At 52.4% G+C, this 62,527-nt stretch overlaps 4 protein-coding genes and 1 pseudogene across 4 annotated transcripts; 2 read left to right on the top strand and 3 right to left on the bottom strand.

Annotated features, from left to right (window-relative positions):
- Positions 1–7,401: 7,401 nt before the first annotated feature.
- Positions 7,402–8,176, top strand: LOC142076428 (olfactory receptor 14J1-like; annotated as a pseudogene).
- Positions 8,177–13,022: 4,846 nt separating this feature from the next.
- Positions 13,023–19,734, top strand: LOC142076415 (olfactory receptor 14C36-like). The gene is made up of 4 exons (XM_075138715.1): positions 13,023–13,168; positions 13,397–13,561; positions 18,018–18,064; positions 18,776–19,734. Exons 1-4 carry the CDS (start codon positions 13,023–13,025, stop codon positions 19,732–19,734), a joined length of 1,317 nt encoding a protein of 438 aa, XP_074994816.1.
- A 7,128-nt stretch (positions 19,735–26,862) lies between these two features.
- On the bottom strand, positions 26,863–32,991 carry LOC142076416 (olfactory receptor 14J1-like). The gene is made up of 3 exons (XM_075138716.1): positions 32,865–32,991; positions 32,415–32,603; positions 26,863–27,479 (listed from the first exon to the last, which is right to left on the bottom strand). Exons 1-3 carry the CDS (start codon positions 32,989–32,991, stop codon positions 26,863–26,865), a joined length of 933 nt encoding a protein of 310 aa, XP_074994817.1.
- A 4,698-nt stretch (positions 32,992–37,689) lies between these two features.
- Positions 37,690–38,625, bottom strand: LOC142076435 (olfactory receptor 14C36-like). Its single transcript, XM_075138737.1, has one exon. It carries the CDS (start codon positions 38,623–38,625, stop codon positions 37,690–37,692), a length of 936 nt encoding a protein of 311 aa, XP_074994838.1.
- A 12,213-nt stretch (positions 38,626–50,838) lies between these two features.
- On the bottom strand, positions 50,839–51,774 carry LOC142076434 (olfactory receptor 14J1-like). The gene has a single exon (XM_075138736.1). It carries the CDS (start codon positions 51,772–51,774, stop codon positions 50,839–50,841), a length of 936 nt encoding a protein of 311 aa, XP_074994837.1.
- Positions 51,775–62,527: the final 10,753 nt, after the last annotated feature.

A 62,527-nucleotide genomic window follows, 5' to 3' on the forward strand; every position in this document is an offset into this window, starting at 1 on the left:
GTTTGGAAGGGACCTTTAAAGGTCGACTAGTCCAACCCGCCTGCCATGGACAGGGACACGTAGGGACATCTTCAGCTAGATCAGGTTGCTCAGAGCCCTGTCCAACCTGACCTTGAATGTTCCCAGGGATGGGACATCTACCACCCCTCTGGGCAACCTGTGCCAGTGTTTCACCACCCTCATCGTAAAAAACTTCTCCCTTCTATCTAATCTGAATCTGCCCTCTTTTACTTTAAAACGATTCCCCCTTGTCCTGTCGCAACAGGCCCTGCTAAAAAGTCTCTCCCCATCATTCTTACAAGTCCCCTTCAAGTACTGAAAGGCTGCAATCAGGGCTCCCCAAAGCCGCCTCTTCTCCAGGCTGAACAACCCCAACTCTCTCAGCCTTTCTTCACAGCAGAAGCATTCCATCCCCCTGACCATTTTTGTGGCCCTCCTCCGGACCCGCTCCAACAGCTCCATGTCTTTCCTGTGCTGAGGGCTCCAGAGCTGGACACAGTGCTCCAGGTGGGGTCTCACCAGAGCAGAATGGAGGGGCAGAATCCCCTCCCTTGACCTGCTGGCCACGCTGCTTTTGATGCAGCCCAGGATACGGTTGGCCTTCTGGGCTGCTAGTGCACATTGCTGTCTCATGTCCAGCTTTTTGTCCACCAGGACCCCCAAGTCCTTCTCAGCAGGGCTGCTCTCAATCCCTTCATCCCCCAGCCTGTATTGAGACCGGGGGTTGACCCATCCCAGGTGCAGGACCTTGCACTTGGCCTTGTTGAACCTCATGAGGTTCACACAGGCCCACTTCTCCAGCTTGTCCAGGTCCCTCTGGATGGCATCCCATCCCTCAGGTGTGTCAACCGTACCACTCGCTTTGGTGTCATCTGCAAACTTGCTGATGGTGCACTCGATCCCACTGTCTGTGTCATTGATGAAGATATTAAACAGTAACGGTCCCAATATAGACCCCTGTGGGACACCACTGGTCACCGATCTCCATCTGGACATTGAGCCATTGGCCACTACCCTCTGGATGCAAACATCCAACCAATTCCTCACCCACTGGACTGTCTACCCATCGAAGCCATACCTCTCCAAATTAGAGAGAACGGTGTTGTGGGGGACCGTGTCAAAGGCCTTACAGAGGTCCAGATAGACGACAGCTGTAGCCCTTTCCATGTCCGCTGATGTAGTCACTCCATCATAGAAGGCCACTAGGTTGGTGAGGAAGGACTCGCCCTGGGTGAAGCCATGCTGGCTGTCTCGACTCACCTCCCTGTCTTCCATGTGCTTTAGCATAGCTTCCAGGAGGATCTGTTCCATGATCTTCCCAGGCACAGAGGTGAGACTGACTGGCCTGTAGTCCCCCGGGTCTTCCTTTTTTCCCATTTCAAAAATTGGGGTTATGTTTCCCCTTTTCCAGTCAGCGGGAACTTCACCGGACTGCCACGGCTTCTCAACTGTCATGGATCGTGGCTTAGCAATGTCATCTGCCAGTTCCTTCAGGACCTGTGGATGGATCTCATCAGGTCCCATGGACTTGTGCACCTTCAAGTTCCTTAGACGGTCTCAAACCTGATCTTCTCCTACAGTGGGCGGCTCTTCATTCTCCCAGTCCCTGCCTTTGCCTTCTGCGGCTTGGGCGGTGAGGCTTGAGCACTTGCTGGTGAAGGCTGAGGCAAAAAAGTCATTGAGTACCTCAGCCTTCTCCGTATCTCGGGTAACCAGGTCTCCCGTTTCATTCCAGAGAGGGCTCACATTTTCCCTGCTCTTCCTTTTATCTCCGACGTACCTACAGAAGCTTTTCTTGTTGCCCTTGATGTCCCTGGCCAGATTTAATTCTCTCAGGGCTTTAGCTTTGCTAACCTGATCCCTGGCCTCTCAGACAATTTCTCTGTATTCCTCCCAGGCTACCTGTCCTTGCTCCCACCCTCTGTAGGCTTCCTTTTTGTGTTTGAGTTTGTCCAGGAGCTCCTTGTTCATCCATGCAGGCCTCCTGGTGGTTTTGCCTGACTTCCTCCTTGTTTAGATGCATCGCTCCTGATCTTGGAGGCGGTGATCCTTGAGTTTTAACCATCTTTCCTGGGCCCCTCTTCCCTCCAGGGCTTTATCCCATGGCACTCTACCAAGCAGATCCCTCAAGAGGCCAGTGTCTGCTCTCCTCAAGTCCAGGGTACTGAGCTTGCTGTACGGCCCCCTCGGTGCCCTAAGGATCTTGAACTCCACCATTTCATGGTCACTGCAGCCAAGGCTGCCCTTGAGCATTCCCCACCACCCCTCCTTGTTGGTGAGAACAACATAGCACCTCTCCTCGTTGGCTCCTCTATCACTTGGAGAAGGAAGTTATCATCGACGCATTCCAGGAACATCCCGGATTGCTTATGCCCTGCCATGTTGTCCCTCCAACAGATATCGAGGTGGTTGAAGTCCCCCATGAGGACCAGGGCTTGTGAACGTGAGGCTGCTTCTATCTGTCTGTAGAGGGCCTCATCTGCTCGGTCTTCCTGGTCAGGTGACCTGTAGCAGACCCCCACCATAATGTCACCTGTCCCTGACCTCCCTTTAATCCTGACCCATAAGCTCTCAGTCGGCTCCTCATCCATCGCCAGGCGCAGCTCCATGCTGGTCATTGACATAGAGGGCAACACCCCCTCCTCGGCTCCCCTGCCTGTCCTTCCTAAAGAGCCTGTATCCCTCCATCCCAACACTCCAATCACAGGAGCCATCCCACCACGTCTCCCTGATGCCAATAAGATCGTAGCCCTGCAGGCATGTGCACGTCTCTAACTCCTCTTGTTTATTCCCCATGCTACGTGCGTTTGCATAGAGGCATTTAAGTTGGGCCCCGACGAAGCTGTCTTACTGGCTGGAGTTCCTCTGTGCTGCTCTTCAGGTGCAGAGTCCCTTCCCATCGCTCCCTGGGCTCTGTAACCCTTCTTGATAGCCCTCAGACTGCTCCTGGCTGAGGCACTGGTGCCCACGTGAAACAACAGCAGTGGATAATAGTGGATTGTAGGAGGCTTGGAAGCCTCTTGGTGACATCCCTTATATGAGTCCCTGGTAAGCAGCAAACCTCTCTAGAGGTGGGGAATCATCAACTGCGGATCAGGTCGGCTGTGACTTTGTAGAGCTGAAACCTGAAAACCTCCAAACATGGAGAGCACAGAGAGTCTCTGGGTGTCCTGCTGCACTGCAGCATCACCCTCCTAGCCAGTTTTTCCTGAGGCCCAGTCTGAAGCCCCAAGGAAGAAGCTTGTGGCTGTTGTCTCTGCCATACCATCTGCCATTGCAGAAGAGCTTGGCTCCACCACCTCTCCAGGCAGGTGTCACCTGCTTTTAGACTGCCCTGTGCCTCCCCTTCAGCAGACTAAAGAGGCCCAGTTGCCTCAGCCTCTCCACACACCTCATGTGCTTTAGGCTCCTAAGCCCATGGTAACAGACTTCCTCTGGACCTTCTCCAGTTTCTCCATCCTCCTTTCCAAATGGGAAACCCATGGGCTCCTAGGGCATCCACCAGAACTCCCATGCTCTTCTCCTCAGAACAATCCTCAGCCAGTCAGGTCCAGATGGTCCAGATGCACGAGGTTCTTCTGACCAGGTGCAGACCTTGCCCCCTTCACCTTTAAAACTTCAGGAGGTTTCTGTTGGCCAAGTCCCCATGTGTGTCGAGGTCCCTCTCGACTGAAACTCCAAAACGTCAGCAGTTAAGGTTTGTGGGCCAGTGTCTCAAACAAGATAACAATATGGGGAATTGCAGGACACTCCAAGGACTGAAAGAAAATGATGTGCTTAATGGAGATGCTACCCAAGGTTGAAAACTTCCACAGCAACCATCTCAGAAATACCAAAAGAGGGAACGAAACAAGAAATGCACAGCCAGTGAGGAAAGTTTTAAAAGGTTAGGAACACGATCTGGGGCACAGCCTTCCGCTCCTCTGCACATCCTTGGGGCAGTTTTGAAAGGTGCGTGCAAGGTTTGGGTGCTGCGAGTCATCAGGGAATCCCCACAGACACCACCACCTTTGAAAGATGCTGGAGAGTGGCTTCACTGTGACCTTGGGCTGCTCTCTCAGCTCCCTGGGATGCCGCCCCTCATGTCCCCTTGACTGGTAAGGATTGCGTTGGCTCAAGTGATCCCTGACTTGATCCCCATGCACCGCTGCTTGATCTCCTCCAGAGTCTTGCCCTGAGTCCCAGAGGCCTGGCAGACCTTGCTGGGGAAGACTGAGGCAAAGAGGACACAGAGGATCTCAGATCTATCTGCTCCTGCTCTCACCACATTCAGCAGTGGCCACACAGCATCTTTGTTTCTTCTTTAACTGTTCCTGAAGCAGTGACCACTCCTTCTGGTGCCCTGCAATGGCCTTTCAAGTTCAGAGGGAGTTTCAATCTAGAGCCTTGCTGAGCTTGGAGGATGCTGTCCTTGAAGAGCAGCTGTCCTGAGCTCTGCAACCATGTCACAGCTCTGTCTCCTCAGGAGCAGCTCCAGCTCTTCCTGCCTGTGGCCCTGGCTGAGGCCATTGCTGCACGTTTGGGCTGAAGCCCTGCAGCTGTGGAAGCAGGCAAGCTCGTCCCTGCCCTAAGGAAACCTGGTCCCAAGCGCCCAAGACCCCCTGTGTGCAAAGGCTTTGCTTCAGAGCAGAGACGTGGCGTGGACAACAGAGAGCTGAATGTCTTTCGAGCCCTAGGACTACAAAGCCACACTGAAATGCCTATTTCATTCACGTGAGGATATCCCCCAGCTTGGAGAAATTAGGTCTTTGCTTGTCACCTTCCTGGGAGTCCTGTCTAATGCTGGGACAAAGAAAGGGGATTCTCATGGCCAAGTCTTTTCCTGAGAGGAGAAGTAAGTGTCTCTGTGCAGCTGAGGGAGGGAAGATCAGGGATGACTTCAGGCTGTTTCCCAGCAGGTTCCCCTGGAGCCCCAGGGACCCCTCAAGGGAGCCCCGAGGGGCAGAGCAAGTGCTGCCTTGGGCTGGTCCTCTGCTGCTGAGCTGGGCTGGGCTCCTGGAAGGAGGGAGCTCCTGGCAAGTGGGCAGTGCTGCAGAGAGACAGCTCTGCCCAGGAGCAGCTCCTCTGCAAAGCGCAGCAGGGCTGAGGGCACTGCCTGCAGGAAGCGAGGGGAGGGAGCGAGGCAGAGAGAGCGTAAAGGCAGTCTGGAGTGGGAGGATGCTGAGAGCTCACTGCGCGGAGAGATCTTCACAGCCCTCTACATGGTAAGTGCCTGGGTGCAGGACAATGTAGCTGCTGTTCCTGGAGGGATATCCAAAAGCTGGTACATCCCACAGCAACTATGATCTTTCAGGAGGACTCTCACAGCTTCCCTGCTGTAGAGGAGGAGGAGATGCTGCAGAGCAGGCCTTCCCTGCTGCACCGTCAGAAGGAGAGGGCATGACGGCTGCCTTCTCCCAGGCACTGCTCCAGGGTGTGAAGGCGTGTGTGCAGGCAGGGGTGGCCAGGGCTGTCCTTCCGAGCAGGGTCCCTGTGCTGCAGGGGGCTGTGCACCAGGGCAGGGACTCTGCCGCCTGCCAGGGTCAGCGCTCAGCCTGCCCGGGGAGCTCCCCACGACGCTGTGGGGAGAAGCTGTGGGTGGAAGGAGTGAGCCCCGGCAGGGCAGGGTCCTTCTGCTGTCCAGAGGATGCAGCGTGGGTCAGGGCTGCTCAGGCTTCTCCATCACCCAGAGGACATTTGCAGAGGGTCATGTTAAAGATGGGTGTCGAGGTAGGGGATTACCTGAAAGGGAAGAAGTGTGTGCTTTGAGTTTTCTCCCCTGGGTTGTCTGGGTGGGCAGTGGGAGATGGGAATTGATTGCTCTGCTCTGGAGTAGGCAATGAGACCCCAGTTCTCGTTAGGACTTGCCTGAGCTGCTCCTTAGACCCTGCACACACAGAGATGTCCCTGGGCAGTGCCCTGCTGCCAGGAGGTGTCTGCAGGGCAGAGCTGAGCACGCAGCAGGGCGGATGGGCTCTGTGAGCATGAAGAGGGAGAGGTGAGGGCAGAGAAACAGGTCCTGGCCCAGAAGAGCTCCAGGCAGCAGAGCCATGGGCAGCGAGGAAGAGAGAACTGCTCCCAGAAAGGCCATGGCAGGAGGGGTTCAGGCACCTCCCTGCCATCCTCTGCAGTGCAGATGCTTTCCCTGGAGCAACCCCCTGCTCTCCTCATTCACACAGCAGAGCCTCTGCCCTTCATGTCATGGACACTTGGCCATGAGCTGCCTTCCCAGCAGCCTGACCACCAAAGAGGAGAAAATCTCAAGCCTCTGACTGTGTCTCCCTCCCCTGCCTCCCTTGGCAGGGGAACTTTGGCACGTTCTCCTCTTCTCCCTGACGCCCTTGTTCTTACTGTGACACTCACTGCTGTGGGGGGGTGAGGATTCAAGTGCAGCTCAGACACCAACGCTGTGTCTACTGTCATGCCCGTCTGTCCGTGGAGGAAAAGCATCCAACTCGCACCCTGTTAACCTTTGGGGCTCTGGGTACTGCAGGGTGTGCGGCTGGCACACATCTCAGCCTCCTTCCAGGACACAGGAAATTTAGGAGAGTTGAGTCTTTCCTTGGGAGGCCCTGCTGGGCTGCAGGCTCCCCTCCCATAGGGCAAAGCTCTCCCGGGGCATCTCTATGTCATGCAGGAGCCCCATGGAGAAGACTCCTCGGTGCTAAGGCCATTGAAATGCTGCTGGGTGGCTGTATGTGGGCAGCTGTGAGGAACTCTCTGTGTCCATGGTTGGGAGGGGAGAGCTGAGATCCTCTTCAGGTACGATGGGGTGAGGGCTTTGGAGATGTGCACTCAGAACGTGGATTCCTCTGCTCCCAGCACTGTCCCGTTTCTTTTGGGGGGAACACGCGAGTGCCATAGTCCTCCAGCTGAAGGAGCTGCCAGCACAGGGCAGCTGAGCTCAGGGCTGATGCACAGAGCGGCTTTCCTCACTCTGCACTGAGGGACAGTCCCTTTGCCTCTCAGGACCCACACAATTTCACTTGCAGTGCAGCAGAAATGCCCAGGATTTCTGCATTAGAAACACTGCTCAGCTATGGTGGGGCAACCAGACCAGAAGGCACAAACCAAAACCCCACAGCTCTGCTCTGCAGGCAGGTGAATTGGCAGCGACAATGCTGAGAAGCTCTTTGATATCACGAGTGGATTTAATCTGAGATCATGTTCCTGTTTCCCTATTGCTGTGGGGCAGGACTGACTCCTCCAGAGCCCAGAGCAGAGCCTGCGGCTCCCTGGGGCACCCTCAGCCAGCACCAACCAGAGCTCGTGCAAGGGACCTGCCAAAGGTCTTCCTGAATGGAGAGAGACACTTTTGGGGGGTTCCTATGAGAAATGGCTTTGATTTTGCTCAGAGAAGTCTCTCCTAACTTGTCACTGTCTTTTCCCTCTTGGACAGTCCCCCATGCCCAGAGGCAGCAGATGTCCAACACCAGCTCCATCACCCACTTCCTCCTCCTGGCCTTCGCAGACACGCGGGAGCTGCAGCTCTTGCACTTCTGGCTCTTCCTGGGCATCCACCTGGCTGCCCTGCTGGGCAACAGCCTCAACATCACCGCCATAGCCTGCGACCACCGCCTCCACACCCCCATGTACTTCTTCCTCCTCAACCTCTCTGTCCTTGACCTGGGCTGCATCTCCACCACTGTTCCCAAATCCATGGCCAATTCCCTCTGGGGCACCAGGGCCATCTCCTACGCAGGATGTGCTGCACAGGTCTTTCTCTTTGCCTTCTTGTTAGTGGCAGAGTATTATCTTCTCACCATCATGGCCTATGACCGCTATGTTGCCATCTGCCAACCCCTGCACTACGGGACCCTCCTGGGCAGCAGAGCTTGTGTCCACATGGCAGCAGCTGCCTGGGGCAATGGGTTTCTCACTGCTCTGCTACACACTGCCAATACATTTTCACTGCCACTCTGCAAGGGCAATGCTGTGGACCAGTTCTTCTGTGAAATCCCCCCACTCCTCAAGCTCTCCTGCTCACACGCCTACCTCAGTGAAATTGGGCTTCTAGTGGTTACCCTTTCATTAGGATTTGGGTTTTTTATTTTCATTGTGGTGTCCTACGTGCAGATCTTCAGGGCCGTTCTGAGGATCCCCTCAGAACAAGGGCGGCACAAAGCCTTTTCCACATGCATCCCTCACCTGGCCGTGGTGTCCCTGTTTGTCAGCACTATCATTTTTTCCTATCTGAAGCCCCCCTCCATCCTCTCCCCATCCTTGGATCTGGTCGTGACAGTTCTGTACTCGTTGGTACCTCCAGCAGTGAACCCCCTCATCTACAGCATGAGGAACAAGGAACTCAAGAATGCCCTGAAGAAGCTGATTCGAGAAGTAGTATTTCAGCAGCATTAAGCTGCCCATCTCTCTTCACAAGGTTTCTCCAAGTGATCTCAAGCAACTTGTGTCATTTGGTCATTGTACTGGTTATAATCGTGTTTACTCAGAAACCTTTACTCAGCTCCTGAGGGGTCTGGTCTCCTGCAGGAGACCTCCTGTCCTGTGTGACAGTGGCCAGTCGCAGGGAAACACCTCAGCTACAGCGGGGCCTCTACAAGCGACCCTCGACGCCCATGGCCAGACAGCTGAGCTCTGCCTGGAAAGGGAAGGAACTGCTTGACACTTTTAAAAAACACATGAGCACCTTTTCATCAGCTGAGATGACGGAAAACTTGTAATAAAATGACAACGTTTAAAATGACCAGGACAAAATGGGAATTTCCAGGAGGCGTTTCAGCTGCAGGAGGTGAAGGATGTACCTTCCTCTGTGCTATCATTGCCAAGACTCTGTTCGTGATACTGTGTCTTTAACCTCCCTCACCTTTGCAGATGCAGTAGATGATGACTGTAGGTCCTTTCCAGCTGAACTAGTCTGGTCTCATCTAGTCTAGAGTATTCTGCCTGCCCAAGCCTAAAGGCACCTTCCCAGCAGCCTGTCTGTGCCTGTACCCTGTCCTCCGCTCTCCAGTTTTCCCCTCCCCTTACTCCTTGTTCACTCAGATCCCTCTCAACTCCCCAGGTGCTGCTTTGAGCTTCAGGGAGTTAGAGGCCTGCCCTTGTCTTTCTGCAGTCTAATTACCTCTTCAGCCAACCCCTGCCTTGTGCTTACAGCTATTCTTTCCGACCTCTCTCTCTCAGACCTTTCTAGTGAGGCCATCCCCTGAGGATGGTGAACCTCACTGGAGGCAGCTTGGACTCAGCAGACAGTTGAGGAGGGTGAGGATTATTGTTTGCTCAACTTTGCTAGGTTTTCCTTCTGTTGCTTTGAAACAAAGAGAAAGGCAGCTGTGCCTGTGCGCAACCAGGTCTCTAAGGAAAGCAGGTGGGAGTTGGTGCAAAGGAGCTGTAACCTCCAGCTGCAGACTTCACTGGAGAAGTCTGATGGAAGGAGAAGTAATGCAAGTCCCAGGTGGCCCATGAGAGAAAGGGCAGGGGTGGGGAGGTGAGCAGGGAGGTTGTCCATGCCTGACCTCAAGGAGGAGCTCTTCCTACCCATCTTGACTTTATTTGGAGACACACACACACAACCCCGCATCAATATTGATTGGAGAATGCTGCTATCACTTCTGCTGTGAATTTTTAAAAAGCCCCAAACTCTTAAAAATCAAAAATCCTCCTTTATTAAGTGCTCATTGAAAGCTTGGAAATCTTCCCCTTCACATACTCTCTGGACACCTCTCCAATTAGCTGTGTAAGTCTTGAAGACTTGCAAAAAATAATGGGAAGAGGCATGTCTTTTTCCATTTTAACGAGTCCCATGGTGTATTCGATGCTGAGACCATGAACTAAGACACTGAGCGGAGCCTGAAGAAACCACTGAAGAAGTCAGTGCCAGAAGCAAGCCCTACAGTTTCAGGGAGTGTTAATGGGTCCCACTGGGGGCCGTTACTAACAAAGCCTCCCGAGGGGCTCGTTAGAGCAGAAAACTAGAGGCGGTGACGACAGGTAGGCAAAGGCAATCATAGAATCATAGAATGATAGAATCATTTAGGTTGGAAAAGCCCTTTAAGATCATTGAATCCAACCGCAATGTAAAGGTGGCTCTGATGCTGAGTAACCCGTGGTATGTCACATCTACTGCGCTTTGCAGAGGAGCTGCTCCTGGGCAGAGCTGTCTCTCTGCAGCGCTGCCCGCTCGCCACGAGCTCCCTCCGTCCCAGGAGCCCGGCCCAGCTCAGCAGCAGAGGCCCAGCCCAAGGCATTTTAATGACCCCTCTGGTGGGTTTGGAGTTGAGTCCATGAAACTCAGGCACTGAGAGGAGGCTGACAAAACCTCTCAAGAAGTCAAAGTCAGATGCAAACTCCAAAGTTGCTTGGAGCCTTGATGGGTCCCACTGAGAGACATTACTGACAAAGCAACCCTGGGCACTGGTTCGTGCAGAAAACTGCTCAGTAAACCTGGATGCGTTACATTAAGCCAGAGGGCCAAGCCCTGTCCGCCATTCCTTGGGAAGGGAGATGATGTCCCTCACACCTTGCTCACGGCTCTTCCGAGGGCCAGCGTGTTGTGGGGATGTGCGATGCCAAGTGCAGGACAGCTGCCAGGGCTCCTGGGTGGGGATGAGGAGGCCATGAGGCTCTTGTGCTCTAAGGAGAAGGTGTCTCCTTAGAGTCCTCAGGTGCAGAGAGAACAGCCATAGCCCAGGAGACAAAGACCTCGGCTATGGTGGGGGCTTTCAGCCTTGCCAGAGCCCTCAGCTCTCTCCACTTGGGAGCTTGAAAAGGAGATCCTTCAACGTCAAGGCTCTCTGCCTTGTTCCCTTCTCTCAGGATCCTAAACTCTACCTTCTCACTCCTGCCTTTTACATCCCTGACTAGTTCTTCCATTTTGAAAGTATGAAGTCCCGCAGGGCACCTCACCTCATTGCCTCCTCTGTCACCCTAGTCAGGAAGATGGTGTCAATGAGCTCCAAAACCCTCCTGGATGGCTCGCACCTCACTATGTTGTCTCTTCAGCAGAGGCGGTTGGGATAGTTCAAGTCCCCCATGTGGACCAGGGCCTGCAAACATGAGGCTTCTTCCAGTTGTTTGAAGAAAACCTCATTTACTTCCTCTTCCATAGCAGGTGGTCCATAGCAGACATCCACCCACCACAGCATTGCCCATCTTCTTCTGCCCTCTCATGCTGACCCTTCAGCTCTCAGCTGACTCATTGTTTGTCCCCAGGAAGAGCTCCACGCATTCCTGCTGCTCTCACATAAAGGACAACTTCCCCTCCAAGTCCAGACGTATGGCTGAGACCAGACCCCCAAGACCCCACCGTTTCCCCGGGAGGTGGTTTGGGCCACCTTCTCACTCCAGTAGCCAACTTGCAGATCCTCTGGGCTCTCCAGTGTCCAGCCCAGACTTAGGGTCTCTAAATACGGGGCTCCCAGGCTGCTGCTTCCACTCACTGACTGCTCCGTTTTGATGTTCGCTAGTGGTTACACCCAATGACATACACACCAACATTATATGCACGCTCTCCAATCTCTCCAGTTTCTGGGGCCCTGAAGAACATGAACTTGTATGACTTGTGGTTGCCGCTCCGATGGCTGGCAATTGGGCCTCCATCCGTACACAAAACCAGAGATTCTCCTCAGCCCAGAAAGCTGTGGGAAATTGGAGTTTAATAAGAAGACGCAACAGTCTGGGGCAATCAGTTGCTGGGCATGGCCAGACAAGTGTACTGACCAATCACCTGTTTACACATGATCAGCCTCTCTTATCCCTTTTCCCTCCGTTCTCTCATGCTTGTTCCTCCCCAAATCACCATGAGCCCTTCCTCTTGTTGCCTTTGGTTCTTTCCTAGACGTTCCACAGGAAGTCTTGCACAATCCCCAAATGCTCTTTCTTGCATCCCATCAGGAGTCTCAGACACCCAGAGGCAGAAACCCCCATCCTCAGTAGGCAAGGTCATCCTGCGAGGCTCCCCCTTGAACCCACACCCACATATCTTGGACCTGTCTGGGAAAGAAAGGGTTTTCCATTAGGGTGTTTAATTGTTTCTCTGAGAACAGGCTGATTCATGTTGTAGAAATGGCAATTCTTTATGTTCATGGAAGTGTGGGGGACTTGGTCAGATCCAAATGCCTACATCGGGCATGTGTGAAACAGAGCAGACTGTTTGCCTCCCCCCGATCGTGACCAAGTCCTGAGGATATTGACTCTAGGAGGCATTTACTAGCACTGACCACAGACGATAAGGACCATAACAGCCACCTATCTGGATGGCCCAAGAAGTCCTCTTCATTCCTCTCTGCCCATGTTTATGTGTTTTCCCCTTCAAAGGCTGTGTCATACACACAAGCTCCAAGACTTAAAAGAAATTCAAGGGACAGAAATGCAAGCCAGGCCAACAATAACTCTCTATCAAAGCTTAAGCCACAAAGAACAAGCAGCAGTCGATTAAAGACGTCCTAGAGCATTTGAGTGTACATCATCTTTAGCACGCCTAGGGAATTTTTTGAGGCACCCAGTCATTTGGAGGTTGTTTCCGATCCTCTCCAGTGTGTCCAGTCAACCCTAGGTATATATAAAGAGGGCTTATGAGAAAGACGGAGAGAGACTTTTGACCACGGTCTGTAGTGACAGGACAAGGGGTAATGGTTTTAAACTGAAAGAGGGTAGGTTTTGATCCGACATATGGAAGAAATGCTGTACGGTGAGGCTGGCGAGACACTGGAACAGGTTGCCCAGAGAAGTTGTAGATGGAAGCGTTCAAAGTCAGGCTGGATGGGGTGGTGAGCAACCTGATCTAGTGAAAGCTGTCCCTGCCCGTGTCAGGGAGGGCGTTGGACTAGATGACCTTTAAAGGTCCCTTCCAACCCAAACCATTCTATGATTCTATGATTTCTCAGTGTCTGCAGAGTCCCTTGACTGGAGTTTAAGGTAGGCAACAGTGACCAGGCCAAAGAAGAGAGTCACCACCCCAAGGTGTTAGGAGCAAGTTGGAAAAGGCTTTGTGCCTGCTCCAAACTGAAGGCATTTTCAGAATTGCCCTGATAATTGTAGTGTAAGAAATAGCGATAAAGGAAAAGGGAAGGACTGCGAATACCAGGATGATGGTGTGCAGCGTCACTTGGTTCCAGGATGTGTCTGCAGAGACCAGTTCCAACAGAGGGGGTGTCACAGAAGACGTGATGAAGGTCATGGAATGCTTAGAAGGGCAAAGTGAATACCTGATAGGTCTGCCCTACTTAGACCGGTATGACAGCCACCTGTGACTCCACTACCATGTGACGCAGAACCCCCCTTTCATGATGAGGCTATAGTGCAGGAGGTCACAGACGGCTACATAATGGTCGTAGGCCAGGGAAGCCAGGAGAAGGCTTTTGGTGCCTCCCAGCAAAACCAGGAAATACAGCTGGGCAGCACATCCATGGAAGCAGATCCAGCTGGATTCCTTCAGGAAGCCCACCAGCGTTTTTGGCAGTGTGATTAATGTAGAGCAGATCTTTGGGAAGGAGAAAGTCCTCAGGAAGAAGTACACGGTGCTGTGGAGGGTTGACTCCACCACAGTGGTAAGCACGATGAAGCCATTCCCTATGAGGACCATGCAGCAGATGATCAGGAAGCCTGTGAAGCGCAAGCTCTGCAGGTCAGTGTGGACAGAAAATCCCAGAAGAAGAAATCCAGGTGCAGCAGTGTGATTCTCCAAGCCACTGCTTTCGGGCATTTTCTCTACATAAAGTCATCCACACAACAGCTGGTAGAGGTCACTGATGGCCCATCCATCACCGCATAGCCCTCAAACATAGGGAAAGACTACAAACATCAGCATACACTATTGCAGCATCAGGAAAGCTAGCCCAAGATCTACGTGTATGTACGGAAGTCTAAGGTGGAGTGATGGGTAGACCTGCATGCAGCTAAACCTCCAAGCAGTCGCTCTCTCCCTCCCTCTCCTCAGCAAGATGGGGGAGAAAATAAGATGGACAAGCTTGTGGCTTGAGGCAGAGGCAGTTGAATGAGAAAAGCAAAGGTCACCCACGGAAGCAAAGGAAGAAGAGATTTATTCCCTCCTTCCCATTGTCAGGCAGATGTCCAGCCAATTGCTGGGAAGCATGGTCTCAGTGTGCCTAGCGGTTGCTTCGGAAGAAAAATGTCATTATTAAGAATGCCCCTCACCCCGCCCTTTCTCTCGTCTGTTATTGCTGATCCTGACGTCATATGGTATGGAATATCCTTTTGATCAGTTTGGGTCAGCTCTCTTGGCTATGTCCCCTCCCGACCTCTTGCCTACCCCCAGCCTCCTGGCCTTTGCGGGTGGTGGGGTTGGAGAGACAGCCTTCGTGCTGTGCGAGTACTGCTCAGTAACAGCCAAAACAGGGGTGCGTTGTCAACACCCTTCGAGCAACCACTGCAGAGCACGGCACCCGATGGGCTGCTAGGAGGAAAGTTAACTCCTCCCCAGCCAGACCCAGGACAATCTCTACCTCGTATTCCACACCACCTGTGTCATGCTCAGGTCCCACATAATTTGATACGTTTACATATCTTCCGAAAATCCTTTGTTATGTATTTCTCTTTCCTGACATCCCCTCTTACCAACACTTAAAACTTATGCCACATGCATAAACCATCTTTACATCCAACGTACAGATTTATGCATCCTCATTAACCACTAACATTGGGGTTGAGAGCAGACTTGCAACAGGAAAACCTGCTACCAAGCACCCAAGACCTTGTGTGTGCAAAGGCTTTGCCTCAGAGCACAGCCATGCTGCAGTGGATGGCAGGTGGCAATGTGAAGAAGAGGTGAGGTGCCCACAAGGAAGACAAACCCTGCTGTCCCCAAGGCCAGAGAGAAACAGAGCTGGGCTGTGCAGTCCAAGCAGGAGAGGGCTTTGCTCTCTGTGGTGTCTCTGCAGCCCTGAGCGCCTGCGGTGGAGGTGAAGCTGATCTCAGGAAGGAAGAGGTGATATTGAGAGTGTCCTTGGGAGTGGACATCCTGTGGTACTGGCACAGTGAAAATCATTGGCCTGACCCGTGACTGTGACATCGAGGGGTGGTTAAACGATGGGGGAGAGAAGAACCAGCAGAGTTTGAGAGGGAATGCCCATGAGTGGAGACCCTAGTGTGATGTGCTTCGTATTCATGCGCTGCCCTGCATCTACTGGAAAGAGAAGGGCACAGCCTTAGGTCAGCGCAGTGGTGCGGTTCAGTCATTGGCCCAACGGCACCGAATCTGTCTGAGATGCCGTGCGTGATGCCTGTCACACAGCTGGTTTGAATGGGGACAGGGGTCCTGTACAGGACCTGTGCTGTCCACGTCAGCTGCAGAGCCCTGGCATCTCACGTAGCACTGCAGGCCTGTAGGTGGATATTAAATGAAGATTCAGCTGCCCTGAAGTAGCTTAGACAATTGGAGCGCAGGGGATGCACTCGACAAAACTGCCATGATACTCGCAGGACGTGTAGGAAATGCAGTTGATGGTGAAGAGAAAGAGAGCTCTCCCTGTGCTGCATGACTCCATTTGGCCAGCTGAATACCTCTATAGGCTGCCCCGTACATGGGAATAGCTACAGGTTCAGTTGTCCTACATATGGGCATCCGCCGTCATTCCACCTGGCCAATTTAACTTCCCATCAGCCTCCAAGAAGATGCCCCCAGATGCTGCCCTGTCTCTAGGAACTGCTCCCTTAGAGCTTGCAGTCACCTCACATAGCTTGGACCCCCTCCTGAACCCCAAAGGTCACCAGGTGATGGTGGCTGAGTAGCTCACTCCTGGTGGCCACCCCCATTATTGCCATGGCAGTTGAGAGAAGGAGCTCCCATGCAGGTGCCCATTTTGTGCCCACCTGAACTGAGGCAAGAGGAACCCCACCTCCTGTGGCTTTGTGGTCTGCAGGGGAGTGAGCTGAGACCCCTTCCAGCCCCGGGACTGCATACCCAGGATGAGATGCCTCGATTGACTCTGCTGGATCATTCCCTCAGCAGGGGTTAAGGAAATGCCTCCCTGTCACTGTCTGGGTGTCCTCTCTAATGCTGAGACAAGGAGAAGTGATTAGAGGACCTACATGTGACTCGGGGAAGAGAAATGACCTTGGTGGAAAGAAGTGTCTCTGCGCAGCTGAGGGAGGGAAGATCAGGGATGACTTCAGGCTGTTTCCCAGCAGGTTCCCCTGGAGCCCCAGGGACCCCTCGAGGGAGCCGCGAGGGGCAGAGCAAGTGCTGCCTTGGGCTGGTCCTCTGCTGCTGAGCTGGGCCGGGCTCCTGGAAGGAGGGAGCTCCTGGCAAGTGGGCAGTGCTGCAGAGAGACAGCTCTGCCCAGGAGCAGCTCCTCTGCAAAGCGCAGCAGGGCTGAGGGCACTGCCTGCAGGCAGCGAGGGGAGGGAGCGAGGCAGAGAGAGCGTAAAGGCAGTCTGGAGTGGGAGGATGCTGAGAGCTCACTGGGGGAGAATTCTTCGCAGCCCTTGACACAGTAAGTCTCTGGCTGCAGGTCAATGCAGCTGCGGTTCCTTGAGGGGTCTCCTCAAGCTGGCAATCCCACAGATGACAGGATCTGTAAGTACAACTCTCACAGTTTCCCTAGTGTAGAGGGGGAGGACGAGCTGCAGAGCAGGGACTCCCTGCTGCACCATCAGAGGGACAGGGCATGATCCTGCCTTCTCCAAGGGATGACTGCAGGGCTGTGAAGGTGGGTGTGCAGCCCAGGGCTGTCCTTCCGAGCAGGGTCCCTGCGCCCCAGGGGGCTGGGGGCTGGGCAGGGACTCTGCCGCCTGCCAGGGTCAGCACCCAGCCTGCCCAGGGAGCTCCCCACGGTTCTGCAGGGAGAAGCTGTGGGTGGAAGGAGCCACCCCCAGCCAGGCAGGGTCCTTCTGCTGTTGAGAGGGTGATGTGTGGGTCAGGGCTGCTCAGAGCTTCAGCTCACTCCCAGAATATTTCCAAGAGGAGGTTTCAAGGAGAAGGTCAACACAAGGATTTCTCTAAAGATAAGGAACTTCCCTGAGTCTGTCTTTTCAATTTCCTGCCCTTGGGGGATGGGAGGGGATGAATGACGAAGGAGTTCTTGATTTTGACAAGTCACTGACACTCCTGAACGGTAACTGTGAGTGATCAGTAGGTCTTCCAGGAGCCTCCTAATGAGTTTTCAGCCTCTCCTCTGCCTACGCACAGCACCAGCATTACCTCTGCTGGACCCATCAGGCTTAGTCTGACCTGTCCTTTTTTCTGCCTGCGAACAGGAACATGCGCCCAGCCAGTGCCCTGCAAACAGGCAGGTTTCTGTAGGGCTAAGGGGAGTGCACAGAGGTTGGGATGGGCTCTGTGAGCGCTGACAGGGAAAGACCTGGCACAGGGAAACAGCCACCAGGAGGAAAATCTCCAGGCAGCAAGGATATGATCAGGGAATGAGAGGAAACGAAAACCAGAAATGTGTGGGAGGGAGAATTCAGAAAACTCTGTTTCACCCCTCCAACCAGACCCCTTCCTCTGAGCAAGCCCCCGTGCCTCCTCTCCCACCCAGCCAAGCCTCTGCCCTCAGGGCTGTGGGGTCCAAGGCGTGAACCACCTCCTCTGCAGGCAGAGCTCCAGCAGAGCCGTGGGGCAGCTCTCCAGCCACGTGTCCATTTTCCTCTGCAGAGCACAGGGGCTGAGAGCAGCTGCCCGGCAATGGTGGTGCCTGGGAGGTGGCTGCAGAGCTGGCTCAGGGGAACGCTGTCCTGAGCGCCCGGCTGCCTCTGCCCTGGCCCCTCTCAGCCAGACCCTCGCTGGGCATTTGCTTCTTTCTCCACTTGTCTCTGTTCCTGTTGTTGTTGTTTCCTTCTGGCTGCCAGGCTCTCTGGGGAGGTGGAGTTTCAGCTGCAGAGTCACAGGCTGATCTTGGGGGTCCTTCCGTGCAGGTGTGCCCATGGGAACAAGGGTCCCAGCTTTCCTCTCACCTGTGGGGCTGTGGGCAATGCAGTCTGTGGGGCTGGAGAATAAGCTGGGTTTCCCTTAATCAGATGCTCTCATTAGGACACTTGGCTGCCTCCTTGAGGTTTCCTTCCCAGCTGTGAGTTGCCCTCCAGAATGCGAGCCTGTCCCCTAGCACTCTTTTGTTATCTGAAAGCCCCATGGAGAAGCGCAGAGGTGCTACAATGGAGGAAATGCTGTTGGGTTGGTGCAATGAGGCGTGAGTGTCCTGGGCTAGGGGTGGGGTGCTGAGACCTTGAGAAAGGGTGAGACGTTTAGCGGTCTGCACTGGATCCCTCTGGGCTCAGTAGTGCCTGCTTGTTTTTCAGGGTAACACAAGAGGGTGATCACCCTCCATCTCATGAAGAACAAGTCCACAGCAGCCCGGAACAAGTCGGAGGGACAGACCAGCTGCCCTCCCTCTGCACTAAGCCACAGGCAATCCTCTTGCCTGGCAGGACTCGTTCTCCCTGAGGGCAGCAGAAATGCTGAGGGTTTCTGACATCCAAGAAAACTCCCCAGGTGAGATGGGGGAGCTTTAAAACCCCACACCTCTCAAACTGCCTTCTGCTGTCCCCGTTTCTCAGCACTGGGGGTGCAGAGGCTGAGAAGCCCTTCTGCCTTAGGAGCGGTTTCATCTGACCAAGTCGAACACCAGGACTGACCCTGCCCCCACCGTTCCCATGAACCCACTGCTGCAGAGCAGGGCTGACTCCTCAGCAGCCAGCGGGCAGAGGCCCTGCTCCTCACGGCACGCTCGGCCAGCACAGAGCTGCAGCCATGGAGCTGAAGGAAGGTCTCCTGGAAATGAATGGGGGTTGAGGGGAGTGTAGCAGGGTGAAATTCTAGGGGAAAGGCTTTGATTTTGCTCAGAGAAATCTCCCCTAACTCCATCGACTCTTCCTTTAAAAATAGGACCCGATGCCCAGAGGCAGCAACCGTCCAACACCAGTTCCATCACCCAGTTCCTCCTCCTGGCCTTCGCAGACACGCGGGAGCTGCAGCTCTTGCACTTCTGGCTCTTCCTGGGCATCTACCTGGCTGCCCTGCTGGGCAACGGCCTCATCATCACCGCCATAGTCTGCGACCACCGCCTCCACACCCCCATGTACTTCTTCCTCCTCAACCTCTCTGTCCTTGATCTGGGCTCCATCTCCACCACTGTCCCTAAATCCATGGTCAATTCCCTCTGGAACACCAGGGCCATCTCCTACTTGGGATGTGCTGCCCAGCTCTTTCTGTTTGTCTTTTTGATGTCAGCAGAATTGTATCTTCTCACCATTATGGCCTATGACCGCTATGTTGCCATCTGCCAACCCCTGCACTACGGGACCCTCCTGGGCAGCAGAGCTTGTGTCCACATGGCAGCAGCTGCCTGGGGCAGTGGGTTTCTCACTGCTCTGCTGCACACTGCCAATACATTTTCATTGCCCCTCTGCAAGGGCAATGCTGTGGACCAATTCTTCTGTGAAATTCCCCCACTCCTCAAGCTCTCCTGCTCACGTGCCTACCTCAGCGAAATTGGGCTTCTAGTGTTTACTTTTTCTTTAGGATTTGGGTGTTTTGTGTTCACTGTGGTGTCCTATGTGCAGATCTTCAGGGCTGTGCTGAGGATCCCCTCTGAGCAGGGGTGGCACAAAGCCTTTTCCACGTGCATCCCTCACCTGGCCGTGGTCTCCCTGTTTGCCAGCACTGTCGTGTTTGCTAACCTGAAGCCCCCCTCCATCTCCACCATATCCCTGGATCTGGTGGTGAGTGTTCTGTACTCAATGATACCTCCAGCAGTCAACCCCCTCATCTACAGCATGAGGAACAAGGAACTCAAGAATGCCCTGAAGAACCTGATTCGAGAAGTAGTATTTCAGCAGAAATAAGCTGCCCATCTCTCTTCACAAGGTTTTTCCAAGTGATCTCAGGCAACTTGTGTCATTTGGGCATTGTACTGGTTATAATCGTGTTTGTTCGGAAATGTTTGCTTTCATCCTCCTTCTCAAGAGGCTGAAGCCAGTCTGTCTGGCCCAAAGGCCTTCTCTCAATGAGTCTATCACTGCGCCAATGCTGGCCTCCTTTGTGGCATGTCTGTAAATAAAGGGGATTGCCTGCGTGCAGCGTGTGCAGCTTGGGCTCTTCTTTCCACAGAGGAGTGCAGAATACGCTCAGGGAATTGCAGGCTAAAAGGCCCTGCTGTTGGGCTTGGGTGCTGCATTGGCTTAGGGGGACAAGGGCATGGCTTGATGTGTGAGGGAATGAGGGCTGGAGTGAGCCTTCACTTTACTGGTGCCCAATGCCATGGAGATCCTGGACGGTCAAAAGGCATCTGCCTGAGGCTCTCTCACATATGGCAGGGCTGGTCAAAGATGCCTGACCTCCTGACAGGGGATCTGAACCCACCAGGTGAGCACAGGGCATCTCTGGGTCACTGGGTTCCTCGGGGTGGGAAGTGAATGGAGGTTTCCAAAACTTCCCCAAAAGTGGAGTCACCCAAAGGAAAAGGGCTAACCTGCAGGATGCACAGCCCAATGGGGCTCTGCAATGCCAGAGAGGCAGCGGAGACACAGCAGGCACGAGGAAGGCAGCCTGAAGAGTGCTTCACATCATCTTCAGTGAGGAGCCATGGGCTGGATCCAGTGACACACCTGAACACATCCTGAAAGAGCGGAAAGGCCCTGTGATTTCTCGGAGTATCCCAGCCCCAGAGCCATTGGAGAAAGCTGTCCGGGGCAGTGATGCCAGTCTGGCCAGATCTGCTTCACTCCCGCACCAGCATGGCCAGGATGGAGTCAGCCCATGGTGCCAGGGCAGCTCTGCAGAGCAGCAGCACCAGCTCCGGGCCCTGTGGGCACCTCAGGGGAGGGAGCCAGCAACAACTGGCCAGGCCAGCACGGACACACTCCCCTGGGGAAAGGCTCTCTGTGGAGCAGGGGTTTCCCTGGAGAAGAGTGGAGCACCACGCGTGGGTCAGAAAGAAGGCAAGAAGCAGGAGAAAGAGCTTTTTCTGTTCAGCAGCTTGGGGTAGCTCCTGTGCCACTGGACCTGGGGGTGGGCGTGGCACAGGCTGTCTGGGGGCTCTTCTGGAAAGGACACAACAGCACACCAAGAGTGACGGAACCAATTCCTTGGGCCATTGCTGTCCTTGAGCCCTGGGACTGATGGGGAGGATGAGAGCCCCTCCCCACCCCCAGGAGCTTCTGGGTCCTTCCGAGAGGCTGGGGCTGTGGTGGGAGTGCCCAGAGCTCTGCAGCACCCTGCAGCAGGCACTGCTGTGGGGCAAGCCCAGGCTGAGACTCACATGGAGCCTGCTGCCAACCAGCACCCCCAGACCCCTTTCTGCAGAGCTGCTCTCCAGCCACTCCCCTCCCACTCTGTACTTGTGTCCGGAGCGTTACTCCATCCCGGGTGCAGATCCCAGTATTTGGACTCCTTGAATGTCATGCCCTTCATGATGACTGCTCAATGCTCCAACCTAGCCGGATCCCTTGGCAAGGCCTCTCGTCCCTCGAGAGAGTCAACAGCACCTCCCAGTTTGGGATCATCAGCAAACTTGCTAACAACGGATTCCACTCCTGCCTCCAGATCATTGAGAAATACATTGGACATTGATAAATGTATAGAACTGGCCCCAGGATGGAGCCCTGAGGAACACCACTGGTGACCAGCTGCCAGCCAGATGCAGCCCCGTTCACTGCGACACTTTGAGCCCTGCCGTCCAGCCAGTTCTTCACCCGTGAGTGCTCTGGGAATCCCCTCATCCCACGGCTGGACAACTTGCCCAGAAGGATGCTGTGAGGGACGGTATCAAAAGCCTTTCCGACATCCAGAAAAACTGCATCCACCGCCTTCCCTTCATCCACGAGGCAGGTGACCTTATCATAGAAGGGTATCAGATTGGTTACACAGGACCTTCCCTTTGTGAACCCATGCTGACTGTGCCTGATGATTGCATTGTCCTTTAAATGCCTTTCCATGGCACCCGCAATCCTGGAATCCTAGAATATCTCAAGTTGGAAGGCACCCATAAGCATCATCGAGTCCAACTCCCTGCTCCTCACAGCACTACGAAAAACTAAACCATATGACTTTCATACATCAAAACAAATTGATAAATATCCATTTTTATAGAAAAACACCCCCAGTGCTATGAAGATTCCCTCCATGGCACTGAACTATATCTGTCACTCTTTTCTAGTGGCACTAAGAAAACAGAAACAACCTCTAAAATCTTGCTGCAGGGGAGGTCGGAATCGGATGTTGCTTATGGAAAATTTTGTAACAGCCATATCTAAAACTCTGTATTGCTTTATCTGGAATAAACACCTCTCCTCCTTCAGTAAGTTACGTCATCTCCTTCGGAGCATGTTTCCTCTCTTTGTACCTAACGTACAACCTTGCAACTGGCATGTTGTGCATCAGAAGAGATCAGCTTTGGTACCATATTCATCTGCATATATATATACGTATTGATTGATATAGAACTTTTTACGCATTTACAATTACTAACAAGTATAATCTGTGGTTAAGTTGTTTTAGTATTTGTAGGAACTTGACTAACTCTTTGTACAGCTGTCAAATTGATTAATGTTTAGGCACTGCTGAACACTCTTGCTGCTAAACACCCTTAACCCTTAGTCATAAACCGTTGCCCAGGTCCGAGACTAAGGGTAGATCCTAGGCCGCCCCTAGACTCCTCTCTGAGAAGGAGTTTAGAGAGCAAGGGGGTCTACTCTGAACCTCGTGATTCAACGGAAGGGCCTCCTCATTCCTTTTGTAACTGACATAAACCGTTGTCCAAGTCTGAGACTAAGATTGGGTCCAGTCGGATCTTCTCCGAACCTCGTGACTCAACGGGAGGGTCCCCCTGACCCTTTTATCCTCAATCTCTGTACAAATCACTCCAAGACAATTCTGAAATGATTTTTCCCTGTGTATACTTAATCCATGTAATGAGAGTGAACATTGCCATCGCATTCTGTTAAGTCACATTTCTATAAATTTCTATAAAATCACCCTTTGCCAATACCTTTGCCAGTGATTCTTTATGTGGCCTTAAAACCACTCATTTGTGACAAATACATCATAAACTGAAACATTCCATACTCCTTTCATGTCATTGAACCATTTTTCTGTACAGATTTAAGCTTATTTTTAAAAGCCAGTCATTGCCTTGATGCTGCTAAAATTCCTGCAGAACAGCTGGTTCTTGCCTTGGAACTCTCCCTTCTCCTCTCTACGTACAGTAGCAGAGAAGTCTTGAGGGCATGCATTGCCTTCCCACAATTTTTAAAATAATCGTCATGGTTTAACGCCAGCCAGCAACTGAGCCCCACACAGCCATCACTCACTTTTCCTCACACCGGACTTCTCCACTGAGGTCTGCAGCTGGGTGTTACAGCTCCTTTACACCAGCTCCCCCCTGCTTTCCTTAGAGAACTGGGCTGCCCACAGGCACAGAAAGGTTTCTCTTCATTACCAACAAACAAAAGTGTCCTGGTTCCAGCTGGGACAGGGTTAACTTTCTTCCCAGTAGCTTGGGGGGGGGTGTGCTGTGTTTTGGGTTTGGTGTGAAAGGAGCGTTGATGGCCCATTGATGCTTTGGCTGTTGCTGGGTGATGCTTGCACCGGGAGGGGGGAGCACAGCCGGGGTGGTGGACCCAGCTGGCCAATGGGGTATTCTATACCATGTGACATCATGCTCAGTATAAAAACCAGGTGTGTGGGGGGGCTCGCCCCCCGTTCGTGACACGCGGTCGGCGGTCGGTGAGCGGTTCTGTTGTGCATTGCCTGCTTTGTGTATTCTGTTATTGTTGTTGTTCTCATTGTTATTATTACTGTTCTACTTAGTTTTATTTCAATTATTAAACTGTTTTTATCTCAACCCGGGAGCTTTCCTACTTGTGCCCTCCCGATTCTCTCCCCCATCCCACTGGGGGGGTGATCGAGCGGCTGCGTGGCGTTTATTTTTGCTGGCTGGGGTTAAACCACGACAAAAAGTTAAACATGACACAATTTAATAAACTTTAAACCTCTCTCCCCAGCTGTATGCTACGTCCAAGCAGATCTAACGTGGTCCACCTTTCACAAAGGATTTCTGTTCAAGAACAGTTTTAGACAGAGACATAAGAAAGGGCAGGCATAAACACAATTCAGGTGTTGACTAAAGAGTTAATTAGACTCCTGAAAGATGGGGCAAGTTTCTAACTCCCTGAAGCTCAAAGCAGACACCAGCAGTTGAGAGGCATCTGAATGACCAAAGAGCAGGTGGAGGAGGAAACCTGAGAGCAAAGCAAAGGACATACATCCAGACAGTCTGCTGACAAGATGTCCTTAGACATGGCCGTTGAATCAGGAGAGGTGGAAACACCTGAATGACGGGGGAGATGAAATAATAGACAGAGCAGTGGTACTACAAGAACAGGGGAAGATCAATATTTCTTCTCCTGCCATGACAACACTTCCAGGAAATTCCTGTTGTGTCATGGTGGGAAAACGTTGCCATTTCTTAAAAGTACTCCAATGATTTGGCTAATGAAAATGTGCTTGTATTATTTTTTAAATGTTAAAAAAGAAATTGTGGACCTTTCCAGGCAGACACCAGTTGTCTGACCATAAACGGGCAGTGCCACTTCCAGGGGCCCCAGTGTAGCTGAGTGCTGGCCTGGGATTGGCATCTATCACAGAGAACCTGTGGGAGACCAGAGCACCTTCAAGCTGCAGGTGGAGGCTGGGCAAGGGTTCTCAGGGCATCTACACTGGCACCAGGTGTCTGTGTCCCCGTAGCTGAAGACATTTGTGTCCTACATCCATTCCCAGTTCTGGAAAACACTTTGCTTTTCAAAAAAAGGAAATCCCCCCAAAGACGGGAAGAAAGCTGAAAAGTGTGTTGACACCTTTCTTTGCTTTGGATCTTTAGCTTCACTTCTTCTTACTTTCATTTTCATTGACATTAACGGACATGTGACAGGCCTCCAGGCATTAAACCAAGGTCATGTGGTGTCTTGCACACAGCCCCGTGCCCCCCAAAACCTTCCCTGCCCAGGACTCCTCAGTCTTGGCACAGAGTGAGTCACACTGAGGTGTCGACCTCTCTGCACTGGTTCACATGTTGGTTTAGATGGTCGCTTACAGCACAGGAGGTTTCATGCCCCAATAACATCTGCTCTGCTCCAGTGAGAAACAGGGCCCAACTTCACAGGATCATAAGAGAACGGAGGTTGAAGGGACCTCAGGAAGTCTGCAGGCCAGCCTGTCAGAAACAGGGTCAGACCACGTTGATCAAGGCTTGATTGAGTTTGAAAACCCCCAAGGACAGAGACTGCACAACCTCTCGGGGTGACCTGTTCCAGCACTTGGCTGAGCTCATGGCGAAAACAGTTTGCCTTATCTCCTGGCTGAACCTCTCCTCTTTCACCTTCCTCCCACTGTCTTTTGTCCTCCCACCATGCACCATGGTGAAGAGTCTGGCTCTGTATTCTCCATATCCTCCTCGTAGGTACTGGCAGGCTGCGATGAGGTCCCCCTCAGCCTTCCCTTCTCGAGGCTGCACAAGCCCAGTTCCCTCAGCCTCTCCTCACCACCAAAGTGCTCCAGTCCCCAGCTGTCCTGAGGGCCCTTTGTTAACCCCACTCCAGCTTGCCAATATCTTTCCTGAATTTGGGATCTGAAGTCTGGATGGAGTATTCCAGAGAATCCCTTCCCTCAATCTCCTGGCCATGTTCTGGTCGTCCAGCCCAGGATGCTGGTGGCCTCCCTTGCAGCCAGGGCACACGGCTGCCTCCTCTCCAGCTCCCTGCCCACAAAGACCTTTCCCACAGGGCTGCTCCCGGCCTGGCAGCCCCCAGCCTGTGCCATTGCCAGAGTGAGTCCCCTGCAGGGGCACAAACTGCCATTTGTCCTCCTGGGATTCCATGAAGTTCCTGCCAATACGTGCTCTCCTCCTCCTTGAACCTCTTCACTGAGCACAGAGGCCTGGGAGACCTTTTCAGTAGAGACTCAGGCAAAGAAGGCCTTGAGTCCCTCAGCCCCTTTGGTGTCTGCTGTTTATTAGGTCACCGTCCTCGTTCAGCAGCAGCCCTGCATTGCCCTTGTTCAGCCTTGGTCTCTAACACAGCAGTTGAAGCTCTTCTCTTTGCTCTTGACTTTTCTTGCAGCCACCAACTCCAGGTGGTCACCCCCCGGCACCTGCTTCACTGCCCCCGGCAGTGCCCTGTCCTGTGCCAACCCAGCCCCGCTGTCCCACACATGGTCCCACGGCCCCACTGTGCAGGCACAGCATGGGAAAGGGTGTATTGAGGGTGAGGAACAGTTTCTCTCGCATGATGCCCATGACATCCCTTTGTGCCCTGTCCCCCTGCTGTTCCTCCTACTTGAGACAGCCTCCCCCAGGTCCTGGAACCTACCCAGGCCTATGCGCATCCCATGGGGGGTTTCGCAGACATCCCTGCTCCGGGGCCTGGCAGGGTCTGGAGAAGGAGAGAGGTCGAGGCAGGGCTGGCCATTCCCCCAGTGCAGGCATTGAGCCCAGCAGGAGGAGGGAAATGGCCGTGCAGCAAAACTCACCCATAAACCTGTGGAGAGCGGCCAGTGTTGGAAGAGGCCGAATAGGGAGGCCACCAGTGAAAGCTCACTCCAGTCCCATTCCCTAACACATTGCCCCATGCCCTCCTCCCCTCAGCCCATGGAGAACCCAAGCACAGCAGCACGGCCTCGTGGGGCCAATTTCTTCAGCCTGTTCCTGACCTCAGCTTTGGAAGAAGAGCCCAACCTCGAGACACCGGCACTGAGGAAACTCCCTTTTATTACAGAGATGTGACATGGGAGGCCAGCTGTACCTTTGGGCCAGACACATGTGCAAAGACCTCTGGGTCAGCCAGACTGGCTTCGTGCCTGTGGAGAAGTGGAGTGCGTGCAGACATTCCTGGAGAAACAGAATTATCACAGGTAAATGCCCAAAGCACAGGAGGTTCCCCAGCTACATTGGAAATCACTTGCAAAGAGACGCGGGCAGATTACTGCTGCTGAGAGACAACGGATTCAATCAGCTTCTTCAGTGCGTCCTTGAGCTCCTGGTTCCTCATGCTGTAGATGAGGGGGTTCAGTGCTGGAGGAACCACTGAGTACAGAACTGTCACGACCAGATCCAGTGATGGGGAGGAGATGGAGGGGGGCTTCAGGTAGGCAAACATGGCAGTGCTGACAAACAGGGAGACCACGGCCAGGTGAGGGAGGCAGGTGGAAAACGTTTTGTGCTGGCCCTGATCAGAGGGGATCCTCAGCACAGCCCTGAAGATCTGCACATAGGACACCACAATGAAAATAAAACAGCCAAGAGAGAAAGAAAAGTTAACCACAAGAAGCCCAACTTCCCTGAGGAAGGTGTGTGAGCAGGAGAGCTTGAGGAGTGGGGGGATTTCACAGAAGAACTGGTCCACAGCATTGCCCTTGCAGAGTGGCAGTGAAAATGTATTGGCAGTGTGCAGCAGAGCAGTGAGAAACCCATTGCCCCAGGCAGCTGCTGCCATGTGGACACAAGCTCTGCTGCCCAGGAGGGTCCCGTAGTGCAGGGGTTGGCAGATGGCAACATAGCGGTCATAGGCCATGATGGTGAGAGTATAATACTCTGCTCCTAAAAAGAAGGCAAACAGAAAGAGCTGGGCAGCACATCCTGAGTAGGAGATGGCCCTGGTGTCCCAGAGGGAATTGGCCATGGATTTGGGAACAGTGGTGGAGATGCAGCCCAGGTCGAGGAGGGAGAGGTTGAGGAGGAAGAAGTACATGGGGGTGTGGAGGCGGTGGTCGCAGGCTATGGCGGTGATGATGAGGCCATTGCCCAGCAGGGCAGCCAGGTAGATGCCCAGGAAGAGCCAGAAGTGCAAGAGCTGCAGCTCCCGCGTGTCTGCGAAGGCCAGGAGGAGGAAGTGGGTGATGGAGCTGGTGTTGGACATCTGCTGCCTCTGGGCATGGGGTCCTGTTCTTAAAGAAAGAGTTGATGAAGAGTTAGGGGAGACTTCTCTAAGCAAAATCAAAGCCTTTCCCCTAGACCTTCACCTTGCTACACTCCCCTCAACCCCCATTCATTTCCAGGAGACCTTCCTTCAGCTCCGTGGTTGCAGCTCTGTGCTGGCCGAGCAGAAGGGCTTCTCAGCCTCTGCACTCCCAGTGCTGAGGAACGGGGACAGTAGAAGGCAGGTTGAGAGGTGTGGGGTTATTAAAACTCCCCCATCTCACCCTGGGAGTGTTCTTGGATGTCAGAAACCCTCAGCATTTCTGCTGCCCTCAGGGAGAACGAGTCCTGCCAGGCAAGAGGATTGCCTGTGGCTTAGTGCAGAGGGAGGGCAGCTGGTCTGTCCCTCCGACTTGTTCCGGGCTGCCGTGGGCTTGTTCTTCATGAGATGGAGGGTGATCACCCTCTTGTGTTACCCTGAAAAACAAGCAGGCACTACTGAGCCCAGAGGGATCCAGTGCAGACCGCTAAATGTCTCACCCTTTCTCAAGGTCTCAGCACTCCACCCCTAGCCCAGGACACTCACGCCTCATTGCACCAACCCAACAGCATTTCCTCCATTGTAGCACCTCTGCGCTTCTCCATGGGGCTTTCAGATAACAAAAGGGTGCTAGGGGACAGGCTCGCATTCTGGAGGGCAACTCACAGCTGGGAAGGAAACCTCAAGGAGACAGCCAAGTGTCCTAATGAGATCATCTGATTAAGGGAAACCCAGCTTATTCTCCAGCCCCACAGACTGCATTGCCCACAGCCCCACAGGTGAGAGGAAAGCTGGGACCCTTGTTCCCATGGGCACACCTGCACGGAAGGACCCCCAAGATCAGCCTGTGACTCTGCAGCTGAAACTCCACCTCCCCAGAGAGCCTGGCAGCCAGAAGGAAACAACAACAACAGGAACAGAGACAAGTGGAGAAAGAAGCAAATGCCCAGCGAGGGTCTGGCTGAGAGGGGCCAGGCTAGAGGCAGCCGGGCGCTCAGGACAGCGTTTCCCTGAGCCAGCTCTGCAGCCACCTCCCAGGCACCACCATTGCCGGGCAGCTGCTCTCAGCCCCTGTGCTCTGCAGAGGAAAATGGACACGTGGCTGGAGAGCTGCCCCACGGCTCTGCTGGAGCTCTGCCTGCAGAGGACGTGGTTCACGCCTTGGACCCCACAGCCCTGAGGGCAGAGGCTTGGCTGGGTGGGAGAGGAGGCACGGGGGCTTGCTCAGAGGAATGGGTCTGGTTGGAGGGGGTGAGACAGGGTTTTCTGAATTCTCCCTCCCACCACATTTCTGGTTTTCGTTTCCTCTCATTCCCTGATCATCTCCTTGCTGCCTGGAGATTTTCCTCCTGGTGGCTCTTTCCCTGTGCCAGGTCTTTCCCTGTCAGCACTCACAGACCCCATCCCAACCTCTGTGCACTCACCTTAGCCCTACAGAAACCTGCCTGTTTGCAGGGCACTGGCTGGGCGCATGTTCCTCTTTGCAGGCAGAAAAAAGGACAGGTCAGACTAAGCCTGATGGCTCCAGCAGAGGTAATGCTGGTGCTGTGCGTAGGCAGAGGAGAGGCTGAAAACTCATTAGGAGGCTCCTGGAAGACCTACTGATCACTCACAGTTACCGTTCAGGAGTGTCAGTGACTTGTCAAAATTAAGACCTCTTTTATCATTCATCCCCTCCCATCCCCCAAGAGTAGGAAATTGAAAAGACAGACTCAGGGAAGTTCCTTATCTTTAGAGAAATCCTTGTGTTGACCTTCTCCTTGAAACCTCCTCTTGGAAATATTCTGGGAGTGAGCTGAAGCTCTGAGCAGCCCTGACCCACACAGCACCCTCTCAAGAGCAGAAGGACCCTGCCTCGTTCTCTCTGCCTTGCTCCCTCCCCTCGGTGCCTGCAGGCAGTGCCCTCAGCCCTGCTGCGCTTTGCAGAGGAGCTGCTCCTGGGCAGAGCTGTCTCTCTGCAGCACCGCCCACTTGCCAGGAGCTCCCTCCTTCCAGGAGCCCAGCCCAGCTCAGCAGCAGAGGACCAGCCCAAGGCAGCACTTGCTCTGCCCCTCGCGGCTCCCTCGAGGGGTCCCTGGGGCTCCAGGGGAACCTGCTGGGAAACAGCCTGAAGTCATCCCTGATCTTCCCTCCCTCAGCTGCGCAGAGACACTTCTTTCCACCAAGGTCATTTCTCTTCCCAGAGTCACATGTAGGTCCTCTAATCACTTCTCCTTGTCTCAGCATTAGAGAGGACACCCAGACAGTGACAGGGAGGCATTTCCTTTACCCCTGCTGAGGGAATGATCCAGCAGAGTCAATCGAGGCATCTCATCCTGGGTGTGCAGTCCCGGGGCTGGAAGGGGTCTCAGCTCACTCCCCTGCAGACCACAAAGCCACAGGAGGTGGGGTTCCTCTTGCCTCAGTTCAGGTGGGCACAAAATGGGCACCTGCATGGGAGCTCCTTCTCTCAGCTGCCATGGCAATCATGGGGGTGGCTACCAGGAGGGAGCTGCTCAGCCACCAACACCTGGCGACCTTTGGGGTTCAGGAGGGGGTCCAAGCTATGTGAGGTGACTGCAAGCTCTAAGGGAGCAGTTCCTAGAGACAGGGCAGCATCTGGGGGCATCTTCTTGGAGCCTGATGGGAAGTTAAATTGGCCAGGTGGAATGACGGCGGATGCCCATATGTAGGACAACTGAACCTGTAGCTATTCCTTATGTACGGGGCAGCCTATAGAGGTATTCAGCTGGCCAAATGGAGTCATGCAGCACAGGGAGAGCTCTCTTTCTCTTCACCATCAACTGTATTTCCTACACGTCCTTCGAGTATAATGGCAGTTTTGTCGAGTGCATCCCCTGCGCTCCAATTGTCTAAGCTACTTCAGGGCAGCTGAATCTTCATTTAATATCCACCTACAGGCCTGCAGTGCTACGTGAGATGCCAGGGCTCTGCAGCTGATGTGGACAGCACAGGTCCTATCCAGGACCCCTGTCCCCATTCAAACCAGCTGTGTGACAGGCATCACGCACGGCATCTCAGACAGATTCGGTGCCGTTGGGCCAATGACTGAACCGCACCACTGCGCTGACCTAAGGTTGTGCCCTTTTCTTTCCAGTAGATGCAGGGCAGCGCATGAATACGAAGCGCATCACACCAGGGTCTCCACTCATGGGCATTCCCTCTCAAACTCTGCTGGTTCTTCTCTCCCCCATCGTTTAACCACCCCTCGATGTCACAGTCACGGGTCAGGCCAATGATTTTCATTGTGCCAGTACCACAGGATGTCCACTCCCAAGGACACTCTCAATATCACCTCTTCCTTCCTGAGATCAGCTTCACCTCCACCGCAGGCGCTCAGGGCTGCAGAGACACCACAGAGAGCAAAGCCCTCTCCTGCTTGGACTGCACAGCCCAGCTCTGTTTCTCTCTGGCCTTGGGGACAGCAGGGTTTGTCTTCCTTGTGGGCACCTCATCTCTTCTTCACATTGCCACCTGCCATCCACTGCAGCATGGCTGTGCTCTGAGGCAAAGCCTTTGCACACACAAGGTCTTGGGTGCTTGGTAGCAGGTTTTCCTGTTGCAAGTCTGCTCTCAACCCCAATGTTAGTGGTTAATGAGGACGCATAAATCTGTATGTTGGATGTAAAGATGGTTTATGCATGTGGCATACGTTTTAAGTGTTGGTAAGAGGGGATGTCAGGAATGAGAAAGACATAAAAAAGGATTTTCGGAAGATATGTAAACGTACCAAATTATGCGGGACCTGAGCATGACACAGGTGGTGTGGAATACGAGGTAGAGATTGTCCTGGGTCTGGCTGGGGAGGAGTTAACTTTCCTCCTAGCAGCCCATCGGGTGCCGTGCTCTGCAGTGGTTGCTCGAAGGGTGTTGACAACGCACCCCTGTTTTGGCTGTTACTGAGCAGTACTCGCACAGCACGAAGGCTGTCTCTCCAACCCCACCACCCGCAAAGGCCAGGAGGCTGGGGGTAGGCAAGAGGTCGGGAGGGGACATAGCCAAGAGAGCTGACCCAAACTGATCAAAAGGATATTCCATACCATATGACGTCAGGATCAGCAATAAAAGACGAGAGAAAGGGCGGGGTGAGGGGCATTCTTAATAATGGCACTTTTCTTCCGAAGCAACCACTAGGCACACTGAGGCCACGCTTCCCAGGAATTGGCTGGACATCTGCCCGACAATGGGAAGGAGGGAATAAATCTCTTCTTCCTTTGCTTCCGTGGGTGACCTTTGCTTTTCTCATTCAACTGCCTCTGCCTCAAGCCACAAGCTTGTCCATCTTATTTTCTCCCCCGTCTTGCTGAGGAGAGGGAGGGAGAGAGCGACTGCTTGGAGGTTTAGCTGCGTGCAGGTCTACCCATCACTCCACCTTAGACTTCCGTACATACAGGTAGATCTTGGGCTAGCTTTCCTGATGCTGCAATAGTGTATGCTGATGTTTGTAGTCTTGCCCTATGTTTGAGGGGTATGCGATGATGGATGGGCCATCAGTGACCTCTACCAGCTGTTGTGTGGATGACTTTAGGTAGAGAAAATGCCCGAAAGAAGTGGCTTGGAGAATCACACTGCTGCACCTGGATTTCTTCTTCTGGGATTTGCTGTCCACACCAACCTGCAGAGCTTGCACTTCACAGGCTTCCTGATCATCTGCTGCATGGTCCTCATAGGGAATGGCTTCATTGTGCTTACCACTGTGGTGGAGTCAAGCCTCCACAGCACCGTGTACTTCTTCCTGAGGACTTTCTCCTTCCCAAAGATCTGCTCTACATTAAACACACTGCCAAAAACGCTGGTGGGCTTCCTGAAGGAATCCAGCAGGATCTGCTTCCATGGATGTGCTGCCCAGCTGTATTTCCTGGTTTTGCGGGGAGGCACCAAAAGCCTTCTCCTGGCTTCCCTGGCCTATGACCATTATGTAGCCGTCTGTGACCTCCTGCACTATAGCCTCATCATGAAAGGGGGGTTCTGCGTCACATGGTAGTGGGGTCACAGGTGGTTGTCATACCAGTCTAAGTAGGGCAGACCTATCAGGTATTCACTTTGCCCTTCTGAGCATACCATGACCTTCATCACATCTTCTGTGACACCCCCTCTGTTGGAACTGGTCTCTGCAGACACGTCCTGGAACCAAGTGACGCTGCACACCATCATCCTGGTATTCGCAGTCCTTCCCTTTTCCTTTATCGCTATTTCTTACACTACAATTATCAGGGCAATTCTGAAAATGCCTTCAGTTCGGAGCAGGCACAAAGCCTTTTCCAACTTGCTCCTGACACCTTGGGGTGGTGACTCTCTTCTTTGGCCTGGTCACTGTTGCCTACCTTAAACTCCAGTCAAGGGACTCTGCAGACACTGAGAAATCATAGAATCATAGAATGGTTTGGATTGGAAGGGACCATTAAAGGTCACCTAGTCCAACGCCCTCCCTGACACGGACAGGGACATCTTTCACTAGATCAGGTTGCTCAACACCCCATCCAGCCTGACTTTGAACGCTTCCATCTACAACTTCTCTGGGCAACCTGTTCCAGTGTCTCGCCAGCCTCACCGTACAGCATTTCTTCCCTTTGTTCGATCGAAACCTACCCTCTTTCAGTTTAAAACCATTTCCCCTTGTCCTGTCACTACAGATCGTGGTCAAAAGTCTCTCTCCGTCTTTCTCATAAGCCCTCTTTATATATACCTAGGGTTGACTGGACACACTGGAGAGGATCGGAAACAACCTCCAAATGACTGGGTGCCTCGAAAAATTCCCTAGGCGTGCTAAAGGTGATGTACACTAAAATGGTCTACGATGTCTTTAACCGACTGCTGCTTGTTCTTTGTGGCTCAAGCTTTGATAGAGAGTTATTGTTGGCCTGGCTTGCATTTCTGTCCCTTGAATTTCTTTGAAGTCTTGGAGCTTGTGTGTATGACACAGCCTTTGAAGGGGGAAACACATAAACATGGGCAGAGAGGAATGAAGAGGACTTATTGGGTCACCCAGATAGGTGGCTGTTATGGTCCTTATCGTCTGTGGTCAGTGCTAGTAAATGCCTCCTAGAGTCAATATCCTCAGGACTTGGTCATGGCCGGGGGGAGGCAAACAGTCTACTCTGTTTCACACATGCCCGATGTAGGCATTTGGATCTGACCAAGTCCCCCACACTTCCATAAACATAAAGAATTGCCATTTCTACAACATGAATCAGCCTGTTCTCAGAGGAACAATTAAACACCCTAATGGAAAACCCTTTCTTTCCCAGACAGGTCCAAGATATGTGGGTGTGGGTCAAAGGGGGAGCCTCGCAGGATGACCTTGCCTACTGAGGATGGGGGTTTCTGCCTCTGGGTGTCTGAGACTCCTGATGGGATGCAAGAAAGAGCATTTGGGGATTGTGCAAGACTTCCTGTGGAACGTCTAGGAAAGATCCAAAGGCAACAAGAGGAAGGGCTCATGGTGATTTGGGGAGCAACAAGCATGGGAGAATGGAGGGAAAAGGGGATAAGAGGAGCTGATCATGTGTAAACAGGTGATTGGTCAGTACACTTGTCTGGCCATGCCCAGCAACTGATTGCCCCAGACTGTTGCGTCTTCTTATTAAACTCCAATTTCCCACAGCTTTCTGGGCTGAGGAGAATCTCTGGTTTTGTGTACGGATGGAGGCCCAATTGCCAGCCACTGGAGTGGCAACCACAAGTCATACAAGTTCATGTTCTTCAGGGCCCCAGAAACTGGAGAGATTGGAGAGCGTGCATATAATGTTGGTGTGTATGTCATTGAGTGTAACCATTAGAGAACATCAGACCAGAGCAGCCAGTGAGTAGAAGCAGCAGCCTGGGAGCCCCGTATTTAGAGACCCTAAGTCTGGGCTGGACACTGGAGAGCCCAGAGGATCTGCAAGTTGGCTACTGGAGTGAGAAGGTGACCCAAACCACCTCCCGGGGCAACGGTGGGGTCTTGGGGGTCTGGTCTCAGCCAGGGGTCTGGACTTGGAGGGGAAGTTGTCCTTTATGTGAGAGCAGCAGGAATGCGTGGAGCTCTGCCTGGGGACAAACAATGAGTCAGCTGAGAGCTGAAGGGTCAGCATGAGAGGGCAGAACAAGATGGGCAACGCTGTGGTGGGTGGATGTCTGCTATGGACCACCTGCTGTGAAAGAGGAAGTAAATGAGGCCTTCTTCAAACAACTGGAAGAAGCCTCATGTTTGCAGGCCCTGGTCCTCAGGGGGGACTTGAACTATCCCAACTGCCTCTGCTGAAGAGACAACATAGCGAGGTGCAAGCCATCCAGGAGCGTTTTGGAGCTCATTGACACCATCTTCCTGACTGGGGTGACAGAGGAGGCAATGAGGTGGGGTGCCCTGCGGGACTTCATACTTTTAAAATGGAAGAACTGGTCAGGGATGTAAAAGGCAGGAGTGAGAAGGTAGAGTTTAGGATCCTGAGAGAAGGGAACAAGGCAGAGAGCCTTGATGTTCAAGGATCTCCTTTTCAAGCTCCCAAATGGAGGACATCCTGTGGTGGAGAGAGCTGAGGGCTCTGGCAAGGCTGAAAGCCCCCACCATAGCCGAGGTCTTTGTCTCCTGGGCTATGGCTGTTCTCTCTGCACCTGAGGACTCTAAGGAGACACCTTCTCCTTAGAGCACAAGAGCCTCATGGCCTCCTCATCCCCACCCAGGAGCCTGGGAGCTGTGCTGCACTTGGCATCGCACAGCCCCAAAACACGCTGGCCCTCGGAAGAGCCGTGAGCAAGGTGTGAGGGACATCATCTCCCTTCCCAAGGAATGGCGGACAGGGCTTGGCCCTCTGGCTTAATGTAACGCATCCAGGTTTACTGAGCAGTTTTCTGCACGAACCAGTGCCCAGGGTTGCTTTGTCAGTAATGTCTCTCAGTGGGACCCATTAAGGCTCCAAGCAACTTTGGAGTTTGCAGCTGACTTTGACTTCTTGAGAGGTTTCTTCAGCCTCCTCTCAGTGCCTGAGTTTCATGGACTCGACACCAAACCCATCAGAGGGGTCATTAAAATGCCTTGGGCTGGGCCTCTGCTGCTGAGCTGGGCCGGGCTCCTGGGACGGAGGGAGCTCGTGGCGAGCGGGCAGCGCTGCAGAGAGACAGCTCTGCCCAGGAGCAGCTCCTCTGCAAAGCGCAGTAGATGTGACATACCACGGGTTACTCAGCATCAGAGCCACCTTTACATTGCGGTTGGACTCAATGATCTTAAAGGGCTTTTCCAACCTAAATGATTCTATCATTCTATGATTCTATGATTGCCTTTGCCTACCTGTCATCACTGCCTCTAGTTTTCTGCTCTAACGAGCCCCTCGGGAGGCTTTGTTAGTAACGGCCCCCAGTGGGACCCATTAACACTCCCTGAAACTGTAGGGCTTGCTTCTGGCACTGACTTCTTCAGTGGTTCCTTCAGGCTCCTCTCAGTGTCTTAGTTCATGGTCTCAGCATCGAATACACCATGGGACTCGTTAAAATGGAAAAAGACGTGCCTCTTCCCATTATTTTTTGCAAGTCTTCAAGACTTACACAGTTAATTGGAGAGGTGTCCAGAGAGAACGTGAAGTGGAAGATTTCCAAGCTTTCAATGAGCACTTAATAAAGGAGGATTTTTGATTTTTAAGAGTTTGGGGCTTTTTTTAAATTCACAGCAGAAGTGATAGCAGCATTCTCCAATCAATATTGATGTGTGTGTGTGTGTGTCTCCAAATAAAGTCAAGATGGGTAGGAAGAGCTCCTCCTTGAGGTCAGGCATGGACAACCTCCCTGCTCACCTCCCCACCCCTGCCCTTTCTCTCATGGGCCACCTGGGACTTGCATTACTTCTCCTTCCATCAGACTTCTCCAGTGAAGTCTGCAGCTGGAGGTTACAGCTCCTTTGCACCAACTCCCACCTGCTTTCCTTAGAGACCTGGTTGCGCACAGGCCCAGCTGCCTTTCTCTTTGTTTCAAAGCAACAGAAGGAAAACCTAGCAAAGTTGAGCAAACAATAACCCCCACCCTCCTCAACTGTCTGCTGAGTCCAAGCTGCCTCCAGTGAGGTTCACCATCCTCAGGGGATGGCCTCACTAGAAAGGTCTGAGAGAGAGAGGTCGGAAAGAATAGCTGTAAGCACAAGGCAGGGGTTGGCTGAAGAGGTAATTAGACTGCAGAAAGACAAGGGCAGGCCTCTAACTCCCTGAAGCTCAAAGCAGCACCTGGGGAGTTGAGAGGGATCTGAGTGAACAAGGAGTAAGGGGAGGGGAAAACTGGAGAGCGGAGGACAGGGTACAGGTACAGACAGGCTGCTGGGAAGGTGCCTTTAGGCTTGGGCAGGCAGAATACTCTAGACTAGATGAGACCAGACTAGTTCAGCTGGAAAGGACCTACAGTCATCATCTACTGCATCTGCAAAGGTGAGGGAGGTTAAAGACACAGTATCATGAACAGAGTCTTGGCAATGATAGCACAGAGGAAGGTACATCCTTCACCTCCTGCAGCTGATACGCTTCCTGGAAATCCCCATTTTGTCCTGGTCATTTTAAACGTTGTCATTTTATTACAAGTTTTCCGTCATCTCAGCTGATGAAAAGGTGCTCATGTGTTTTTTAAAAGTGTCAAGCAGTTCCTTCCCTTTCCAGGCGGAGCTCAGCTGTCTGGCCATGGGCATCGAGGGTCGCTTGTAGAGGCCCCGCTGTAGCGGAGGTGTTTCCCTGCCACTGGCCACTGTCACACAGGACAGGAGGTCTCCTGCAGGAGACCAGACCCCTCAGGAGCTGAGTAAAGGTTTCTGAGTAAACACGATTATAACCAGTACAATGACCAAATGACACAAGTTGCTTGAGATCACTTGGAGAAACCTTGTGAAGAGAGATGGGCAGCTTAATGCTGCTGAAATACTACTTCTCGCATCAGCTTCTTCAGGGCATTCTTGAGTTCCTTGTTCCTCATGCTGTAGATGAGGGGGTTCACTGCTGGCGGTACCAGCGTGTAGAGAACTGTCACGACCAGATCCAAGGATGGGGAGGAGATGGAGGGGGGCTTCAGATAGGCAAATATGATGGTGCTGACAAACAGGGAGACCACAGCCAGGTGAGGGATGCACGTGGAAAAGGCTTTGTGCCGCCCTTGTTCTGAGGGGATCCTCAGAACGGCCCTGAAGATCTGCACGTAGGACACCACAATGAACACAAAACATCCAAAACCTAAAGAAAAAGTAACCACAACAAGCCCAATTTCACTGAGGTAGGCGTGTGAGCAGGAGAGCTTGAGGAGTGGGGGGATTTCACAGAAGAACTGGTCCACAGCATTGCCCTTGCAGAGGGGCAGTGAAAATGTATTGGCAGTGTGCAGCAGAGCAGTGAGAAACCCATTGCCCCAGGCAGCTCCTGCCATGTGGACACAAGCTCTGCTGCCCAGGAGGGTCCCGTAGTGCAGAGGTTGGCAGATGGCAACATAGCGGTCATAGGCCATGATGGTGAGAATATAATACTCTGCCACTAACAAGAAGGCGAAGAGAAAGACCTGTGCAGCACATCCTGCGTAGGAGATGGCCCTGGTGTCCCAGAGGGAATTGGCCATGGATTTGGGAACAGTGGTGGAGATGGAGCCCAGGTCAAGGATGGAGAGGTTGAGGAGGAAGAAGTACATGGGGGTGTGGAGGCGGTGGTCGCAGGCTATGGCGGTGATGATGAGGCCGTTGCCCAGCAGGGCAGCCAGGTAGATGCCCAGGAAGAGCCAGAAGTGCAAGAGCTGCAGCTCCCGTGTGTCTGCGAAGGCCAGGAGGAGGAACTGGGTGATGGAGCTGGTGTTGGACATCTGCTGCCTCTGGGCATGGGGGACTGTCCAAGAGGGAAAAGACAGTGACAAGTTAGGAGAGACTTCTCTGAGCAAAATCAAAGCCATTTCCCATAGGACCCCCCCAAAGTGTCTCTCTGCATTCAGGAAGACCTTTGGCAGGTCCCTTGCACGAGCTCTGGTTGGTGCTGGCTGAGGGTGCCCCAGGGAGCCGCAGGCTCTGCTCTGGGCTCTGGAGGAGTCAGTCCTGCCCCACAGCAATAGGGAAACAGGAACATGATCTCAGATTAAATCCACTCGTGATACCAAAGAGCTTCTCAGCATTGTTGCTGCCAATTCACCTGCCTGCAGAGCAGAGCTGTGGGGATTTTGGTTTGTGCCTTCTGGTCTGGTTGCCCCACCACAGCTGAGCAGTGTTTCTAATGCAGAAATCCTGGGCATTTCTGCTGCACTGCAAGTGAAATTGTGTGGGTCCTGAGAGGCAAAGGGACTGTCCCTCAGTGCAGAGTGAGGACAGCCACTCTGCCCATCAGCCCTGATCTCAGCTGCCCTGTGCTGGCAGCTCTTTCAGCTGGAGGACTATGGCACTCGCGTGTTCCCCCCAAAAGAAACGGGACAGTGCTGGGAGCAGAGGAATCTACGTTCTGAGTGCACATCTCCAAAGCCCTCACCCCATCGTACCTGAGGAGGATCTCAGCTCTCCCCTCCCCACCAGGGACACAGAGGGCTCCTTACAGCTGCCCACATACAGCCACCCAGCAGCATTTCAATGGCCTTAGCACTGAGGTGGCTTCTCCATGGGGCTCCTGCATGACATAGAGATGCCATGGGAGAGCTTTGCCCTACTGGCAGGCAGCCTGCAGCCCAGCAGGACCTCCCAAGGAAAGACTTTACTCTCCTAAATTTCCTGTGTCCTGGAAGGAGGGTGAGATGTGTGCCAGCCGCACACCCTGCAGTACCCAGAGCCCCAAAGGTTAACAGGGTGCGAGTTGGATGCTTTTCCTCCACGGACATATGGGCATGACAGTAGACACAGCGTTGGTGTCTGAGCTGCACTTGAATCCTCACCCCCCACAGCAGTGAGTGTCACCGTAAGAACAAGGGCGTCAGGGAGAAGAGGAGAACGTGCCAAAGTTCCCCTGCCAAGGGAGGCAGGGGAGGGAGACACAGTCAGAGACTTGAATTTTTCTCCTCTTTGGTGGTCAGGCTGCTGGGAAGGCAACTCATGGCCAAGTGTCCATGACATGAAGGGCAGAGGCTCTGCTGTGTGAGTGAGGAGAGCAGGGGGTTGCTCCAGGGAAAGCATCTGCACTGCAGGGGATGGCAGGGAGGTGCCTGAAGCCCTCCTGCCATGGCCTTTCTGGGAGCAGTTCTCTCTTCCTCGCTGCCCATGGCTCTGCTGCCTGGAGCTCTTCTGGGCCAGGACCTGTTTCTCTGCCCTCACCTCTCCTCCCTCTTCATGCTCACAAAGCCCATCCGCCCTGCTGCGTGCTCAGCTCTGCCCTGCAGACACCTCCTGGCAGCAGGGCACTGCCCAGGAACATCTCGGTGTGTGCAGGGTCTAAGGAGCAGCTCAGGCAAGTCCTAACGAGAACTGGGGTCTCATTGCCTACTCCAGAGCAGAGCAATCAATTCCCATCTCCCACTGCCCACCCAGCCAAGCCAGGGGAGAAAACTCAAAGCACTCACTTCTTCCCTTTCAGGTAATCCCCTACCTCGACACCCATCTTTAACATGACCCTCTGCAACTGTCCTCCGGGTGATGGAGAAGCCTGAGCAGCCCTGACCCACGCTGCACCCTCTGGACAGCAGAAGGACCCTGCCCTGCCGGGGCTCACTCCTTCCACCACTTCTAGCATTTGTAGATGGACACCATATTGAGGAGAGCAGACACTGCACTGGAGGGCAGGCCTGCCATCGTGAAGGACAAAGACAGGCCACAGGGATTTGCATAAATAACATCTCGATGTCCAGTAAAGACAAACCTGAAGTCCTGCCTTGACGTGCACCAATCCCGTGCAATGAGAGAGGCCAGGGGCTGTGTGGCTGGGTAGCAGCTCTGCAGGAAGGGCTCTGGTGGTCCTTGGATTTCATTAGGCAAAACGGGAGCCATCACCAACAAAGGCTAATGGCATCACTTGCTTCTCTCTTCATTCCTTGATATTACAAGTGCTTCCCTTTTATTGTCATAATACCCTCCAAAAAGAACAGCCTACCCTCTGAAACCTTTCCCCATTGGCCGTGCATTTCTTGTTTCGTTCCCTCTTTTGATATTTCTGAGGTGGTTGCTGTGGAAGTTTTCAACCTTGGGTAGCAACTCAGTTAAGCACATCATTCTCTTTCAGTCCTTGTAGTGCCCTGCAGTTCCCCATCTTGTTGTCTTGTTTGAGACACTGACCCACAAACCTTAACTGCTGACATGCTGGAGTTTCAGTCCAGAGGGACCTTGACACACATGGGGACATGGCCAACAGAAACCTCCTGAAGTTTTAAAGGCGAAGGGGGCAAAGTCTGCACTGGGTCAGAAGAACCTCGTGCCTCAGGACAGGCTGGGACCTGTCTGGCTGAGGATTGTTCTGAGGAGAAGGGCATGGGAGTTCTGGTGGATGCCCTAGGAGCCGATGGGTTTCCCATTTGGAAAGGAGGATGGAGAAACTGGAGAAGGTCCAGAGGAAGGCTTCCAGAGGAAGGACCCAGTTACCATGGGCTTAGGAGCCTAAAGCACATGAGCTGTGTGGAGAGGCTGAGGCAACTGGGCCTCTTTAGTCTGCTGAAGGGGAGGCACAGGGCAGTCTAAAAGCAGGCGACACCTGCCTGGAGAGGTGGTGGAGCCAAGCTCTTCTGCAATGGCAGATGCTATGGCAGAGACAACAGCCACAAGCTTCTTCCTGGGGGCTTCAGACTGGGCCTCAGGAAAAACTGGCTAGGAGGGTGATGCTGCACTGCAGCAGGACACCCAGAGACTCTCTGTGCTCTCCATCTCTGGAGGTTTTCAGGTTTCAGCTCTACAAAGTCACCGCTGACCTGACCCGACCCGCAGTTGGTGATTCCCCAGCCTTTGGTTGGAGCGTGGACTGGAGACCCGCAGTAGTCCCTTTACCCACCATCTCTTCCATGCCCTTGTGCCTTGCAGTGAACCCGTGTTGTTGAGGCTCACAAAATCAAACTAGGCAGGTGATAGGTTCAAAACTAAACTTGATTTAAGCAAAAATTTTTTAGCAGGAAGGTAACTCGAAATGAGGCTCATCAAAATCATTCAACACTCTGACGGTATCAGTAAACCATAGGTTCAGGATGGTTTATGAGGAATTAATACTACATGGCCGGCTTTTGAAATGAGCATCTAAAATATGCACAGTCACTGACCTATAAGATGAGGGCTCTCAACCTCGTTAACTGCATCCTCTTGGATTATGGTGGGTTTATTCTGCTCACGGTCCCTTACTTCCAGCTCAGGGGGCTGAATACCCTCAGGATAACTGCTCTGACTATTAAAGACTGAGGCAAAGAAGGCATTGAGTACCTCAGCCTTCTCCTCGTCCTCGGTGGCACTGTTCCCCACCCCCTCCAATAAAGGATGGAGATTCTCCTTGGCTCTTTTTTTGTCATTAATATATTTATAAAAACATTTTTTGTTGTCTCTTATGACAGTGGCCAGATTGTGCTCTAGCAGAGCTTTTCCCTTTCTAATCTTCTCTCTGCATGACCTAACGCGAGTCCCCCATTGAAGACCTGCTGCTCTGAGGAGACCAACTCAACTTGCCCTCTGGTGGGGCTCCATTTATATCTTAGTTGAATCTGACCTGTGGTCAACTCTGAGTGGCTGAGAGCCTTAATTTTCTTACTCCTCGTCCAAGGTGTATACGTGACCATAATTACTGACCCAAAGTGCGTTCGTGACGGTTGGCACTCGTCACCGTAAGGGCGCGAAAAGTAAGGACGCAGCGGTCCTGATGCCCCCCCTGCCACAAGCTGCTTCTGGGGAAATGGCAAAACCACTGACACAGACTACTGCTCGAGATGCTGGAGAACCCCTTCACTGGACAACAGACAAGGGAAAGGCATCTGAGCTTTTGAAGCGCGCATTAACAACTGCACCTGCTCTGGGATTGACAGACTTCATGTTTGTACGTGAAGAAATGTAACTATCCCAGCCAAAACCAGACCAGTCTGGTAGCTCAAGGACCCTTTGCTTGTGTCCCTAGGACAGCTGCCGCAGCACTCCTGGTTGAACAGAGTGACAATGTGGTGCTTGGATCCCCTCTAGTGGTACAAAGGCCACATGAAATTGAAATGCTGGTGTCACAGCGCCTTACCCAGGCACTGGGTACATCATTATGAGCTGATTCTCTTAATGGTGGAAAACATAACAATGAAGTGATGTAACATGCTGAACCCTGCTACTCTGCTCCCTCCTCCTGGGGAAGAAAATCCACATCCTGATTGTGTGGTAACAGCCTGTGAAGCCAGAAAGACTTGAAAATACTTAACAGACGTACCATTTCCAGATCCTGATCTTGAACTATGTGTAGACAGGTCCTCATATTATCTGAACAGTAACTGGGTTAGAGGTTATTCAGAAACTACTAAAATGAAGTAGCAGAGGCTTCAGCACTCAGTCTGAAGCTGAGTGCCCAAGCAGCAGAATTGATTGCATTAACAAAGACTTTCCAGCTGTCCAGAGAAAAGACTGTAAATACATGTATATTCTATCACCATTATTATTATTATTATTTTCCCTTTCTTTTCTGTACTATTAAACTGTCTTTATCTCAATCCACAAAATTTACTTCTTTTTTTTTTTCCGATTCTCTCCCCCATCCCACTGTGGTGGGGGGCAGTGAGTGAGCAGTTGTGTGGTGTTTGGCTGCCTGCCGGGTTAAACCACAATCATCTGTATCAGTATGTGTGATGATATCTATATCTGCAATGGGATCAGTATCATAGAATCATAGAACACTTTGGGTTGGAAGGGACCTTTAAAGGTCATCTAGTCCAACCCCCCTGCCATGAGCAGGGACATCTTCAGCTAGAGCAGGTTGCTCAGAGCCCCGTCCAACCTGACCTTGAGTGTTTCCAGGGACAGGGCATCTACCACCTCTCTGGGCAACCTGTGCCAGTGTTTTACCACCCTCACTGTAAAAAACTTCTTCCTTCCATCTACTCAAAATTTACCCTCTTTTAGTTTAAAACCATTCCCCCTTGTCCTGTCGCAACAGGCCCTACTAAAATGTCTCTCCCCATCTTTCTTACAAGCCCCTTTCAGTACTGAAAGGCTGCAATCAGGTGTCCCCAAAGCCGCCTCTTCTCCAGGCTGAACAACCCCAACTCTCTCAGCCTTTCTTCACAGCAGAGGCGTTCCATCCCCCTGACCATTTTTGTGGCCCTCCTCTGGACCCACTCCAACAGGTCCATGTCCTTCCTGGGCGGAGGGCTCCAAAGCTGGACGCAGTGCTCCAGGTGGGGTCTCACCAGAGCAGAATGGAGAGGCAGAATCACCTCTCTCGACCTGCGGCCATGCTGCTTTTGATGCAGCCCAGGATATGGTTGGCCTTCTGGGCTGTGAGCACACATTGCTGTCTCATGTCCAGCTTTTCCTCCACCAGGACTCCCAAGTCCTTCTCGGCAGGGCTGCTCTCAATCCCTTCATCCCCCAGCCTGTATTGAGACTGGGAGTTGACCCAACCCAGGTGCAGGATCTTGCACTTGGCCTTGTTGAACCTCCCGAGGTTCACACGTGCCCACTTCTCCAGCTTGTACAGGTCCCTCTGGATGGCATCCCATCCCTCAGGTGTGTCAACCGTACCACTCGCTTTGGTGTCATCTGCAAACTTGCTGATGGTGCACTCGATCCCACTGTCTATGTCATTGATGAAGATATTAAACAGTAACGGTCCCAATACAGACCCCTGTGGGACACCACTGGTCACCGATCTCTATCTGGACATTGAGCCGTTGGCCACTACCCTCTGGATGTGAACATCCAACCAATTCCTCACCCACTGGACTGTCTACCCATCGAAGCCATACCTCTCCAAATTAGAGAGAAGGGTGTTGTGGGGGACCGTGTCAAAGGCCTTACAGAGGTCCAGATAGACGACAGCTGTAGTCCTTCCCATGTCCACTGATGTAGTCACTCCATCATAGAAGGCCACTAGGTTGATCAGGGAGGACTCGCCCTGGGTGAAGCCATGCTGGCTGTCTCGACTCACCTCCCTGTCTTCCATGTGCCTTAGCATAGCTTCCAGGAGGATCTGTTCCATGATCTTCCCAGGCACAGAGGTGAGACTGACTGGCCTGTAGTCCCCCGGGTCTTCCTTTTTTCCCGTTTCAAAAATGGGGGTTATGTTTCCCCTTTTCCAGTCAGCGGGAACTTCACTGGACTTCCACGGCTTCTCAACTATCATGGATCGTGGCTTAGCAATGTCATCCACCAGTTCCTTCAGAACCCATGGATGGATCTCATCAGGTCCCATGGACTTGTGCACCTTCAAGTTCCTTAGACGGTCTCAAACCTGATCTTCTCCTACAGTGGGCAGCTCTTCATTCTCCCAATCCCTGCCTTTGCTTTCTGCGGCCTGGGCACTGAGGCTTGAGCACTTGCTGGTGAAGGCTGAAGCAAAAAAGTCATTGAGTACCTCAGCCTTCTCTGTATCTCGGGTAACCAGGTCTCCCGTTTCATTCCAGAGAGGGCCCACATTTTCCCTAGTCTTCCTTTTATCCCCAACGCACCTATAGAAGCTTTTCTTGTTGCCCTTGATGTCCCTGGCCAGATTTAATTCTCTCAGGGCTTTAGCTTTGCTAACCTGATCCCTGGCTGATTGGACAATTTCTCTGTATTCCTCCCAGGCTACCTGTCCTTGCTCCCACCCTCTTCCTTTTTGTGTTTGAGTTTGTCCAGGAGCTCCTTGTTCATCCATGCAGGCTTCCTGGTGGTTTTGATTGACTTCCTCTTTGTTGGGATGCATCGCTCCTGATCTTGGAGGTGGTGATCCTTAAGTATTAACCATCTTTCTTGGGCCCCTCTTCCCTCCAGGGCTTTATCCTGTGGCACTCTACCAAGCAGATTGTTGTGGTTTAACCTGGCAGGCAGCCAAATACCACGCAGCCGCTCACTCACTCCCCCCGCCCCCCCAATGGGACGGGGAGAGAATCGGAAGGGTAGGAGTGAGAAAAAAACTCGTGGGTTGAGATAAAGACAGTTTAATAGAACAGAAAAGGGAGAATAATGATAATAAATAATGATAGAATATACAAAATGAGTGATACACAATGCAATTGCTCACCACCCGCGCTGACCAATAACCAAGTAGCGATCGGTACTTCCTGGATCACGCCTACCCTTCATATACTGAGCATGACGTCACATGGTATGGAATACCCCATTGGCCAGCTGGGCTGGCTGTCCTGATTATGTTCCCTCCCATCTTGTGTACCTAGCTCAGTCAGTAGGCACGGGAGCTGTCCTTGGACTAGGAGGGCACTTAGCAACAACTGAAAACATCAGTGTGTTATCAACATTCTCCTGGTACTAAATCCAAAACACAGCACTAGGAAGAAATTTAACCCTATCCCAGCCGAAACCAGGACAGTATCCACCCCTTATTCCATACCATTTACGTTATGCTTAGGTCTCACATTTTTCGATACCTTTCAATTAATCACCACTATCTTTTTTATATATATACATATATAATACATATACATACATATATACATATAATACATATACATACATATATATACATAAATATATATAAATGTCCATTGAGTTCTTTTAGTCCACAACTTTGGGCTCCATCTGTCACAACAGTCTTTTAGGGCCAGAAGGATGGTGTGTGGTGTTGAGCTGTTGCATCCTGAAGCCAGTTCTCATTTCGGTACTGCTGCACTCGTTCAGTTCTATCATCGTTGCACTTTGCTCGGTTTCATCGGAGTCAGCTCATTCTTCATTAATCTGGGTGATTTTCACTGCTATACCATTGATAGCAACCATAGAAATAATGATATACAATATCATATAACAATTGACATCAAAAAATTCAGTTCATTAGCTATTTTCACCCAAAATCAAATCCCCTTGAGGTACACACCGGACTTGCCCATCCTTTCGCATCACGCACCAAGTGTACCCAGGTCCTTGAGCAAAAGCAATCCCACGGATGGGTTTTCCCTTGCCAGAGGCAGGAGTAAGACAGACTGTCTTCCCAAGGATATTTCTTATGTGCACGACAGGGACTTTATCTCCATCTACAGTACGTAAGAGTCTTGATTGGGCAGGGCCAGCTCGATTAACAGACCCCCTAGTGTTGACTAACCAGGTGGCCTTTGCTAAATGTGTGTCCCAAGGCTTGAATGTCCCACCACCCATTGCCCTCAGTGTTGTCTTTAGCAGTCCGTTGTATCGTTCGATTTTCCCGGAGGCTGGTGCATGGTAGGGGATGTGATAGACCCACTCAATGCCGTGCTCTTTGGCCCAGGTGTCTATGAGGGTGTTTCGGAAGTGAGTCCCGTTGTCTGACTCAGTTCTTTCTGGGGTGCCATGTCGCCATAGGACTTGCTTTTCAAGGCCCAGGATGGTGTTCCGGGCAGTGGCATGGGGCACAGGGTATGTCTCCAGCCAGCCAGTGGTTGCTTCCACCATGGTGAGCACATAGCGCTTGCTGTGGCGGGTTTGTGGGAGTGTGATATAATCAATCTGCCAGGCCTCCCCATACTTGTATTTCAACCATCGTCCCCCATACCAAAGAGGCTTTACTCTCTTGGTTTGTTTGATTGCAGCGCTCGTTTCACATTCATGGATAACCTGTGCAATAGTGTCCATGGTTAAGTCCACCCCTCGATCACGAGCCCATCTGTATGTTGCATCTCTTCCTTGATGGCCTGAGGCATCATGGGCCCACCAAGCTATAAATAATTCACCCTTATGTTGACAGTCCAGATCCACCTGGGCCACTCCAATTTTAGCAGCCTGGTCCACCTGCTGGTTGTTTTGATGTTCTTCAGTGGCCCGACTCTTGGGTACGTGAGCATCTACGTGACGTACTTTTACAGTCAGGTTCTCTACTCGGGCAGCAATATCTTGCCACAGTGCGGCAGCCCAGATGGGTTTACCTCTGCGCTGCCAGTTGTTCTGCTTCCACTGCTGCAACCACCCCCACAGGGCATTTGCCACCATCCATGAGTCAGTATAGAGATAAAGTACTGGCCATTTTTCTCGTTCAGCAATGTCCAAGGCCAGCTGGATGGCTTTCACCTCTGCAAACTGGCTCGATTCACCTTCTCCTTCAGCAGTTTCTGCAACTTGGCCTATAGAGCTCCATACAGCAGCTTTCCACCTCCGATGCTTTCCCACAAGGCGACAGGACCCATCAGTGAATAGGGCATATTGCTTCTAAGTATACACAGGGAAAAATCGCTTCAGAATTGTCTTGGAGTGATTTGTACAGAGATTGAGGATAAAAGGGTCAGGGGGACCCTCCTGTTGAGTCACGAGGTTCAGAGAAGATCCGACTGGACCCAATCTTAGTCTCAGACTTGGACAACGGTTTATGGACAGTTACAAAAGGAATGAGGAGGCCCTTCCGTTGAGTCACGAGGTTCAGAGTAGACCCCCTTGCTCTCTAAACTCCTTCTCAGAGAGAAGTCTAGGTGCGGCCTAGGATCTACCCTTAGTCTCAGACCTGGGCAACGGTTTATGACTAAAGGGTTAAGGGTGTTTAGCAGCAAGTGTGTTCAGCAGTGCCTAAACATTAATCAATCTGACAGCTGTACAAAGAGTTAGTCAAGTTCCTGCAAATACTAAAACAACTTAACCACAGATTATACTTGTTAGTAATTGTAAACGCGCAAAAAGATCTAGGTCAATCAATACGTATATATATATGCAGATGAATATGGTACCAAAGCTGATCTCTTCTGATGCACAACATGCCAGTTGCAAGGTTGTACGTTAGGTACAAAGAGAGGAAACCTGCTCCGAAGGAGATGACGTAACTTACTGAAGGAGGAGAGGTGTTTATTCCAGATAAAGCACTACAGAGTTTTAGATATGGCTGTTATAAAATTTTCCATAAGCAACATCCGATTCTGACCTCCCCTGCAGCAAGATTTTAGAGGTTGTTTCTGTTTTCTTAGTGCCACTAGAAAAGAGTGACAGATATAGTTCAGTGCCATGGAGGGAATCTTCATAGCACTGGGGGTGTTTTTGTATAAAATTTGGTATTTGCCAATTTGTTTAAATTTCTGAAAGTCATATGGTTTAGTTTTTGGTAGTGCTGTGAGGAGCAGGGAGTTGGACTCCATGATCCTTATGGGTGCCTTCCAACTTGAGATATTGTAGGATTCTAGGATTGTGGGTGCTCTGGAAAGGCATTTAAAGGACAATGCAATCATCAGGCACAGTCAGTATTGTTTCACAAAGGGAAGGTCCTGTTAACCAATCTGATATCCTTCTATGATAACCAATCTATCCTTCTATAAGTCCTTATAGTGATCCACTTCATCACCTGCCTTGTGGATGAAGGGAAGGCGGTGGATGCAGTTTTTCTGGATGTCGGAAAGGCTTTTGATACAGTCCCTCAAAGCATCCTTCTGGGCAAGTTGTCCAGCCGTGAGATGAGGGGGTTCCTGGAGCACTCACGGGTGAAGAACTGGCTGGACGGCAGGGCTCAAAGTGTCGCAGTGAACGGGGCTGCATCTGGCTGGCAGCTGGTCACCAGTGGTGTTCCTCAGGGCTCCATCCTGGGGCCAGTTCTATACATTTATCAATGTTCAAGATATTTCTCAATGATCTGGAGGCAGGAGTGGAATCCGTTGTTAGCAAGTTTGCTGATGATCCCAAACTGGGAGGTGCTGTGGACTCTCTCGGGGGACGAGAGGCCTTGCCGAGGGATCCGGCTAGGTTGGAGCATTGAGCAGTCATCCTGAAGGGCATGACATTCAACGAGTCCAAATGCCGGGATCTGCACCCAGGATGGAGTAACGCTCCGGACACAAGTACAGAGTGGGAGGGGAGTGGCTGGAGAGCAGCCCTGCAGAAAGGGACCTGGGGGTGCTGGTTGGCAGCAGGCTCCATGTGAGTCTCAGCCTGGGCTTGCCCCACAGCAGTGCCTGCTGCAGGGTGCTGCAGAGCTCTGGGCACTCCCACCACAGCCCCAGCCTCTCGGAAGGACTCAGAAGCTCCTGGGGGTGGGGAGGGGCTCTCATCCTCCCCATCACTCCCAGAGCTCGAGGAGAGCAATGGCCCAAGGAATTGGTTCCGTCACTCTTGGGGTGCTGTTGTGTCCTTTCCAGAAGAGCCCCCACACAGCCGGTGCCACCCCCATCCCCAGGTCCAGTGGCACGGGAGCTGCCCCAAGCTGCTGAACAGAAAAACCTCTTTCTCCTGCTTCTTGCCTTCTTTCTGACCTACGCGTGGTGCTCCACTCTTCTCCAGGGAAACCCCTGCTCCACAGAGAGCCTTTCCCCAGGGGAGTGTGTCCGTGCTGGCCTGGCCAGTTGTTGCTGGCTCCCTCCCCTGAGGTGCCCACAGGGCCCAGAGCTGGTGCTGCTGCTCTGCAGAGCTGCCCTGGGAACATGGGATGACTCCCATTGGGCTTTGCATCCTTCAGGTTAGCCTTTTCCTTTGGGTGACTCCACTTTTGGAGGAAGTTTTGGAAACCTCCATTCACTATCCACCCTGAGGCACCCAGTGACCCAGAGATGCCCGGTCCTCTCCCGGTGGCTTCAGATCCCCTGTCAGAAGGTCGGACATCTTTGACCAGCCCTGTCCTATGTGAGAGAGCCTCAAGCAGAAGCCTTTTGACTGTCCAGGATCTCCATGGCATTGGGCACCAGTAAAGTGAAGGCTCACTCCAGCCCTCATTCCCTCACACATCAAGCCATGCCCTTGTCCCCCTAAGCCAATGCAGCACCCAAGCCCAACAGCAGGGCCTTTTAGCCTGCAATTCCCTGAGCGTATTCTGCACTCCTCTGTGGAAAGAAGAGCCCAAGCTGCACACGCTGCACGCAGGCAATCCCCTTTATTTACAGACATGCCACAAAGGAGGCCAGCATTGGCGCAGTGATAGACTCATTGAGAGAAGGCCTTTGGGCCAGACAGACTGGCTTCAGCCTCTTGAGAAGAAGGATAAAAGCAAACATTTCTGATCACGATTATAACAAGTACAATGCCCAAAGGACACAAGTTTCCTGAGATCACTTGGAGAAACCTTGTGAAGAGAGATGGGCAGCTTATTTCTGCTGAAATACTACTTCTCGAATCAGGTTCTTCAGGGCATTCTTGAGTTCCTTGTTCCTCATGCTGTAGATGATGGGGTTCACTGCTGGAGGTACCACTGAGTAAAGAACTGTCACGACCAGATCCAAGGATGAGGAGGAGATGGAGGGGGGCTTCAGGTAGGCAAACATGGCAGTGCTGACAAACAGGGAGACCACGGCCAGGTGAGGGAGGCACGTGGAGAAGGTTTTGTGCCACCCCTGCTCAGAGGGGATCCTCAACACAGCCCTGAAGATATGCACATAGGACAGCACGATGGAAATAAAACACCCAAAAGCTACTGAAAGGCTAAACTCTATAAGCCCAACTTCCCTGAGGTAGGTTTGTGAGCAGGAGAGCTTGAGGATCTGTGGGGTTTCACAGAAGAACTGGTCCACAGCATTGCCCTTGCAGAGGGGCAGTGAAAATGTATTGGCAGTGTGCAGCAGAGCAGTGAGAAACCCACTGCCCCAGGCAGCTGCTGCCATGTGGACACAAGCTCTGCTGCCCAGGAGGGTCCCGTAGTGCAGGGGTTGGCAGATGGCAACATAGCGGTCATAGGCCATGATGGTGAGAAGATAAAATTCTGCTGATATCAAAAACACAAAGAGAAAGAGCTGGGCAGCACATCCTGAGTAGGAGATGACCTTGGTGTCCCAGAGGGAATTGACCATGGATTTGGGAACAGTGGTGGAGATGGTACCCAGGTCAAGGATGGAGAGGTTGAGGAGGAAGAAGTACATGGGGGTGTGGAGGCGGTGGTCGCAGGCTATGGCCGTGATGATGAGGCCATTGCCCAGCAGGGCAGCCAGGTAGATGCCCAGGAAGAGCCAGAAGTGCAAGAGCTGCAGCTCCCGCGTGTCTGCGAAGGCCAGGAGGAGGAAGTGGGTGATGGAGCTGGTGTTGGACATCTGCTGCCTCTGGGCATGGGGGACTGTCCAAGAGGGAAAAGACAGTGACAAGTTAGGATAGACTTCTCTGAGCAAAATCAAAGCCATTTCTCATAGGAACCCCCCAAAAGTGTCTCTCTCCATTCAGGAAGACCTTTGGCAGGTCCCTTGCACGAGCTCTGGTTGGTGCTGGCTGAGGGTGCCCCAGGGAGCCGCAGGCTCTGCTCTGGGCTCTGGAGGAGTCAGTCCTGCCCCACAGCAATAGGGAAACAGGAACATGATCTCAGATTAAATCCACTCGTGATATCAAAGAGCTTCTCAGCATTGTCGCTGCCAATTCACCTGCCTGCAGAGCAGAGCTGTGGGGTTTTGGTTTGTGCCTTCTGGTCTGGTTGCTCCAACACAGCTGAGCAGTGTTTCTGATGCAGAAATCCCGGGCATTTCTGCTGCACTGCAAGTGAAATCGTGTGGGTCCTGAGAGGCAAAGGGACTGTCCCTCAGTGCAGAGTGAGGACAGCCGCTCTGTCCATCAGCCCTGATCTCAGCTGCCCTGTGCTGGCAGCTCCTTCAGCTGGAGGACTATGGCACTCGTGTGTTCCCCCCAAAAGAAACGGGACAGTGCTGGGAGCAGAGGAATCCACGTTCTGAGTGCACATCTCCAAAGCCCTCACCCCATTGTACCTGAGGAGGATCTCAGCTCTTCCCTCCCAACCACGGACACAGAGGGCTCCTCACAGCTGCCCACATACAGCCACCCAGCAGCATTTCAATGGCCTTAGCACCGAGGTGGCTTCTCCATGGGGCTCCTGCATGACATAGAGATGCCCCGGGAGAGCTTTGCCCTACTGGCAGGCAGCCTGCAGCCCAGCAGGACCTCCCAAGGAAAGACTCAACTCTCCTACATTTCCTGTGTCCTGGAGGGAGGGTGAGATGTGTGCCAGCTGCACACCCTGCAGTACCCAGAGCCCCAAAGGTTAACAGGGTGCGAGTTGGATGCTTTTCCTCCACGGACATATGGGCATGACAGTAGACACAGCGTTGGTGTCTGAGCTGCACTTGAATCCTCACCCCCCACAGCAGTGAGTGTCACCGTAAGAACAAGGGCGTCAGGGAGAAGAGGAGAACGTGCCAAAGCTCCCCTGCTTCATGTCATGTCCATGACATGAAGGGCAAAGGCTCTGCTGTGTGAGTGAGGAGAGCAGGGGGTTGCTCCAGGGAAAGCATCTGCACTGCAGGGATGGCAGGGAGGTGCCTGAACCCCTCCTGCCATGGCCTTTCTGGGAGCAGTTCTCTCTTCCTCGCTGCCCATGGCTCTGCTGCCTGGAGCTCTTCTTGGCGAGGACCTGTTTCTCTGCCCTCACCTCTCCTCCCTCTTCATGCTCACAGAGCCCATCCGCCCTGCTGCGTGCTCAGCTCTGCCCTGCAGACACCTCCTGGCAGCAGGGCACTGCCCAGGGACATGTCTGTGTGTGCAGGGGCTGAAGAGCAGCTCAGGCAAGTCCTAATGAGAACTGGGGTCTCATTGCCTACTCCAGAGCAGAGCAATCAATTCCCATCTCCCACTGCCCACCCAGACAACCAGGGGAGAAAACTCAAAGCACACACTTCTTCCCTTTCAGGTAATCCCCTACCTTGACACCCATCTTTAACATGACCCTCTGCAAATGTCCTCTGGGTGATGGAGAAGCCTGAGCAGCCCTGACTCACGCTGCACCTTCTGGACAGCAGAAGGACCCTGCCCTGCCGGGGCTCACTCCTTCCACCCACAGCTTCTCCCCACAGCGTCGTGGGGAGCTCCCCGGGCAGGCTGAGTGCTGACCCTGGCAGGCGGCAGAGTCCCTGTCCTGGTGCTCAGCCCCCTGGGGCGCAGGGACCCTGCTCGGAAGGACAGCCCTGGCCACCCGTGCCTGCACACATGCCTTCACCCCCTGGAGCAGTGCCCGGGAGAAGGCAGCCATCATGCCCTGTCCTTCTGACAGTGCAGCAGGGAAGCCCTGCTCTGCAGCACCTCCTCCTCCTCTACAGCAGGGAAGCTGAGAGAGTCCTCCTGAAAGATCATAGTTGCTGTGGCATGTACCAGCTTTTGGATATCCCTCCAGGAACAGCAGCTACATTGTCCTGCACCCAGGCACTTACCATGTAGAGGGCTGTGAAGATCTCTCCCTGCAGTGAGCTCTCAGCATCCTCCCACTCCAGACTGCCTTTACGCTCTCTCTGCCTCGCTCCCTCCCCTCGCTTCCTGCAGGCAGTGCCCTCAGCCCTGCTGCGCTTTGCAAAGGAGCTGCTCCTGGGCAGAGCTGTCTCTCTGCAGCACTGCCCACTTGCCAGGAGCTCCCTCCTTCCAGGAGCCCAGCCCAGCTCAGCAGCAGAGGACCAGCCCAAGGCAGCACTTGCTCTGCCCCTCGCGGCTCCCTCGAGGGGTCCCTGGGGCTCCAGGGGAACCTGCTGGGAAACAGCCTGAAGTCATCCCTGATCTTCCCTCCCTTAGCTGTGCAGAGACACTTACTTCTCCTCTCAGGAAAAGACTTGGGCATGAGAATCCCCTTTCTTTGTCCCAGCATTAGACAGGACTCCCAGGAAGGTGACAAGCAAAGACCTAATTTCTCCAAGCTGGGGGATATCCTCACGTGAATGAAATAGGCATTTCAGTGTGGCTTTGTAGTCCTAGGGCTCGAAAGACATTCAGCTCTCTGTTGTCCACGCCATGTCTCTGCTCTGAAGCAAAGCCTTTGCACACAGGGGGTCTTGGGTGCTTGGGACCAGGTTTCCTTAGGGCAGGGACGAGCTTGCCTGCTTCCACAGCTGCAGGGCTTCAGCCCAAACGTGCAGCAATGGCCTCAGCCAGGGCCACAGGCAGGAAGAGCTGGAGCTGGTCCTGAGGAGACAGAGCTGTGACATGGTTGCAGAGCTCAGGACAGCTGCTCTTCAAGGACAGCATCCTCCAAGCTCAGCAAGGCTCCAGATCGAAACTCCCTCTAAACTTGAAAGGCCATTGCAGGGCACCAGAAGGAGTGGTCACTGCTTCAGGAACAGTTAAAGAAGAAACAAAGGTGCTGTGTGGCCACTGCTGAATGTGGTGAGAGCAGGAGCAGATAGATCTGAGATTCTCTGTGTCCTCTTTGCCTCAGTCTTCCCCAGCATGGTCTGCCAGGCCTCTGGGACTCAGGGCAGGACTCTGGAGGAGATCAAGCAGCGGTGCATGGGGATCAAGTCAGGGATCACTTGAGCCAACGCAATCCTTACCAGTCGAGGGGACAGGAGGGGCGGCATCCCAGGGAGCTGAGAGAGCAGCCCAAGGTCACAGTGAAGCCTCTCTCCATCATCTTTCAAAGGTGGTGGTGTCTGTGGGGATTCCCTGATGACTCGCAGCACCCAAACCTTGCACGCACCTTTCAAAACTGCCCCAAGGATGTGCAGAGGAGCGGAAGGCTGTGCCCCAGATCGTGTTCCCTCAGATCCCATTTCTGGGGGTCTGAAAGAGAAGGTGACTGGATTTACTGGATTTAGCTTGTCTCTCGCCATCCTCTTTGCTTTCTGTGATGAAAGGAGAGGACTGCAGGACACAGGGAGACCCGTGGTTGTCTTTTAACCTGGAAGTCAGTGAAGGTTTCAACATGCCTGGAGGCATCGAGCTAGTAGGGTCCTGCAGGGGTCTGTCCTTCCACGTGCCCTCTTTTACCTTTTTTTAATGCTCAGGAGGAGATGAGCCAGAGCTCTGTGGCTGGGTAGCAGCTCTGTGGGAAAGGCTCTGCTGGTCCTTGGATTTCATCAGGCAAAACAGGAGCCATCACCAAAGAAGGCCAACAGCATCCTTTGTTTCTCTCTTCATTCCTTGAAATTACAAGTGCTTCTCTTTTATTATCCTAATACCCTCCAAAACGAACAGCCTACCCTCTTAAACCTTTCCCCATTGGCTGTGCATTTCTTGTTTTGCTCCTGCTTTTGCTCCTGCGGTTGGTGATTCCCCAGCCTTTGGTGGGAGCCTGGACCGGAGACCCCCAGTAGTCCCTTTTCCCACCATCTCTTCCATGCCCTTGTGCTTTACAGTGTCCCCAGGTTGTGGAGGATCACAAAATCAAATGAAGCAGGTGATAGATTCAAAAATAAACTTGATTTAAATAAAAATAGTTTAGCAGATAACTAACTCGAAATGAAGCTCATCAAAATCATTCAGCCTATAAGATGAGGGCTCTCAACCTCGAGGAGTTTCTTGGGCAGCGTCCCCACCCAAGGGGAGAGTCCCCGACTGCAGACCTGCTGCTCCGAGGAGGACCGACTCAACTTGCCCTCTGGTGGGGCTCCATTTATACCCCAGTTGAATCTGACCTGTGGTCAACTCTGAGTGGCTGAGGGCCTTAACTTTCTTACTCCTCGCCCGAGGTGTATACGTGACCTATACTGTGTACGTGATGGCCGGCACTTGCCACTTTAAAGGCGCATAATTAAGGGTGCAAAAAGTAAGGATGCAGTGGTCCTGGTGCCTCTGGTCTTTGATTGGGGTGGGGGCACCTGCCACACAATCCACCCCCTGACCACAGTCACCATTCGACTGGTTTCCTTGGAGTGATGGTACAGTCACCTCTTGCCTCCAAAGTTAAAAGGGAGCGCAGTCTCGGTGAGGTCCGTGCTCACCGTGAATCTTCATTTCTCAGTTTAAGGTCGTACTGGAACATCAGTTGTACCAACAGAGTCTAAAGGAACACCAATTAGACAAACAGATTTCGAGGCAGTATACTCCATGGTTAATATAGATTTCGTTATTGTGCCTTTAACACAACTTACAACAACACAAATCAGAACAATCACAACTACTACCATTATCAGAGATTGGAGAAGGCTGGTTAGCCATCCCGACAAAGAAAACCCAAACACATCGAAAACTCTCCCCAACCAATTAGTCCCCAGTGCAGCAACAATTGCCTCTGAGTCCTCTGCTACTTTTGTCATTTTGTTGATCTGGTCTTGAAGGGGTCCTGACACGTTCGGCATGTGGGCACAGCACTCATCTACCCAGAGGTTCACGACTCCACATACGCCTTTCTCCTTTACCAGCATCAGATCTAATACGGCTGTTTTGAATAGTCATTCTACTGGTATGCTGTCATTGATCATCTAAAAGCCCCGAACTATCAGACGTGGCGTTGGCCAAGGCTGACAGCTCCAGACCCAGTTCCAGAATAGCCTGCCGGTTCCGTACCAGAGCAACTCCCATCCCAAAAATTGATTCCAGCCACCATCCTACTTGTGTTGAGGCTTCCCACCATTCCCCCTGCAAGTCCCTTGGGCTGCGATCCCACCGCTTATGTGGCATGGATCCTCCCTGATAAATGGGACAGAGAGAGAGCACAGCGAATGTGCAGGCTAGTCCCGGGATGGTTGGGTATCATCGGGAACACAAGCGGCCGTCAGAACATGCCCCCACTGAGTTAGGAGGTGCAGAGACAAAGGATGTTTGGCCTGAACCTGGCATGGCAGTAAGGGGACGACAGTAATCTTTCTTCCTACAACCCAGGGCAGAGGGCCAAAAGTAACTGGTATTGCTACATAGGCAGCCCTGTGTTAAAGCTTCCTGAGCAGGAGGGTATAGCCATAACAGTGGCATTTCATCTCTGTCTTTACACCCGATCTGTGCCTGGCAGTTCCAGAGCGGAGATTTCCCTACCGGGAATACCTTATCCTTTTCCCCGTACCAGCTGGGCGCATGAGTGTATCCAGCCCACGTGCAGTTGAGGGGGCAGTCCCATGAATTCCCATTACGCATGCTGGGACATCCATTATTATCCTTTTTGGGGTGTTTGATGCACCATGAGGCATTTAATGGTTTTGTATACTGTAGGGAGAGGTCATCAGTGCTCCAGCGACCCGTGTATTCGCTAGCTCCCCATGGAATTTCGGGGCATGGCGTAGTGCTGTTCCAACTCCACCCCATGGATTCATGGGTGGTTGAAGAATATGATCACATCTGGCATCCTGTCGTGGTTTAACCTGGCAGGCAGCCAAATACCACGCAGCCGCTCACTCACTCCCCCGCTCCGCTAGTGGGACGGGGAGAGAATCGGAAGGGTAAGAGTGAGAAAAACTCGTGGGTTGGGATAAAGACAGTTTAATAGAACAGAAAAGGGAAAATAATGGTAATAAATAATGATAGAATATACAAAATGAGTGATGCACAATGCAATTGCTCACCACCCGCGCTGACCGATAACCAAGTAGCGATCGGTACTTCCTGGATCATGCCTACCGTTCATATACTGAGCATGACGTCACATGGTATGGAATACTCCATTGGCCAGCTGGGCTGGCTGTCCTGATTATGTTCCCTCCCATCTCATGTACCTAGCTCAGTCAGTAGGCACGGGAGCTGTCCTTGGACTAGGAGGGCACTTAGCAACAACTGAAAACATCAGTGTGTTATCAACATTCTCCTCATACTAAATCCAAAACACAGCACTAGGAAGAAATTTAACCCTATGCCAGCCGAAACCAGGACAGTATCCACCCCTTATTCCATACCATTTACGTTATGCTTAGGTCTCACATTTTTCGATACATTTCAATTAATCACCTCTATCTTTTTTTATATATACATATATATATATGCACACACAGATATCATTCCCTTAGTCTATGGACTATCTCTTTAAAATGTCCATTGAGTTCATTTAGTCCACAACTTTGGGCTCCATCTGTCGTAACAGTCTTTCAGGGCGAGAGAGATGGTGTGTGGTGTTGGGCTGTTGCATCCTGAAGCCAGTTCTCATTTCAGTACTGCTGCACTCGTTCAGTTCTATCATCGTTGCACTTTGCTCGGTTTCATCAGAGTTAGTTCATTCTTCGTTAATCTGGGTGATTTTCACTGCTATACCATTGACAGCAACCATAGAAATAATGATATACAATATCATATAAAAATTGACATCAAAAAATTCAGTTCATTGACTATTTTCACCCAAAATCAAATCCCCTTGAGGTACACACCGGACTTCCCCATCCTTTCGCAGTACCCACCAAGTGCACCCAGGTCCTTGAGCAAAAGCAATCCCATGGATGGGTTTTCCCTTGCCAGAGGCAGGAGTAACCCAGACTGTCTTCCCCAGCATATTTCTTATGTGCACGACAGGGACTTTATCTCCATCTACAGTACGTAAGGGTTTTGGTTGGGCAGGGCAGCTCGATTAACAGATCCCCTGGTGTTGACTAACCAGGTGGCTTTTGCTAAATGCGTATCCCAATGCTTGAATGTCCCACCACCCATTGCTCTCACCGTAGTCTTTAGCAGCCCGTTGTATCGTTCGATTTTCCCGGAGGCTGGTGCATGGTAGGGGATGTGATAGACCCACTCAATGCCATGCTCTTTGGCCCAGGTGTCTATGAGGGTGTTTCGGAAATGAGTCCCATTGTCTGACTCAGTTCTTTCTGGGGTGCCATGTCGCCACAGGACTTGCTTTTCAAGGCCCAGGGTGGTGTTCCGGGCAGTGGCATGGGGCATGGGATATGTTTCCAACCATCCGGTGGTTGCTTTCACCATGGTGAGCACATGGCGCTTGCCTTGTCAGATTTGTGGAAGTGTGATAGAATCAATCTGCCAGGCCTCCCCATACTTGTATTTCAACCATCGTCCTCCATACCAAAGAGGCTTTACTCGCTTGGCTTGCTTGATTGCAGCGCACGTTTCACATTCATGGGTAACCTGTGCAATAGTGTCCATGGTTAAGTCCACCCCTTGATCATGAGCCCATCTATACATTGCCTCACTTCCGTGATGGCCTGAGGCATCATGGGCCCACCGAGCTATAAATAATTCACCCTTATGTTGCCAGTCCAGATCCACCTGAGCCACTTCCATCTTATCAGCCTGATCCACCTGCTGGTTGTTTTGCTGTTCCTCAGTGGCCCGACTCTTGGGTACGTGAGCATCTACGTGACGTACTTTTACAGTCAGGTTCTCTACCCAGGCAGCAATATCTTGCCACAAAGCGGCAGCCCAAATGGGTTTATCTCTGCGCTGCCAGTTGTTCTGCTTCCACTGCTGCAACCACCCCCACAGGGCATTTGCCACCATCCATGAGTCAGTATAGAGATAAAGTACTGGCCATTTTTCTCGTTCAGCAATGTCCAAGGCCAGCTGGATGGCTTTCACCTCTGCAAACTGGCTCGATTCACCTTCACCTTCTCCTGGTGCTTTCTGCCAGAGGCTCCAGGTAGGGCCATTCTCCCCGGCTGCGGTGTAGAGCACATTCTTCACATCTTGTCCTGCCCGGACTGGCCCAACGGCTACTGCCTGAACTATCTCCCATTTAATTTGTTCAAAGGCTTTTCGTTGCTCAGGGCCCCATTTGAAATCATTCTTTTTCCGGGTCATGTGATAGAGAGGGCTTACGATCTGACTGTAATTTGGAATATGCATTCTCCGAAAGCCCACAACGCCTAAGAAAGCTTGTGTTTCCTTTTTGCTAGGTGGTGGGGATATGGCTGTTATTTTATTAATCACGTCCGTTGGGATCTGACAACATCCATCTTGCCATTTTATTCTGGATCTTCTGTGCGGGTCCCTTGACCTCACTTTGTTTTATGGCAAAACTGGCCTTCAGAAGGATTTGAATTATTTTCTTCCCTTCCTCAAAAACTTCTTCTGCTGTGTTGCCCCCTACAATGATGTCATCCATGTATTGCAGGTGTTCCGGAGCCTCACCCTGTTCCAGTGCGGTGTGGATCAGTGCATGGCAAATGGTAGGGCTGTGTTTCCACCCCTGGGGCAGTCGGTTCCAGGTGTACTGGAAGCCCCTCCAAGTGAAAGCAAACTGTGGCCTGCACTCTGCCCCCAAAGGGATTGAGAAGAAGGCATTAGCGATGTCAATTGTGGCGTACCACTTGGCTGCCTTTGACTCCAGTTCCTATTGGAGTTCCAGCATGTCCGGCACGGCAGCACTCAGTGGTGACGTGACTTCATTCAGGCCACGACAGTCTACTGTTAGTCTCCACTCTCCATTGGACTTTTGCACGGGGCATATGGGACTGTTAAAGGGTGAGCGAGTCTTGCTGATCACTCCTTGGCTCTCCAGTCGACGAATCAGCTTATGGATGGGAAACAGGGAGTCTCGGTTTGTGCGATATTGCCGCTGGTGCACCGCTGTGGTAGCAATTGGTACCAGTTGTTCTTCAACCCTCAGCAACCCCACAACAGAAGGGTCCTCCGAGAGACTGGGCAAGGTAGGCATCTGTTTAATTTCCTCCATCTCCAGGGCAGCTATACCAAAAGCCCACCGGTACCCTTTTGGGTCCTTGAAATACCCTCTCCTGAGGTAGTCTATGCCAAGGATGCATGGAGCCTCTGGGCCAGTCACAATGGGGTGCTTCTGCCACTCATTCCCGGTTAGGCTCACTTCAGCCTCCAATACAGTTAACTCCTGGGATCCCCCTGTCACTCCAGAAATACAAATGGATTCTGCCCCTTTAGAGCTTGATGGCATCAGGGTGCACTGTGCACCGGTGTCTACGAGAGCCTTATACTCCTGTGGGTCTGATGTGCCAGGCCATCGAATCCACACAGTCCAGTAAACCCGGTTGTCCCTTTCCTCCACCTGGCCGGAGGCAGGGCCCCTCTAGTTCTGGTCATAGAATCCATCTCTCACTTCTTGCAAACGCGAGTCAAGAATTTCTTCATTACAATTACAATCCAAAGATCAGCCTTTCTACTGTTTCTGGGGAACTGTTCACTGGAAACTGGACCATCGTGAGACAGGTTTTTCCTGAAAACCGGAGCAGCATTTTTCCTGGGAGAACCCCCTTGTGTCATTGTTTTTCCTTGCAACTCACGTACACGTGCCTCTAGGGTCAAGGTAGGTTTTCCATCCCACTGCCTCATGTCCTCTCCGTGGTCACGCAGGTAAAACCACAGGGTGCCACGAGGTGTGTACTTTCTATATCCTCTCTCTTGAGCAGAAGAACGCTGACTCCTAATGGCTGAGATACAGGTCCGTACAGGTGGAGAATAGGACATATCCTCTTTGAGTTGCTGGACCTCCCGGGACAGTTTCTCCACAGCCGAGACAAGGGAGGAGGAGAGAATTTCTTCGTATTCCCAGAGTCTGCCAACCACGTCATCCACTGTTGGTGCTTCTTCCTCTTTCCAGCACAGTACTTCCAATGAACTGGCATGTGACGCTGTTGCACTCCGTACCAACTTCCTCCACATGGGTTGTGTGCACTGGACTTCATCCGGATCTTTGGGCATTTGGTTGTTGTCCAGATCACTATAAACCAGGCTGAGGACCTGTGTCCCTTTTCCAACCGCTTTGTCAATGCCCCCTTCCCTAGCAAGGGATCCCAGCTGCTTCCCCTCTAATTCCAGGCTGCTGGCCCCATTATCAGAGGAGCCAGGTAACAATGTGCTCACCTGGATGATGGCTTCCACATATCTCGTAGCTCACTCAGGGATAGGGATCGGGTGGTTTCATCTCATTTATGAGTTCTTCCTCTTCCTCCTGCCCTCCTCCTGATGGCCCTGCTTTTCCATCATCCCTTTTTAAATGACCTGACTTTTGCCTCCAAGATTTCTTCTTCTGTATAGGGGTGACGGATACCAGCAAGGGTTGGTCCTCTGGTTCAGCTGTAGTACCTGTTGCTGGGGTTGGAGGAGCCGCAGTCGTTTTGTCATCGGATCCGGAGACCTTCTTTCCCCCTTGAGGGTTCTGAATAGTGTTGAACAGGGCTCGGTAGGCATGGGCCAGGCCCCAGCCCGTTGCAGTAATCTGGGTCTCTCTGGAATTGCCAG

The sequence above is a fragment of the Calonectris borealis genome, unplaced genomic scaffold (assembly GCF_964195595.1).
Source record: "Calonectris borealis unplaced genomic scaffold, bCalBor7.hap1.2 HAP1_SCAFFOLD_49, whole genome shotgun sequence".
Taxonomy (NCBI): Eukaryota; Metazoa; Chordata; class Aves; order Procellariiformes; family Procellariidae; genus Calonectris; species Calonectris borealis.

Coding starts and splice junctions, on each gene's coding strand:
- LOC142076415 (XM_075138715.1), top strand. CDS start 13,023: ATGATGGTGTGCAGCGTCACTTGGTTCCAGGATGTGTCTGCAGAGACC. Junction 13,169..13,396: donor GGTCTGCCCTACTTAGACCG/GTATGACAGCCA, acceptor CGTTTTTGGCAG/TGTGATTAATGTAGAGCAGA. Junction 18,065..18,775: donor AATGGAGGAAATGCTGTTGG/GTTGGTGCAATG, acceptor CTTTAAAAATAG/GACCCGATGCCCAGAGGCAG.
- LOC142076416 (XM_075138716.1), bottom strand. CDS start 32,991: ATGATGGTGTGCAGCGTCACTTGGTTCCAGGACGTGTCTGCAGAGACC. Junction 32,604..32,864: donor GCAAAGTGAATACCTGATAG/GTCTGCCCTACT, acceptor TGTTTAATGTAG/AGCAGATCTTTGGGAAGGAG. Junction 27,480..32,414: donor TCCCAGAAGAAGAAATCCAG/GTGCAGCAGTGT, acceptor CCTTCTTTTTAG/GAGCAGAGTATTATACTCTC.
- LOC142076435 (XM_075138737.1), bottom strand. CDS start 38,625: ATGTCCAACACCAGCTCCATCACCCAGTTCCTCCTCCTGGCCTTCGCA.
- LOC142076434 (XM_075138736.1), bottom strand. CDS start 51,774: ATGTCCAACACCAGCTCCATCACCCACTTCCTCCTCCTGGCCTTCGCA.